The following is a 72,089-nucleotide window of genomic DNA, read 5'->3' as shown; positions in this document are numbered from 1 at the left end:
ATATGAAGATGACAACTATGTGACATTGGTATTATAGTTATAGCATTACACTTTTATGCATGAGGAAATACTCAAATTGGTTCAATGATAAGCATTAACTACATGCCAGATATAATGTTAAGGACTGGTAATGCGATAAAAAATTAAAACTCTTTGACCTAAAGAAATGAATATTTTAATAGGAAAAACAGTATATATACACACATATAAATTTCCTATATTTATATATGCATGACTATATATGCACACATACACATATATCCCATGTTATTGTACATGTGTTCATTTACACATAAACAGTGCTATTTTGTTCTTTGTCATTAATTGGTTCCATAGGGCCAACTACTAGTTAGAAACTACTAGTATGAAATTTTTTTCTTATAATAAGCACAATTTCATTCTGCAGCCTAATCATCCCTTCTCATCTAATTCCTCAAGGGGGTAAGTGGGAACTTCCAGTTGGGCGAAATAAACCATCCCAGCCCATCTCCAATTCAATGAAGTTCCTCCTGCTGCTCCTGTTCCTGCTGCTTCTTCTCAAGCTAAGTATGCTGGCTGCTCAATGTCCTTTCGATTATTACTATATATAGCAGCCAAATTTTCCTGTAGAAGCTGTCCCAAGAATTTCTCTACCACCTGCTTGCTTGTGAATACAACTTCAGCATCATGAACTCCAACCTGACACTCCTGTGTATCACAACCTTCTTTGAGAAGTAGCTCCTCATTTGGAACACTGCTCAAAAAGTTATCAAACTGTGCCTACCTTTTGATCCAGTATGTAGCACTGGGCCTACATACCAAAGAAATCTTAAGGGAAGGAAAGGGACCCACGTGTGCAAAATGTTTGTGGCAGCCCTTTTAATAGTGGCAAGAAACTGGAAACTGAGTGAGTGCCCATCCATTGGAGAATGGCTGAATAAGTTATGGAATATGAATGTTATGGAATATTATTGTCCTGTAAGAAATGACCAGCAGGATGATTTTACAGAGGCTTGGAGAGACCTATATGATCTGATGGTAAGTGAAATGAGCAGAACCAGGATTTCATTGTATAAGGCCACAACAAAATTATATGATGATTAATTCTGATGGGTGTGCCTCTTTATAACAATGAAATGATTCAGTCCAGTTCCAATCATTTTGTAATGAAGAGAGCCATCTACACCAAGAGGGAGGACTTTGGGAACTGAGTATGGACCACAACATAGCATTTTCACTCTTTCTTTTGTTGTTTGCTTGCATTTTGTTTTCTTTCTCAGTTTTTTTTTCCTTCTTGATCCATTTTTTTTCTTGTGCAAAAAGAAAATATATAAATATGGATACATTTATTGGATTTAACATATATTTCAGCATATTTAACATGTATTGAATTACCTGCCATCTAGGGGAGAGGATGGGGAAGAAGGGGAAAATTTGGAACAGAAAGTTTTGCAAGGGTCAATGTTGAAAAATTACCCATCCATATGTTCTTAAATAAAAAGCTTAAAATTATAATAATAATAAAAAGAAACAAAAGCAAAAAAAAAAGAAGAAATTAAAAAAGAGAAGTAACTGGTCATAGCCAAGAGCAATACAGCTTTGGTGGGGACTATGCTGTATGACTGGTCAACCTTACATCCCTATTGCTCAATCAAGACAAAGTCATCCTGTTGAAGGTGGCATTTGAAATGACTCTTTAAAGAAAAGAAGTATTAAAAGAGGTAGAAGAATGATGAGAGAAAATTTCAGGGATAAAGAAAGCTAATGCCAAAACAAAGAGAGAGAGTATTGAGAACTATGTGAGAGAAACAATAAATTGATCTAATTGTAGAGTGAATGGAGGAGAATAATTTGTAATAAATACTGAAAAGTAGGATATGTCCACATCATTTTAAATGAACTTTAAATTGCAAAGGTTTTATTCCCTTCTTTTTTTTTATTATTATTATTACAGCTTTTTTTTTTTGACAGAACATATGCATGGTAGTTTTTCAACATTGTTCCTTGCAATAACTTCTGTTCCAACTTTTCCCTTCCTTCCCTCTAGCCCCCTCCCCTAGGTTGACAGGCAGTCTCATACATGTTAAATATGTTAAAGTATATCTTAAATACAATATATGTGTGCAAATCCATATAGTTCTCTTGTACAAGAAAAATCAGATTTAAAAAGGTAAAAATAACCTGGGAAGAAAAACAAAAACACAAGCAGTCCACATTCATTTCCCAGTGTTCTTTCTCTGGGTGTAGCTGGTTCTGTTCAACACTGATTAATTGGAACTGGATTGGATCATCTCATTGCCAAAGATATCCACTTCCATCAGAATTGATCTTCATATAGTATTGTTGTTGATCTCCTGGTTCTGCTCATTTCACTCAGCATCAGTTCATATAAGCTTTTCCAAGCTTCTCTGTATTCATCCTGCTGGTCATTTCTTACAGAACAATAATTTTCCATAACATTCATATACCACAATTTACCTAGCCATTCTCTAATTGATGGGCATCCATTCAATTTCCAGTTTCTAGCCACTACGAAAAGGGCTGCCACAAACATTTTTGCACATACAGGCCCCTGCCCCTTCTTTAATATCTCTTTGGGATATAAGCCCAGTAGTAACACTGCTGGATCAAAGGGTATGCACAATTTGATAACTTTTTGAGCTCAGTTCCAAATTGCTCTCCAGAATGGTTAGATCCATTCACAAATCCACCAACAATGTATCAGTGTCCCAGTTTCCCTGCATCCCCTCCAACATTCAGCATTATCTTTCCTTGTCATCTTAGGCAATCTGATAGGTGTGTAGTGGTATCTCAGAGTTGTCTTAATTTGCATTTCTCTGATCAGTAGTGATTTGGAACACCCTTTCATATGAGTAGAAATTGTTTCATTTCTTTATCTGAAAATTGTCTGTTCATATCCTTTGACTATTTATCAATTGGAGAAGGGCTTGATTTCTTATAAATTAGAGTCAATTCTCTATATATTTTGGAAATGAGGCTTACATCAGAACCTTTAACTGTAAAAATGTTTTCCCATTTAATTACTTCTTGTAATATTCTTCTCTAAAATATAATGTTCCCTGAGAGCAGGTTTCTTGGGAGCTTCTGGAGGCAGCCAGGAGTTAAAGTCCAAATCCTTTATTGTCTCTTTCCAAGTCTTGTCTCTTCCTTGAGCCTGGTTAGCTTTCTTAGAGGCCTATCTCTCTTCTTGGTTCCAAGAGCTCCTGCCGCTAGTCCTTTTCCTCTGCCAGCTTCTGCCTCTAACTTCCTCCAAATGTCTCCAAATCTAAAGGTTTGTACTTCAGCCTCCAGCCACAACAAAGGTGTAAGATGGAATGGATCTGTCTCAGCCTCAGAAAGCTTCTACTATGCTTCTCCTTTTCTGGCCCTGACAGCTTCTCCTTATATGTTCCACACTGAGTATACATCAATCATTATATCACTAGGAAACCATCATTTGTTGCAGGATTAAATCAATGCTAAACTAGATTTAACTGCTATCTCCTCAATTCCACTTACTTAGCACCTTGTAAGAATCCTAACATCTCCTGCTTTTTTTTTGGTTTTAGTACATAAGTGGTCATGACCTCCCTGACTTCTCAAGGAGGTGAGAACCCCCAAAAAGAAGGTGATCACGTCTTCCCTGACTGCTCAAAAAGGGAGTGAAAACACCATAAAAAGGAGGTGGTCACGCCCTCCCTGATGTCTCAGGAAGGGTGATGAAAACACCAAAGGAAATGGGAAATCAAATCAAATTAGCAGGTTACCGAAAGGGCTCATTTGAAACAGGTATACATAAATCCATCAATATGGGAGGTATTACACATAATTACATAAATTACATAAGCACATAGTAACACATGCGAGTAGTGATGTAACAAATATCATGAATTAACATGCATTATACATGTCCATAAGTCCTAGAAATAGTCCAAAAGGAACCTATTATCCATTATTTCATGTTCCTGGAATCAAATAATTCCTGCAAGTTTTGAAATCCTGCAATAGTCTCATCAACAATTTTCCTCTCAAGGAATCCAGTGATTCCTGCTGGTTTTCAAATCCTGCAACAGTCTCATCTTGTGTTAGGGAATCCAATGATTCCTGCAGATTTGGTTCTTGGGTCTTCTCCTTTGTTTCAAGGTTTTTCTCTTTTTCTGTCTCTCTCCAGGTACACATTGCCATCCATCTGTTTCCTTCTCCATCTGTAGGAATACAAACAAACCCTTTCTCCAAAGGAGTTAACCTATCTAATTCCCTTCTATTTACCACTTTCTAGATCTCTTCTCATCACCTGGCAATTTCATTAGAGCTGCTTATTATATTGGAGATGCTCTCACTGGACACTGCTCTTCTGTTGGGTTAAAAAGCCTGTATTCTCCCCAATTTTAATCCCTTTTTACCATCTGATTGCTTTTTGACTGATAGATCATGTCAGAGCCCTGCCTTTCTAAAGACTTTCTGGGTATAAATTCAGCTGCCATCATGCCCTCCCTGTCTTTTGTATGATGTCTTGGGACTGGGCTCTGCCTTTCACTTCCCTGGGTCAATCTACATTCTGAGACCCAGTGGAAGCCCTTGTGACATTTTAGATATAGGGTTTTAGGTCTTCTCTCACCCTGTCTTCTCACTCTATCTCCACACTTACACTGGGCTCTCAGATGTCCTAGTTTTCCACACTGAAAACATCTACAATTTTCTCTAGAAATCCCTTGCCAAGAGGGACCTTGTCTTCCCATGTTCATCATAGTTTGGGTATAATAAGCATTTGTGCCCACTGTGGCACAGCATCTTATGATCTCCTCTAAAGGAGCATCTTTGTGTAGTCCCCATATAATTCTTCTGCCAACCTCATTGGCATTTTCCTTAGCCAATTGCCTGATCATTATTCTTGTAGCTGCATTTTCTCTCATGGTTCTTGTGACAGCTGTTTGCAGATATCCCACAAAATCCACAAAGGGTTCATTGGGACCTTGCTCTATTTATGTGAAGGCTTTACCTTTATCTTTTCCTGGGAGGGAACCCCAAGCTTTTATTGGTGCAGTAGCAATTTGCTTAAACACTGTTATGGGATAATTAATTTGTGCTGAATTCTCTGGATACTGACCTTCACCTGCTAGTTGGTCAAAGGTGATTTGTACATTAACTCCAGTTTGCCTGTTTCATTGGGCTTGAATCCCACATAATTCATGATACTCTGAAAGCCACAAGTTTTGTCCAGGTTCTAAACATGTCCTTGCTATGGATTTCCAAACACTGAGGGTTAGGATTTCATAAGCCAAATTGTCTAGTAACATCTTAATGAAAGACAATGTAGCCCCATAAAGAGTGCTATTCTTTTTCAAATCCTTAATTTTTTTCCAGATCAAAAGAAGTGTATCTTCTCCTTTTTTGACCTGAAGAGTCAAGCTCTTTAATCATATGGTATGCATTTATTTTTAAATCAGATATATCCTGTCCTTCATTTTTTGCCTTAACCAATGCTTTTTGTAATCTTGCCATAAGCTGCTTCATAGGCGGTGCTGATTGTATCACTGCCTCTCCCCCTCCTCCTCCCTCCACCCATGAAGGGTTAATTAAGGAAAGTAGGTCAGGGTATGGGGAATGACCTAATTTGTCCTACTGTGAAGTAGTGCACTCAAAATTGTACTTAACTCCATTCTTATCTGATTCTTCATCCTTTTCACCTAGTTTATTTAGATTTTCACTTTCTGCTCTTTCTTTGTTTTCCTTAGTCTATAACTTATATAATTTTGGAAATTGAGTCAGGTCCATTATCATTATAGAATTGACATAATTGCTCTCTTACTAATTTCCACTACTCTAGATTCAATACTTTTTCTTTAGAGAACCAAAGAGATGTATACTGTACAGTTTCTAAAAGTTCAGTGATCTGCTCCCAAATTATAATCAAACCTTGGTTTTTCATAAATCTGACAATGCTCTCTACATATTTTCCTTTAATTGGAAAAGAAGGCTGTTTTCTAAACATCTGTCCCATTTCAGCTGAAATTCTACTTTAGCTCTTTAACAAAGTTACCTTGAATACAACATCTTGTTGTACTCACCCTAATTTCTGGCTTGAGGAGATTTTTCCACTGAAATCAGGATCAGAGATTTTTCCACTGAAATTAAGATTGGGTCTATCCCACATTTGGATGCCAAAATGTAATATTCTTCTCTAAAATATAATGTTCCCTGAGAGCAGGTTCCTTGGGGGGGCTTCTGGAGGCAGCCTTAGTTTCAATTCAGTGTAATCACCCCGAATGCAGTCAGGAGTTAAAGTCCAAATCCTTTATTGTCTCTTTCCAAGTCTTGTCTCCTTTCTTGGGGCCGGTTAGCTTTCTTAGAGGCCTATCCCTCTCCTCGGTTCCAAGAACTTCTGCCTCTAGTCCTTTGTCTCTGCCAGCTTCTGCCTCTAACCTCCTCCAAATGTCTCCAAATCTAAAGATTTGTACTTCAGCCTCCAGCCACAACAAAGGTAGAAGATGGAATGTATCTTTCTCAGCCTCAAAAAGCTTCTTATGTGTTTCTCCTTTTCTGGCTCTAACAGCTCTTTTTTATATGTTCCACACTGAGTATACACCAATCATTATATCACAAGGAAACCATTATTTTATTTGTAGGACTAAATCAATGCTAAACTAGATTTAACCACTGCCTCTTCAATCCCACTTACTTAGCACCTAGTAAAAATCCTAACAGCTTCCCTTCTAATCTTGTCTGCATTAGTTTTGTTTGTACAAAAGCTTACTTGATATAATCAAAATTTTCTATTTTGTGATCAATAATATCTCTAGTTCTTTTTTGATCACAAATTCCTTCCTCCTCCATAAGTCTGAGAGGTAAACTATCTGAGAGGTAAACTATCCTATGTTCTTCTAATTTATTTATAATCTTGTTTTTATGCCTAAATCATGAACTCATTTTGATCTTATCTTGGTTTAAGGTGTTAAGTGTGGGTCCATGCCTAATTTCTGTCATACTAATTTCCAATTCTCCCAGTAGTTATTGTCAAATAGTGAACGCTTGCCCCAAAAGTTGGAATCTTTGGCTGTGTCAAACATTAGATTAATATGGTTATTGACTATTCTGTCTTGTGAACCTAACCTATTCCACTGATCAACTGGTCTATTTCTTAGCCAACACCAAACAGTTTTGGTGACTGCTCCTTTATAATATAGTTTTAGATCAGGTACAGCTAGGCCACCTTCATTTGATTTTTTTTTTTTTTTGCATTAGTTCCCTTGAAAGTCTTGACCTTTTGTTCTCTCATATGAATTTTGTTGTTATTTTTTCTAGGTCATTAAAATATTTTTGGAAGTCTGATTGGTATAGCAATAAATAAATAGATTAGTTTAGGTAGTATTTTCATCTTTATTATATTCGGTTGGCCTATCCATGAGCACTTAATGTTTTTCCAATTTTTTTAGATTTGACTTTATTTGTGTGGAAAGTGTTTTGTAGTTTTGCTCATATAGTTCTTGACTTTTCTTTGGCAGATAGATTCGCAAATATTTTATACTATCAACAGTGATTTTAAATTGAATTTCTCTTTATGTCTCTTGCTGTTGGATTTTATTGGTGATGTATAAAAATGCTGAGGATTTATGTGGATTTATTTTGTATCCTTGAACTTTGCTTAAGTTCTGGATTATTTCTAATAGCTTTTTAGTAGAATTTCTGGGGTTCTCTATACTATCATAGCATCTGCAAAGAGTAATAACTTGGTTTCCTCTTACCTACACTAATTCCTTTAATCTCTTTCTTAACTCTTATTGCCAAAACTAGCGTTTCTAATACAATATTGAGTAGTAATGGTGATAGTGGGCAACCTTGTTTCACTCCTGATCTTATTGGGAATGGTTCCAGATTATCCTCATTATATATGATGCTTATGACTAGTTTAAGGAAGAGACCTAGAAGGATAGTGTTGACTTAGATATTAATAGTTGAAGAAGGATGGATTTAGGTCAGAACTAGATGTCCTCTAAGCACCTCTCATTTTCATGCCAAATCCTTCTTAAATTTACCCCCCAAACTTACTGACTTTTTAAAGTCTCCTACTACTATCCCTTCCCCCACCATTCTTCTATCAACTCAGTTTTATATTTTTCTTTTCTAATTTTTGACTCTTCACTCTTACTCATTTCATGGATATACTAACTTGCCATTTTTAATTACTTTCATCTCTATAAAATCTCTGCTATTACCTTTTCTTCAGTTATTCAGCCACAAGTCTCATTAAGAGTTTCACCATCTTTCACTCTTTTAATAGCTTCCTTTTGGGTTTCACTGTCTAGATATATAGATCAAAGACTAAGCTTCACAGACTGATAATTGAATCCTATAAGCAAGAGACAAAGATTCTCCAGAGTGTGAATGGAGAAGTACCAGAACCTCAAGGCAATATCTCTTAAAAGAAATGGGTGGAGATGTCCTTCAGAGAGAGTAGGAAAAGAACCAAAAGAGAATGTCAGGGGCAAGATCTGAATCTGGCAAGATCTTGGGGTCTTCCTCAATTAAGATCTAAGATCTTATGCATTCTTTTATATTACTTTTCTAAATACCTCCATGTGCTTATGGTTTGGACCTAAAAACCACTTGTTGAATGTGAGTTATCCAGAAGTAATAATAACAATAACAACAAGATTACCAGAAAATTGGTTTGAGTTTAGAAAAATGACTCAAAATCAATGGAAATACAAATTTTACTGGTAAATCCTCTTGGAAATGTAATCATCAATCTTTATTCTTGAATCTCTATCAACAAGATGACACTTTCCTGGTTTTATTTCTTGATAGAAGTAGTTACTTAAAGCTTCAAGGTTTACAATATACATCATTTCTAAAATGTATGTATTGAATCTTTAATACATTAGTTCAGAAGAAGGAATAACCACAACTGCCGTATTTAGATTTTCATTTCCCTGAACACTATTACCTTCAAAATGTGGAATAATCCACATTATAATATCTTCTTGTGATGACTCAATGTGGTAGCTTCATCAGCACTGCTGAGGGCCTCAGACATATTTTTAGCAAAGAACTCAGGAAAAGTAGTAAATGCCCCTAGCTAGAATAGTATTACAATGAAAACAAAAATTTTAAAAATCCATCCACAACTTTGATATTCATATATCAAACAAGTGACACATGATAATATAGAGCTTGCAAGTATACAGTATCAGGAAACGAAATAGCTGGCCTTGGCAGATGACCCTGCTCAATAGGATTGGTATTATAAAAGTAGCCACCCAAGGGAGCTAAATGTTCTTTGTTCATTGAAAAGCAAGGAAGATGCATACTGTAAGGTAAGAAGTCTAGTCTGGGGATTCACAGCTATTCATTCTCAGTCTGACTTCCTGTGTGCCTGCTAGATAGGGGTATTCAAAGAAGCAGACTTGAATCTTCCTACAACAAGCTTTAGAAACTAAACTTGTTTTTGAAGTCTATTTTCTCAGTGAAGAGGTGTGAGAAAGTTGCAAGGCTTGAGAAACTCTAAGGCTACCCAGCATTGGGAATGCCACAAAAAATGCTGGCTATCTGAGAAATACAAAGGCTACCTGGCCTTAGGAGTATCACAAACAATACTGGACAATCTGTTAGTCAAGTAAGCTGTAGAACTCAATGATGGGAATTCCCCCACCCCTATCACACTCCAATTGTACCTCTAAACTATGATATTAGATTATCAACCTAATCTTTGTTTAAAATTCTCCTTGATTATCTCTTTGATTCTATCTCTTTGCTAAAACTTTTTTGGAACTTTAGCTGGATGTCAAACAGTGACATCTCTTGTCTTGTTTCTAGCTGTTTGCTAAATTCCCTTTGCTAGATTCCCTTGGAACTTTAGCCTGCTTCAATTGCCATCACAATTATCTCCTTGATTCTGACTGTTAGATTCTCTTGAAATTAGCACACTGTCAAGCTGTGAAATAAATCTTCGCCCTTTAACTTAGAGACAAACTGAGTGTGTGAATTCTTTCACCAAACTCACTAGACCTTCCAAAGGGGACTCTAATATTGTTGAGGTGTTTTCCACTTTAACACCAGGAATAAAAGCTTGTCAATTGTATAGCTGAACTTTTGAAGATGACAAGACTACCAGTCTATTTTTGGTTGCAGGAAATTTAGCTGGTCTCTGGCAGAGCCAAACTTGATTTGGTTAGCTGGACAAGCAGACGAATAGTTGCCTTTATGGCAGTATTTACAAGGTTCAAAACACAATGCAGGTGGTAATTAGGGGAGAACTTGAGGAAAGAGACAAAGGCAGAACACAGATTGCAAAGTGACAATGACAATTCAAGTGGAACAAACAGCAATCTCTGAGGCATTACAGTTTTACTAGTCTGGATGAAGCCCTTGACTTAAAGAAAAAGAAAATGTAGCTTAATACCTTTAGGACTAACACCTCAAATTCCTTCTGCTTTTGAAATGCATTAGGTCATATGTGCAACTGCAGTTTCTAGAGAATGCAGTAAATGAAAGGCACTTGTTTGGAAGATTTTTCTTTTGATTTTTCTGCAGATTTGATCATAGCTTTTTTTTTGCATATTTCAACCCGAGGAGTTTTTTTCCCAAGGTTTTCACTGCCTTTGAACAATTCTTTTCCTTGAGAAAAAAAAAATGTTGATGCTTAATGAGAATAATCTTAAATGTGTGAATCAGCTGTTTGGTCCAGTCAGCAGCTATTCACATTCAATGCTACAGACTCTGCCCCAGAGGCAATGGACTCACAGAAGGAGTGGGACACAGCAGTCCAAAAACACTTTCATCTCTCAAGGTTTTTTTTTTTTTTTTTTTTTTTTTTTGTTGTTGTTGTTGTTGTACTGGCACGTGTTTTTAAACTTTCCATTTCTTTCCTTGTGTTATTACTTTTAGCAAACAACAACAATAAAAATAACTTAGATAATTAGGGGAGGGAAACAATTACTATTATAATTCTTCTCTCTTCCAACATTTCACTATTGAATTTTTTTTTAAAAACATCTATTAAAAATAAAATTTTTGATATATATCTTTTTTTTTTGTATGTGACTGTGGTTTTTCATATAAATATATAACTGAAGTTCACAGTTCATTGTGTTTTGGTTGGTATCGGCAATGCTGTAGTGTTATGATGTTAGATAGCCTGTTTTCCAGTGTTAACACCCAGCAAGCAAGCTGTGCCCTGAGTTTAGCATAATATAAATCCTTTGTGTTCACCCTCTGGAGGATCTTGGCCTTTAGCAAAATCACATAATTATTAAAATGCTTTGACTAGCACCATGTATTCTCTGAGCTCAGACAAACACTGGATAAGCTCAGACAAGGGCCTATGTTCCAGTCCTTAAGTCCTGCTAGGAATCAAACTTGTCTGTTGCTGTTATCCCTCATAGTTAGTGCCACAGAGGCTCACTGCTTAGCCATAGGTATGAATATTGAGATTTCCCCACACTGCCTAGGGTAGGAGGGACACAGATGAGGCTTGTATATTCTTGCTTGAAATCTGGTTCCCTCACCATGAAATTAAACTTCTGTTTGATTCCTGATACCCCAGTCTCTAGCTTGCTCCCACAGGTTTGAGGCCAGTTTGTTTTGGTGGATGATAGAATCTGCTGAAGAGAGTATTTCCTCTAACAGGGAAGATTGTGTTCCTGTTCTAAGATTAGGTCTCTATCACATAACAGCATGATATTAAGCTTAAATAGATAATTGATTATACCATTAGGATCCCAAAGGCTTCACCTTATCTTGGTTCTAAAATAGAATATTATTTCTGTTTTATTATATTTCAATTTATTCAGTTAAGTATTTCCCAATTACATCTTAATGTGGTACAATCTGCACTTGGAAATATTGACTCTAGTGGCCTATATGAAGTATAATCAACTTCAAATCTATCTATCAATCTGTCTGTCTGTCTGTCTATCTAACTATTTATCTATCTATCTCTCTACATTCTTTGAACAAAGAAATCACATTTTGTGGAAATATTTATATATAACTATTAAATCTATTCTGGATTATTCTCTAATCATTATAACCATTTACTGCTATAATTTTCTATTATTCTTTAGTTAGTGATACTATTAGGATTATTCTGGATGTAGGTTACTGCCTTGTAACTATTAAGCATTTCAGAAATGGTTGTTGAATATAGAAGAATTGAATTCCTCCAGAGTTGCTGCTCTTTTCTAGGCTTATCTTTTTTCTTTTGCATTGTATGCAGGAGAATGATGATAAATATTTAATAATCTAATCACTTCACATGGTTACATTTTACCTGCATTATTAATCTTTTCACTCTAATTTTCTTAAATATAGACAATGAACAAAATAGTAAATCAAGTCCTGATTTGTAGCCTTGAAGATTTCTGAAGTGTGAATTTACACAGTGAAAATGTAAGTCAGCTCCCAGAAACCAAAATAAATTGTGTACAGCATATCCCTGGATAAATTTTTAAATAAGCCCATTCTAGGGTATCTTTCATAGCTCTTAAAAAATCAACCTCAAATCCAACCCTTTTTGCAAATTCCTTGTTTGAGAACATAAAGTTTTTCTTTTGGCATCATGTCAGAATTGGGTGAAATATTATTAATTGTGTTCCTTTTTTTGCTTTTTATATTTGTATGCAAATATTGCCAGGTTTTGCATTAAAAATAAATTTCTTATCCCTCTTAATAGATTGGCATATTTTATGTTTGTCAACTTCTCATATAAAACAAAGTCATGATGTCCTATATTGATCTATCCCTTGTCATAAACTATTTCCTCTTCCATACATCTAATAAGACAGATATATTTCTTATTTCCCTAATTTCCCTATTTTCCTTTCTTTACAATGTATAACCTCAGAATTGGCTAGAGCATTGAGAGGTTATTTTCTCAAGTTCATACAAAAATGAAATATCAGAGGTGAAACCTGTGAGTTGTCTAGTCTCACTATTAGGAATATTAGGAATAGTCATATGTCTTCATGAAAATGATCTAATCCCATTTTATGTATGCTAAAGTATTTGGGGCTTATTGTTCTAGTCCATTTTTAGAAGACGCAATGTTTTTAATCAATCATATTCAACAAACATTTACTGAGAACCTGTTATATAATGGGAACTGTGCTACGGAAACCTTGTGGATACAAAGACAAACATCATATAGACTTTATTCTCAAGGAATTTATATGTTGAAAAAAAAGAACATATAAATAAATAAAGATAATGAGGGGCTTTGAAAACCAGAGAAACTTATATTTTATTGTAAAGTGGAGAAAAGGTAACATGATTAATTGAATCATCTGTTTATTTTTGTTTTGGTTTGTTTTTTAATCTTTACATACAGGAAGCCAACAATGTGACCACTTCACTGTAGTGGAAAATAAAACTGGACCTGGAGGAAAATTATCCTTTTTTTAAAATTTAATAGCCTTTTATTTACGGGTTATATGTATGGATAACTTTACAGCATTGACAATTGCCAAACCTCTTGTTCCAATTTTTCCCCTCCTTCCCCCCAGCCCCTCCCCCAGATGGCAGGATGACCAATAGATGTTAAATATATTAAAATATAAATTAGATATACAATAAGTATACATGACCAAACCATTATTTTGCTGTATAAAAAGAATCAGACTCTGAAATATTGTACAATTAGCCTGTGAAGGAAATCCAAAATGCAGGTGGGCAAAAATAAAGGGATTGGGAATTCAATGTAATGGTTTTTAGTCATCTCCCAGAATTCTTTCACTGGGCATAGCTGGTTCAGTTCATTACTGCTCATTGGAACTGATTTGGTTGATCTCATTGCTGAAGATGGCCAGGTCCCTTAGAATTGTTCATCACATAGTGTTGTTGAAGTATATAATGATCTCTTGGCCCTGCTCGTTTCACTCAGCATCAGTTCGTGTAAGTCACTCCAGGCCTTTCTGAAATCATCCTGTTGGTCATTTCTTACGGAACAATAATATTCCACAATATTCATGTGCCACAATTTATTCAGCCATTCTCCAATTGATGGGCATGCACTCAGTTTCCAGTTTCTGGCCACTACAAAGAGGGCTGCCACAAACATTTGTGTACATAGAGGTCCCTTTCCCTTCTTTATGATCTCTTTAGGATATAAGCCCAGTAGTAACACTGCTGGATCAAAGGGTATGTACAGTTTGATAACTTTTTGAGCATAGTTCCATATTGCTCTCCAGAATGGTTGGATATATTCACAGTTCCATCAACAATGTATATTAGTGTACCTGTTTTCCCACATCCCTTCCAATATTCCATATTATCTTTCCTTGTCATTCTAGCCAGTCTGACAGGTGTCTGATAGGTGACAGTGGTATCTCAGAGTTGTATTAATTTGCATTTCTCTGATTAATAATGACTTGGAGCATTTTTTCATATGACTAGAAATGGTTTCAATTTGTTCATCTGAGAATTGTCTGTTCATATCCTTTGACCAATTTATCAATTGGAGAATGGCTTGATTTCTTATTAATTAGAGTCAATTCTCTATATATTTTGGAAATGAGGCCTTTATCAGAATCTTTGACTGTAAAAATATTTTCCTAGTTTATTTCTTCCCTTCTAATCTTGTCTGCATTAGTTTTGTTTGTACAAAAACTTTTCAGTTTGGTATAGTCAACATTTTCTATTTTGTGATCAGTAATGATCTCTAGTTCTTTGGTCATAAATTCCTTCCTCTTCCACAGGTCTGAAAGGTAAACTATCCTGTGTTCCTCTAATTTATTAATAATCTCATTCTTTATGCCTAGGTCATGAACCCATTTTGACCTTCTCTTGGTGTATGGTGTTAATTGTGAATCAATGCCTAGTTTCTGCCATATTAGTTTCAAATTTCCCAAGCAATTTTTGTCAAACAGTAAGTTCTTATCCCAAAAGCTGGGGTCTTTGGGTTTGTCAAACACTAGGTTGCTATACTTGTTGACTGTTTTGTCCTTTGAACCTAACCTATTCCACTGACCAACTAGTCTATTCCTTAGCCAATACCAAATGGTTTTGGTAGCTGCTGCTCTATAATATGATTTTAGATCTGGTACAGCTAAGCCACCTTCATTTGATTTTTTTTTTCATTAATTCCCTTGAAATATTTGACCTTTTGTTTTTCCATATGAATTTTGTTGTTATTTTTTCTAGGTCATTAAAATAGTTTTTTGGAGGGAGTCTGATTGCTATAGCGCTAAACAAATAGATTAGTTTAGGTAGTATCGTCATCTTTATTATATTTGCTCACCCTATCCAAGAGCATTTAATATTTTTCCAATTGGTTACATCAGACTTAATTTGTGTGAAAAGTGGTTTGTAATTTTGCTCATAAAGTTTCTGATTTTCCATTGGCAGATATATTCCTAAGTACTTTATACTATCAGTAGTTACTTTAGGACTTGACCTTTTATTTTTCCATATGAATTTTGTTGTTATTTTTTCACAGTATTTACTTTAAATGGAATTTCTCTTTGTAACTCTGACTGTTGGATTTTGTTAGTGATATATAAGAATGCTGATGATTTATGTGGGTTTATTTTGTATCCTGCAACTTTGCTAAAGTTATGGATTATTTCTAATAACTTTTTAGTAGAATCTCTGGGGTTCTCTAAGTATACCATTATATCATCAGCAAAGAGTGATAATTTGGTTTCCTCATTGCCTACTCTAATTCCTTTAATCTCTTTCTCAACTCTTATTGCCAAAGCTAGCATTTCTAATACAATATTGAATAGTAATGGTGATAGTGGGAAGCCTTGTTTCACTCTTGATCTTATTGGGAATGATTGTAGTTTTTCTCCATTACATATGATGCTTACTGATGGTTTTACATAGATGCTGCTGATTAATTTAAGGAAAAGTCCATTTATTCCTATACTCTCAAGTGTTGTTAATAGAATGTATGTTGGATTTTATCAAATGCTTTTTCTGCATCTATTGAGATGATCATATGGTTTGTCTTAATTTGGTTATTAATATGGCCAATTATATTAATAGTTTTCCTAATATTGAACCAGCCCTTCATTCCTGGTATAAATCCTATTCAATTATATTGTATTATCCTGGGGATGATTTTCTATAGTCTTTTTGCTAATATCTTATTTAAGATTTTAGCATCAATATTCATTAGGGAGATTGGTCTATACTTTTCTTTCTGTTTTTAGCCTACCTGGTTTAGGTATCAGTACCATGTCTGTGTCATAGAAGGAATTTGGTAGGACTCCTTCATTCCCTATTTTATCAAATAATTTATATAGCATTGGGGCCAATTGTTCTTTAAATGTTTGATAGAATTCACATGTAAATCCATCTGGTCCTGGGGATTTTTTCTTAGGGAGTTGATTAATAGCCTGTTGTATTTCTTTTTCTGAAACGGGACTATTCAAACAATTTACTTCCTCCTCTGTTAATCTGGGAAGTCTACATTTTTGGAGGTAGTCATCCATTTCACTTATGTTATCAAATTTATTGACGTAAAGTTGGGCAAAATAACTCCTTATTATTTCTCTAATTTCCTCTTCATTGGTAGAAAATTCTCCCTTTTCATTTTTAAGACTACTAATTTCATTTTCCTCCCTCCTTTTTCTAATAAGATTTACCAAAGGCTTATCTATTTTATTGACTTTTTCATAGACCCAACTCTTAGTTTTATTAATTAGTTCAATAGTTTTTTTAATTTCAATATTATTAATTTCTCCTTTTAATTTTAGAATTTCAAATTTAGTATTTGATTGGTATTTTTAATTTGGTCTTTTTTTAGTTTTTTTAGTTGCAAGCCCAATTCATTGATCTTCTCTTTCTCTGTTTTATTGAAGTAAGCCTCTAAGAATATAAAATTCCCTCTTATTACCACTTTGGTTGCATCCCACAAATTTTGGTATGATGTCTCATCGTTGTCATTATCTTGAGTGAAATTATTAATTGTATCTATAATTTGCTGTTTCACCCAATCATTTTTTAAGATGAGATTGTTTGGTTTCCAATTACTTTTTGGTCTATTTACCCCTAACTTTTTGTTGAATGTAGTTTTTATTGCATCATGATCTGAAAAGAAAGCATTTACTCTTTCTGCCTTCTTGCATTTAATTTTGAGGTCTTTATGTCCTAATATATGGTCAGTTTTTGAATAGGTTCCATGAAGTGCTGAGAAGAAAGTATATTTCTTTCTGTCTCCATTCAATTTTCTCCAAAGATCTAACATACCTAATTTTTCTAATATTCTATTTACTTCTTTAATTTCTTTCTTATTTGTTTTGTGGTTTGATTTGTCTAATTCTGAGAGTGCAAGGTTGAGATCTCCCACTATTAATTACAGTTTTGTTGTCTATTTCTTCTTGCAACTCTCTTAACTTCTCCTTTATTAGGAAGTTGGATACTATACCACTTGGTGCATATATGTTTAGTATTGATATTGGTTCATTGTTATATTATTTTAGTCACTTATTACTATGGATTGTGGAACTAATTTTTTTTCCCTGTGGGGGAATGTCTTTTGATTTATCCATGAATTTTAAAGCCACCACTGTCAAAATGGTTTACTGATGTCCACTGTGCATGCTACAGCTTCTTGGAGCCATAGATGATAGTTAGATGGATCAGATGGACACCAAAGAGGCAAAGCAATCTTGTAAAGTGTGCAGCAGCTTTCATACCAAAGGTATTAGTCTTCTCTGAACATATCCTACACCCCAGATCTAATCCATTCTTTTATTGTACCACTCTATTTCTTAGTACCTAATTATTTTGATGATTATCACTTTGTAATACAGCTTAAGATCTGATACTGGCACACTTTTCTTCACATTGATACATGGAAAAAATTTTGTTCTTTGAAATGAATTTTGATACTATTTATTCTAACTCTACAAGATATTTTATAGTAGATTGATTAATGTGCCACAAGATAAATACATTAATTTAGATGAAATTGCTGTTTTTTATTATATTGTCTTTTCCTATCCATGAGCAATCAATAGTTCTCCAATTATTTAAATTGGATCTCACTGTTTGCTAACATAGTTTGCTAATCATGCATTTTAAAAATAATATATTTTTCACTAAATTAATTTTAAAATTCATTTTAAAATTGAGTTCTGGGGTAGAGCCAAGATGGTTGAGAGGAGACGTGTTTCTTTCTGAACTTCTCCAGTGACCCTCACACTAATTATAAAACCAGCCTCTGAATTAGTTTTGGACTGACAGAACCCACAAATATTGGGAGTGTAACAAATTACCAGCAGAAGATAACTTCAAAGATCACCAGAAAAGGTCTGCTTCAATCAGGAATGACGGAAGGTGGACCAAGAACAAGCAGGCTGAGCATAGATGCCAGTGCCAGCAGTGCAGAACTGAGATGTGTGGGTTTAGAATACCAGATAATCTATAGGGAGGAATCTACAGCACTATTGGTTACTCTGTCCTGCTTGCAAACCAGTAGATCAGCAGAGAAGTTATAAAACATCCAACACAAACACAAAAGGTAAATAGTAAACCCTGAAATACCAAAATTTCATGAGATCTGGCCACATCCACCCAGCACCAGAGTGAATTATCACAGACTCAGTGCAGCTGCTGCCACATGTAGAGAAAGCTTGGACAATCCCCCTTTCCCTAAAAGCAGATCTCAACTTTTTCTAAAAAAAAATGAGTAAAAAAGAAAAAAAAAAAAGATCTTTCTAGTGTTTATAGTGAAAAGAAGAACATATTTCAAACCCTGAGGAGACTAAAAGCAGATTGTCTACAGATAAAATACCAAAGGGTGATATAAATTGGTCCCATCACACAAGGCTCTCCTAGAAGAAATTATAAAAGATCTCAAAAGAGAGATGGAAGAAAAATGGGTAGAGAAATGAGAACTTTACAAGAGGGTTTGGAAAAGAATACAAAAATTGTCTGATGAAAAATCATTACAAAAATATTTTGTAATAGATTAAAAAACCATTAGCAAAATGAAATAGCATTTCATTACGCTTTCCATAAAGAAATGGAAGCATATAACTCCTTAAAAAATAGAGTTGACACCGGCCGAAGAAAATCTGCAGTCTCGCCAAAAAAAGGTTGGTTCCGGGGCCAGGGGGGAGATTGGCGCAGACAGGGAGAGAAATTAGGTTCTGAGGAGAGTCTCAAACCGAGGGTGAAGGAACAGATCTCAGCAAAAGCCTGCAGCCCCAACCCGCAGTACGGGCTTTTCCTTGGGGCAGTTGTGATCCTGCACGGCAGGAGGACGAAGCCCGGTTAGCCTACAAATTGCGCAGTGGGGAGCTCGGCTTAGGGCCATAGAGCTTTTCCAGGGCCGATTAGCATTGGGCAGAGACACTGGGGCAGAGTTCGGGGCAGTCTGCGGTCTGTGGTCTGCTGTCAGCTACTAATACTCACAGTCCCACAAGAGGCTCCCGCCTGGGGCAGTGACACTTTCACCCCTTAGTCTCTAGCCAAGGGCAATCGCTAACCCACTCAGCCCTACTAAGCAGTTTGATAGCTCAGCCAGTGCTGAATCCACTTCCTGTTGGGGAAGGGAAACTCCACCAGAGCACTCCCATACCTGGAGCCGGAAATCGGTTTACATCTTCCCTGCTCTGCAGAGGAAGCTGGTAACCCCTGCCTAGGAGACCCACCCAAAGGCTTTAAAACATGAATAAAAAGATGAAAAGAACGATCAACAGCTTCTATGCAGAAAAAGAGCAGGTCAGCAAACCTGAAGAGACCTCAAACAGCAAAAATGCATCAGACTGTTCTCCTTTACATGATGCTCTCATAGAAGAGACCATTAAAAGTCTCAAAAGAGAGTTAGAAGATAAATGGGAAAGGAAAGAGAAGCCTTACAAGAGAGCAACAACTTCCTGAAATACGAATTGGAAAAGTAAAAAACTCAGGAAAGTAAGAATTGTGAATTGAAAAATAAAGAATTCACTAGAAAATAGGATTTGTGGAATTGAAAAGACAAAGAACTCACAAGAAAGTAGGATCCGTGAATTGAAAAGACAAAGAACACTCAAGAAAGTAGGATCTGTGAATTGAAAAGAAAATAATCTCACTAAAAAAAAAAATTAGTGAAATGGAAAAAGTTCCACAGACCAAAACAATACATTCAAAAACCTCAATTGGATATATACAGAAAGAAGTAAAAAAGCTAATGAAGAAAAATAATTCTTTTAAAATTAGAACTGAACAAATAGAAACTAATGATTCATTGAGATAGCAAGAATCAGTCAAGCAAAAACAAAAAAATGATAAACTGGAAAAAAACATGAATTATCTACCAGCAAAAACGACAGACTTGGAAAATAGATCTAGGAGAGATAATCTGAGGATTATTGGACTTTCTGAAAACTATGATGAAAAAAAGAGCCTAGATACTATTTTATAATAAATCATCAAAGAGAACTGCCCTAGATGTAATAGAACTGTGAAGGTAAAATAGGTATTGAAAGAATCTCATCGAACACCTTCTGAAAGAAACCCTAAAATAAAAACCCAAGGAATATTGTGGCAAAATTTCAAAATTATCATGATTAAGGAAAAATTTTACAAGCAGCCAAAAACCATTTAAATACTGAGGTGCCACAATAAGGATCACCCAAGATCTGGCTGCCTCTACATTAAAGGAAAGAAGGGCCTGGAATATGATATTCCGAAAGGCACAAGAACTTGAGATGCAGCCAAGAATAAACTACCCAGCTAAGCTAAGCATTTTCTTCCAGGGAAGAAGATGGACATTTAATGAAACAAATGAATTCCATTTGGTTCTGAAGAAAAAACCAGAACTAAACAAAAAATTTGATCTCCAAGCATAGAACTCAAGAGATGAAGAAAAGGCAAAAATAACTCTTGAGAATTGTATTTCTGTTGTGGATATACAAAAAGAATACATGTATAATTTGATTGTACTGATATAACATAAAAAAGGGAAGTAGATATGGAAAAGGGATGATGGCAGAATAAGATGGGAAGGAGGGATAAAAAGAGGGAAACCACATCACACGAAGAGGCAAAGGAAACTTATCATATCTGAGGGAATTTAGAGAGGGGAGGAAATTTGGTGAATCTTTCCTCATCAGAGTTGGCTCAAAGAAAATAATTGACATTTGTTTTAGAGAAAATTCTTTCCCTCATTAAAAACAGGAGAGGAAAAGGAAAAGAAAAGAAAAAGGGAAAGAAGGGGAAAGACTCAAAGAGGGGAGGGAGGGATTATAAAGAGGATAAGATCGGAACAAGAGGGGACATAAGTTTAAAAGGGGAAAAGAGGGTGGGGAGGCAAGAATAAGTAAAGCACAATCTGGGGTTATTAGGATGGCAGGAAATACAGATTTAGTAATTCAACCATAAATGTGAATGGGATGAACTCCCCCAAAAGAGGAGGCAGATAGCAGACTGGATCAAAACAGAACCCACAATATGTTTTTAAAGAAACACATTTGCAGGGGATACATATAGAAAAGGTAAAAGGGAAAAATCTATTAGCTTCAGGTGAAGTGAGTGGAGCCATCCATCCGATCAACAAAAGAAAATTGATCTAATTAAAAGAGATTTGGAAGGAAACTACATCCTGCAAAGGGAATAAAAAGGCAATATCAAATTTTAAACATTAGACCCAAGTGGATGGACCCAACTTTAAAGGAAAGAAGAGGCAAGAAGAAATAGAAAAAAACTGTTAAAGGGAGATCTCAACCTTGACTCTCAGAATTAACAAACAAACCACAAACAAATAAGAAAGAAATTAAAGAAGTAAATAGAATATTAGAAAATTAGGGATGTTGGATCTTTGGAGAAAATTGAATGAGATAGAAGGAATAATTTCTTTCAGCAGTTCATGGAACCTATTAAAAATTGACCATATTTAGGACATAAAGACCCAAAATTAAAATGCAAGAAAGCAGAAATAGTAAATGCTTTCTTTTCAGATCATGATGCAAAAAAACTACATTCAACAAAAAGAAAATAGACCAAAAAGTAATTGGAAACTAAAAAATCTCATCTTAAAGAATGATTGGGTGAAGAGCAAATTATAGATACAATTAATAATTTCAATTAAGATAATGACAATGATGACATCAACCAAAATTTGTGAATGCACAAAGGGTAAAAAGAGGAATTTTATATCCTTAGAGGCTTACTTGAATAAAACAGAGAAAGAAAAGAAATGAATTGGGCCTTTTAAAATAAAAAACTAAAAAGACCAAATTAAAACCCCCAATCAAATATAAATTGGAAATTTAAAATTAAAAGGAGAAATTAAAAATATTGAAAGTAAAAAACTATTGAACTAATTAATAAAACTAAGAGTTGGTTCTATGAAAGCCAAAAAATGATGTTTTGAAATCTGATTAGAAAAAGGAGGGAGGAAAAAAAATTAGTAGTCTTAAAATGAAAGGGAGAACTTTCCAAATGAAGAGGAAATTAGAGAAATAATAAGGAGTTATTTTGCTCAACCTTTTTCCAAAAATTTGATAACCTAAGTGATATGGATGACTACCCCAAAAAATACAGACTTCCCAGACTAACAGAGGAGGAAATAAATTGTTGAATAGTCCCATTTCAAAAAGAAAAGAACAGGAAAAAAACCCCCAAGAAAAATCCCAGGACCAGATGGATTTAAGTGAATTTTACCAAACATTTAAAGAACAATTGGCCCCCAATTATAAATTATTTGATAAAATAGGAATGAAGGAGTCCTACCAAATTCCTTCTATGACAAGACATGGTACTGATATAAACCAGGTAGGCTAAAACAGAGAAAGAAAATTAAGACCAATCTCCCTAATGAAATTGATGCTAAAATCTTAAATAAGATATTAGCAAAAAGACACAGAAAATCATCTCCGATAATACATATGATCAAGTAGGATTTATACCAGGAAGCAGGGCTGGTTAATATTAGGAAAACTATCAATATAATTCCAAATTTAACCAAATTAACAAAACCATATGATCATCTCAATAGAAGCAGAAAAAGCATTTGATAAAATCCAACATCCATTCCTATTAAAAACACTTGAATATAGGAATAAATGGACTTTTCCAAAATAATCCAGCATCTATTGAAACCATCAGTGATAATGAATGGAGACAAACTGCAACATTCCCAAAGATCTGAGTAAAACAAGGTTGCCCACTATCACTGTTATATTTAATATTGTCTTAGAAACGCATATAGCAATAAGAGCTGAGAAAGAGATGAAAGGAATAAGAATAGGCAATGAGGAAGCCAAATTATCACTCTTTTGCTGATGACATGATGGTATACTTAGAGAACCCCAGAGATTCCGCTAAAAGTTATTAGAAATAATCCACAACTTTTAGCAAAGTTTTTTATAAAATAAACCCACATAAGTCATCACATTCTTAATATCACAACAAAATCCAACAGTCAGAGTTACAAAGAGAAATTCCATTTAAAGAACTACTGATAAATAAAATATTTAGGAATCCATTCAAGGGAAAATGGGAAACTTTATGAGTAAAATTACAGGCCACTTTTCACAAAATTAAGTCTGATCTAACCAAATGGAAAAAATATTAAATGCTCTTGATAGGGATGCAAATAATAAAGATGACAATATTACCAAACTAATTTTATTTAGTGCTATACCAATCAGATCCACAAAACATTTTAATGACCTAGAAAAATAAAACAAAGTTATATGGAAAACAAAAGGTCAAGAATTTAAGGAATTAATGAAAAAATCAAATGATGGTGGCTTAGCTGTACCAGATCTAAAATTATATTATAGAGCAGCAGTTACCAAAACATTTGATTGGCTAAGGAATAGATTAGTTGATCATGGAATAGATTAGGTTAGATAAAACACAACAAAATAGCAACCTAGTCTTGACAAACCCAAAGATACCAGCTTTTTGGGATAAGAACTTACTGTTTGATAAAAATTGGGAAAATTGGAAACCAAATAAAACTAGTATTATCCATACTTAACGCCGTACACCGATAATCAAAATGGGTTAGACCAGGGTTGAATGAAATTATTAATAAATTACAGAAAAAGATAGTTTACCCCTCAGACCTGTAAGGGAAGGTCTTTTGGACCAGCAGAACTAAGATCAATTGATCAAAAAGAAAATTTTGATTGTACCAAACTGAAAAGTTTTGACAAACAAAACTAATGCAGACAAGATTAGAAGGGAAAATAAACTGGGAAAAATTTTTACAGTCAGGTTCTGATAAAGGCCCATTTCCAAAATATATAGAGAATTAACCAATTTATAAAAAATCGCTTCCTCCAATTGAAAACGGTCAAAGGATATGAACAGCCAATTTCAGATGAAGAAATTGAAAGTATTTCTAGTCATATGAAAAGATGCCCAAGTCATTATTAATCAGAGAAATGCAAATTAAGACAACTGTAAGATAACTACATACCGCGATTGGTGATGAAGGAAAAATTAATGATGTTGTTGAGGGAAGGGAAAACGGGACATTGATGCATTGGGTTGTCAACGAATCCAACCATTTTGGGAGTAGTTTGAATTATGCTAAAAAGTTATCAAATGATATTTGACCAGCAGTGTTACTACGGGATTATATCCCAAAGAGATTATAAAGAAGGAAAGGGACCGTATTGCAGAATGTTTGTGGCAGCCCTTTGTAGTGGCTAAAAACTGAAACGAATTGATGTCCATCAGTTGAGAATGGTTGAAAAATTGTGGTTATGAAAATTATGGAATATTACTGTTCTGTAAGAAATGACCAAAGGATAATTTCAGAAAGGTCTGGGGAGACTTAAGAACTGATGCTGAGGAAATGAAGACCAGGAGATCATTATATACTTAAAACAATACTTATAGACCAGTTCTGATGGATCAGGCCATCCTCATCAACGAGACCAACCCATTTCTAATGGAGGAAATGAACTGAACTAGCTATGCCCAGAAAAAGAACTCTGGAGATGACTAAAACCATTACATTGAATTCTAATCCTATATTTATGCACACCGCATTTTTGATTTCCCTTCACAAGCTAATTGTACAATATTTCAGAGTGTGATTCTTTTCTACAGCAAAATAATTTTGGTCAGGTATACTTATTGGTATCTAATTTTATTTTAATATATTTAACATCTACTGGTCATCCCCATCTAGGAGGGGGGGGGAAGAGGAAAATTGAACAAGAGGTTTGGCAATTGTTAATGCTGTAAAGTTACCCATGTATATATCCTGTAAATAAAAGGCTATTAAATAAAAATAAATAAATAAATAAAAGGCTACAAAACTGTGCAGACCCTTAGATCCAAAGAAAGCCATTAACTGGGTCTTATTGAAGGAAATCTAAAGGGGAAAAGACCCACATGAGCAAAAAATGTTTTACCAGCCTTTTGTGGCAGCGAAGAATTGAAAATGAATAGATGCCCATCAGTTGAGGGATGTTGAAAAGTTGTGGATATGAAGAAATGGAAATTATTCTTCAAAAAATGATGAACAAGTTGATTTTAGAAATGGAAAGATTTAAAGAACTTTTGATATGAATCAAGCCAATTGTACAAAACAGCAAGAATTGTGATGACATTTATGAAAGACTTGATTCTTTCAGTGGTTCAGTAATCCAAAGAATCTAAAGTCTTTGGACAGAAAAATGCCATCTGCTTCCAGAAAAAGAACTAAGGAGACATGTAGCATCCAGAGTAGCTCTCTGGAAGATTTCAGTACCAGCCCAAGTCCTTGATTTTAGAAGAGGAATGATGAGGCAGGGACCCACATGAATGGCCAAATATGAAGTCTGTTTATTTCAAGTTCTTAAATGCCTTAATACAATTAAGTCAATACAATACACTGAGCATGTGCTAACTATAAGCACCTCGCTATTATTATGTAAATATAAATATTATTATGTAAATACTGCAAGTATTTCTGCTTCAAGTAGAACAAAGGTTGTCACATCCCCTGACTTCTCAGGAAGGCTGAGAAGCCCCCAAGAAGAGATGAGAGTCTTACCAGACATTGTCATCAGGTTCCCTCTGGGCTAAAGAGTCTTATACCATGGAAAGAGTTCCTCCACTGTCCCTGGCCTTCTACAGAAACTGAATGTAAATCAATACATGCTATGTTTGTTCACTTCTTTTTTCTGTTTTTTTTTTTCTCCAGTGATTTTTCTCTTTTGCTCGTTTTTTTCTCCCAAAATGATTCATAAAGTAATGTGTATTAAAAATAAATAAATTTACTAGAAAAAAAATAGAGTTGACAAAATGGGAAAAGAAAACAACATCCTGAAAAACAGAATTTGAGAAGTGGAAAAGGAAAATAACTCCTTTTAAAAAATTGTGAAATGGAAAAAAAAAATCCATAGAACACAACAATTAATTTAAAATTTCAATTGGACAAATACAAAAAAGAAGCAAAAGAAAATAAATGAAGAAAATAATTCACTAAAAATCAGAAATAAACAAATGGAAATGAATGACTCAATAAAACATCAAGAATCAGTCAGGCAAAATGAAAAAAAAAATTAAAAATTGTAAAATATCTACTTGGGAAATTAAGTAACCTGGAAAATAGAACTAGGAGAAACAATCTAAGGATTATTAAACTTTCTAAAAAGCATGATTAAAAAAAAAAAGCCTAGATACTATTTTTCAGGAAATCATCAAAAACAATACCCAGATTTCCTAGAATCATAAAGTACAGTAGACATTGAAAGAATTCATCAGACACTTCTTCAAAGAGACACTAAAGTTAAAACTCCAAAAAATATTGTGGCTAAATTTCAGAACAACTGGACAAAGGAAAAAAAAAATTACAACCAGCGTGGGGTGGTGGGAGGAACAGTTCAAAAACTGAGGAGCCACAATAAGGATTATATAGGAGCTTGCAGCTTTCACCTTAAAGGATTGAAGAGCTTGGAATATGATATTTTAAAAGGCAAAGGAACTTTGAATGCAGCCAAGAATAAATTACCCAGCTAAAATGAGCATTTTCTTTCATGGAAGAAAATGGACATTCTATGAAACAGGTAAATTTCATTTATTTCTGATGAAAAGACCAGAGTTTAACAAAAAATTTTGACCTTCCAAATTAATTTAGAACTCAAGAGAAGCATAAAAGGTAAAAAAAAAAAAAAAAAAAAAAAAAAAAAAAAAAAAAAAAAAAAAAAAAAAAAAAAAAACCTCTTGAGAAATGTATTTCATGTATTTCTGTTATGAGTATATGTAGACAGTGCATGTATACTTTGATTCTACTTTTATAACATAAAAAAGAAACTAGGGGAGAAAAGGGGATTGTACCAGAAAAGGAGGAAAGTGGAGGAAACCTATTATATCTGAGGGAAAAAAGGGAAGGAGATGAACATTGTGTGAATATTGCTGTCATCAGATTTGGCTCAAAGGGAAAATATTAGACATATTTGGTTTCACAAAGAAACTTCTCTCAGCTTATAGAAAAGTGGAAGGGAAAAGGTGAAAAGGGAAGAGGTGAGCTAAAGAAAAGGGAAAAGTAGAGGGTAAGGTATAAGAAAGCAGGAGTGTTAAGGGGCAGGTCAATTCTTTGAGAGCCTCCACAGCTGTGCATCATAACATGAAAAAGTTGCAAAGCAGCCTTTGCTAACACAGGTGTTGTGGACTGGGAATAAGATAAACTGGAGGCAGAAGGAAGAGGAGAGAGGTCAGAGAACACAATGGCCTCTCGATCTCCTTGCATCATCCTCTTACAAGAGGAGATCCATTCTGCAGGTCTGGGTTGGATCTCCAGCAACCACTGTCAGGTGGCTCCCATGCATTCCAACAGCTTCCATGTATTCCAACAGGGGAGGACTTATTTATGAGTAAGTAAAATACTGGGGAGGAGGAAAAGGCAAAAATAAAAGAGAAAAGTATAATTTGGGGTTGAGAAGATGGCAGGAAATACAATACTAGTAGTCTTAACTGTAATTGTGAATGGGAGGAACCCTTCAATAAAGCCAACAGGATTAAAAGCCAGAATCCTACAAGATGTTGTTTACAAGAAACAAATTTAAAAGCAGTGATACAGACAGAGTAAAGGTAAAAGGCTGGAGCAGAATCTATTATGCTTCAAGTGAAGTATAAAAGGCAGGGGTAGCCATCCTGAACTCAGATGAAGTAAAAGCCAAAATTGATCTAATGAAAAGAGATAAGGAAGAAACTTTATATCTTGTTAAAGGATACCTTAGATAAAGAAGCAATATCAATACTAAACATATATGCACCAATTGGCATAGCATGGAAACTTCTAAAGAAGAAGTTGAAGGCTGCAAGAAAAAATAGACAGCAGAACAATAATAGTGGGAGATCTCAACCTTGCTCTCTCAGAACTAGATAAATTGAGCCACAAAATAAATAAGAAAGAAGTTAAGGAGAGAAGTAGAATACTAGAAAAGTTAGGTATAATAGATCTTTGGATATAATTGAATGGAGACAGAAAGGAGTACAATTTCTTCTTGGTAGTTCATGGAACCTATAGAAAAATTGTTGATATATTAAGACAGAAAGATCTCAAAATCAAATGCAGAAAGGTAGAAAAAGTCAATATTTTAAAATTTTTTTCAGATCACAATTCAATAAAAATTGTATTCAATAAAAGGCCAAGGGAAAACAGACCAAAAAGTAATTGGAAACTAAATAATCACATCCTAAAGAATGAATGGCTGAAACAACAAATCAAAGATACAATTAATAATTTTATCCAAGAGAATGACAATAATGAGACAAAATTCCAAAATTTTTGGGTTGCAGCCAAAGCAGTTATAATGGGAAATTGTATGTCTCTAGATGCTTACTTGCATAAAATAGAGAAATAGAAGATCAATGAATTAGGCTTGAAACTAAAAATGCTAGAAAAAGAACAAATTAAAAACCCTCAATCAAATACCTGAAATTCAAAAAATAAAATGAGAGATTAATAATATTGAAAGTAAAAAAAACTGTTGAATTAAAAAATAAAACTGAATTAATTTTATGAAAAACCCAACAAAATGATTAACAATTAATTAAATTGATTACAACGAGAAAGAGGAAAATCAAATTGTTACTCTCAAAAATGAAAAGGGAGAACTTTCCATCAATGAACAGAAAATTAGAGCAATAATTAGGAGTTACTTTGCTCAACTTTATGCTAATAAATTTGATAACCTAAGTGAAATGAAGGAATACCTACAAAAATATAGATTGTCCAGATAAACAGAAGAGAAATTAATTACCTAAATAATCCAATTTTAGAAAAAAGAAATTGAACAAGCTGTTAATCAGCTCCCTAAGAGAGCATCCCCAGGACCAGTTGGATTTATATGAGAATTCTTCCAAATGTTTATTAACTCCAAAACTATATAAACTATTTGAAAAAGATAAGGAAGGAAGAACTCCTATCAATTTTTTTTAATGACACAGATATGTACTGACACCTAAACCAAGTAAAATGAAAACAGAGAAAGAAAATTATAGACCAATCTCCCTAATGAATATTGATGCAAAATCTTAAATAAAATATTAGCAGAGAGTCCAGAAAGTAATCCACAGTTAATACACCATGACCAAGTAGAATTTATACCAAAAATGCAGGACTGGTTCAATATTAGACAAACTACTAGTATAATTGACTATATCAACCAAATTAACAAAAATCATGTGATTATCTCAATAGCTACAGGAAAAGCATTTGATAAAATCCAACATCCATTTCTATGAAAATCACTAGAGAGTATAGAATTAAATGGACTTTTCCTTAAAATAGTAGCATCTATTTGAAACCATCAGCAAAAGTCATATGTAACGAAGATAAACTAGAACCATTCCCAATAAGATCAGGGGTGAAACACAGTTGCCTACTACTTCCATTACTATTCAATATTTCTTTAGAAATGCTAGCTTTGGAAATAAGAGAAGAAAAAGAGATTAAAAGAATTAGAGTAGGTAATGAGGAAACCAAATTATCACTCTTTGTAGATGATATGATAGGATACTTTGAGAACTCTAAAGAACCAACTAAAAAACTATTAGAAATGGTCTACAACTTTAACAAAGTTGCTTAATGCAAAATAAATCTACATAAATCTTCAGTATTTTTATATATCACTAAAAAAAATCTGACAGCAAAAGATACCAAGAGAAATTCCATTTAAATTAACTGTTAATAGTCTAAAATATTTGAGAATTTATCTACCAAGGTAAAGTCAGGAACTTTAAGCAAACTTTAAGTCAGGAACTTTAAGCAAAACTACAAAACACTTTCCACACAAGATCAGATCTAAACAAGTGAAAAAATATCAAGTGCTATTGGATAGGTCAAGTGAATATGATAAAGATGACAATACTATCTAAAGTAATCTAGGTATTTAGTGCTATATCAAAGTCCCAAGAAAATATTTTACTTAAATAAAATATTTAAGAAAAAATAACAACAAAATTCATCTGGAAAAAAAAAGGTCAAGGATTTCAAGGGAATTAATGGGGAAAAAAAAACAAACAAACAAACAAATGAAGGTGTCCTAGCTGTAGCAGATCTAAAATTATGTTATAAAGTAATGGTCAACAAAACCATTGGTACTACTTAAGAACTACTACTAGTTTATAACTACTACTAGTTTATCAGTGGAATGGTTTGGGTTCACAAGACAATATAGTCAAGGACTATAGTAATCAAGAGTTTGACAAACCCAAAGACCCCAGCTTTTGGCATAAAAATTCACTATTTGACAAAAAATGCTAGGAAAATTGGAAACTAGTATGGCAGAAACTAGGCATTGATCAACACCTAGCACTATATACCAAGATAAAGTCAAAATGGGATCTTGATCTAGACATAGAGAATGCCATTATAAACAAATTGGAAGAATATAGGATAGTTTACATCTCAGATTTGTGGAGGAAGAAGGAACTTGTGACCAAAGAAGAACTAGAGATCATTTCTGATCACAAAATAGATCATTTTGATTATATTAAGTTAAAAAGGTTTTGTACAAACAAAACTATTGCAAACAATGTTAGATGAGAAGCAAAACTGGGAAAATATTTCTATTTTCAAAGTTTTTGATAAAGGCCTCATTTCTAAAATACATAGAGAATTAACTCTAATTTATAGGAATTCAAGCCATTCTCCAATTGACAAATAGTCAAAGGATATGAACAGGCAATTTTCAGATGAAGAAATTGAAACTATTTCTAGTCATATGAAAAGGGGCTCCAAATCACTGTTGATCAGAGAAATGAAAATTAAGATACCTCTGACATTACCACTACACACCTAACAGATTTGCTAAAATGATGGGAAAACATAATGATGAATGTATGAGGAGATGTGGAAGAACTGGGAAATTTGTACATTGTTGGTGGAATTGTGAATGGATTCAACAATTCTGGAGAGCAATTTGGAACTAAGCTCAAAAAGTTATCAAAGTGTGCATACCTTTGATCCAGCAGTGTTATTACTGGGCTTATATACCAAAGAGATACTAAAGAAGTGAAAGGAACCCACACGTGCAAAAACTTTTGTGGCAGCTCTTTGTGTAGTGTCAAGAACCTGGAAACAGAGTGGATGCTCATTAATTGGAAAATGGCTGAATAAATTATGGTATGTGAATGCTATGAAATACCATTGTTTTATAAGAAACGACCAGCAGGATGATTTCAGAGAGTCCTTGGAGAGAGAGCAGAACCATGAGATTATTATACATGTCCTTAACAAGATTGTATGATGATCAGTTCTGATGGATGTGACTCTCTTCAACAATGAGATGATTCACACCAGTCCCAATTGTTCAGTGATGAAGAGATCCATCTATACCCAGAGAGGGGTCCATGGGAACTGAATGTAATTTACAACATAGCATTTTCACTCTTTTCATTGTTTCTTGGTTGCATTTTATTCTGTTGCTTCTTCTATTTTTTTTTCTACTGGTTTGGTTTGATTTTTCTTGGGCAACACAAGGGAGAAGAAGAAAAATTGGAACACAGGGTTTTGCAAGGGCTAATTTTAAAGAATTTTCCATGCATGTTTTGAAAAATAAAAAGCTTAAAAATTTGAGTCCAAATTTTCTCTTGTCCTCTTGTCTTCCTCATGTCCACCATTAATTAAGATGGCAAGCAATTTGATGAAGCTTATGTGTAATCATCTAAAACCTGTTTCCATATCTGCTGTGTAGCACAAGAAGAAAAAAAGCCAAAGAATGAAAAACAAAAACAAGTAAACTGAAAAATAGTGCACTTCACTCTCCATTCAGATGCCATCAATTATTTCTCTGGCTGTAGATAGCATTTTTAATTACAGGTTCTTTGAAATTCTTTTGGATCATTATATTGTTGAAAATAATTAAGTCATTAATAGTTGATCATCATATGATATCCCAGTTGCTGTGTCCTGTGTTCTCCTGGTTCTTCTCTCTTTACTTTGTATCACATCATATGAGTTTTCCAGACTTTTCTGAAATTAACCTGCCCATTATTTCTTAGCACAATAGTACTCCATTACAACCATATACTATAATTTTTTTTAGCTATTCCCCAATTGATAGGCATCTTTTTAATTTCTACTTCTTTGTTGCCAGAAAAGGGCTGCTATAAATATATATTTGTATATATAGGTCCTTTCCTCCTGCTCCTCCTTTTTTAATTTCTTTGGAATAGCAACATACTATTGTTATTTCTGGATTAAAGGATATGCACAGTTTGATTGCACTTTGGGCAGATTCCAAATTGTTCTTTTTTCTTACATTAGTCAAACTGGTAATCATGAGATGGTTCTTCAGAGTTATTTTAATTTATATTTTGATAGTAATTTAGAACATTTTAGACTTGTAGATAGCTTTGATTTCTTCTTTTTAAAACTGCTTTTTCATATCCTTTATTATTTAGAGAATAACTTATATTTACATAAATTTGGCTCAGTTCTCTTCATATTTGAGAAATAAGGTTTTTATTAAAGACATTTGCTGCAAAATTTTTTCCAGTTTTCTGCAGTCCTTTTAACCTCAGTTATATTGATTTTCCTTGTGCAATTTTTTTTTTAGTGTAATAAAATCAAAATTACTTGTTTATATCTTTTAATGCTCTCTCTTTCTCTTGTTTGGTCAAAAATTCTTCTGTTCCTCATATATTTGACAGGTAAACTATTTCTTACCCTCAAAATTTGCTTATGTTATCTTTTTTTATGTTTAGATTATATCTTTGTTTTTTTTTTTTTTAATACCATATAAGATATTTGTTTAGACCTAATTTTTGCCATACCGCTTTCCAGTTTTCCTATCACTTTTTGGGGGAAAATATTGATTTCTTTGTTCCCCAAACTGGGATTTTTTTCTTGAGTTTATCAAACACTAGATCACTATGGCCATTTACTACTGAGCCTTGAGTACCTAATATACTCCATTGATTCACTACTCTATTTCTTCACCAGTAGCAGATAGTTCTGATGACTATAGTTTGAGATCTGGTATGGTTAAACCATCTTTCTTCACATTTCCCCCATTAATTCCCTTGAAGTTCTTGACCTTTAATTATTTCAATTGAATTTTGTCATAACCTTCTTATATAATTTTTTGGTAGTTTGATATTATGGTATTCAATAATTAAGTAATTTAGGTACAATTTTCATTTTTATTGTATTGTCTTGGCCTACCCATGAATAATTAATATTTTTGAAATTTATTAAATATAACTTTATTTAGTTAAAGTCTTGACATTGTGTTCATTTAGTTCTTGGATCTGTCTTGGCAGATAGATACACAAATATTTTATGTATTCTACGGTTTTTAATTCAGTTCTTGTAACTAAGAGATACTTTCTCACTCAGAAGTTTTTTTTATATTAAAATAATTATTATATCATGTTTTACATCTTATTTTTTTCCAAATATGTTTTTCCCCCTCCTTTATCTGCAAAGTCAGTTCTTAAGAAAAAGTAGCTCAGCAAAATGAACCAATACATCAGACTTCTTCTAGTTCATGTAATATTCTATAGGCATGGTTCCTGCTTCAGGAGCTTCTATTCTCTAATAATTGATTTCTGCCTATACCATATTTGAGAGACGATTGAATTGACATCCTTGGAGGCCCCTCTATTTTTCCAGGTTTATTTTAATTACTGTAGGTAGAACAACAGTAAATTGGAGCCATGGGATTGGCAAATCTATTTAATTTAAAGAATGGTTACTGACTAGAATTATATATGTCTGCTGCTCTAAATATTGCCAGGCAAAGAAAATATTCTTTAAATAACATATTTATTATTTATATTGTAGCTCACAGTGAAGAGTGTGTCTCACGGTGAAGTATGTCCATGGGAACACACATATAATCCACATTGTCCACGTATATGGCTTACAGTATTGTAAACAGTTTAAATGACTTCAAAATGGAACTATACATTTAGCTCCCCAAACCAGACTGTTCTTAACGTAGCAAAAAAAGGAACATTTAATTTGTTTCCTTTTTGTTTCTCCTTTTACCACTCAAAAGGGAAATATGAAGTAAATAATAAAGCAATAAATGGTAAGAACTTAGGCTCTTACCTCCAATTCCATGGAAGAAGAGGGAAAGAAAAGCATCAAGGCTTGGATTTGAGTATATGTCAAGTTATATGGTTTACCACTTTAACCTATAATAGTTAAGTGATAATTTCAAATTCCATGAGACTACTATAGCTTCTCTCTCTTTTTTTTTGTTCACAGCAAAGAATGCTATAATGTATTCCATCTAAACCCCCATTATTCTTGCAGTGCCTTTTCACTTATCCATGTGAATGCTGTGTTTTTATTAATCCACCTAGGCAAAAGGATTTCCACCATCCTAAAGCTCTACTTGTATTCTCTAGTTTAATATCATAAGTAGTTGGAATCATTATTTTAAAAATGTTTCCACCTGCAAAAAAGAAATTCTTAGATCTCAATTTCCCAAGATAATATCTATTGACATAACTCAAATTAATTGCGTATAAAATTTGTAGAAGGAAAGCAAACATATTTAAATTGTAATAATCATAATGTGATTCAATAATGTATAATTTTGTTTATCAGTGGATGTAGAGGTCCACAGATAGTGGGGGAACTCTGGGTAAGGTATAAAACCCTTTAGCCCAGAGGAAACCTCTGACAATATCCGGTGTGGCTCCCCATTTCCCTTGGTGTTCACACCTTTTCCTGAGAAGTCAAGGAGGGCGTGACCACCTGTGTTCTACTTGAAGCAAGGATACTTACAGCAAGGTGTTAACTCAGTAAGATTAATAAAATAATGATTCTCTAGTTCACATATACTTAGTACTTAGTATGGGCATGTAATGGATCTACAGTTGACACACATTCAGTAAACTGTCCTAATGTAATTGTCCTAAGGGAAATAAGGGCTGAGAGGACTTGAAATAAGCAGACTGCAGAGAGACTCAGGTGAGAATGTGCTCAAGCTCAATCTCAGACTCCACACTCCAGAGAGATCCTGTAGAAAGCTATCCCAGACATTACAAAGGGAGTCAGAAATCTTAGTTTGGCTCCTAGGTCTTTCATCTCTAAAGTTCTGTGTCAAGAAATAGAAATGATGCTCAAAAAAAGGGGAAAAAAGATACCTAGATGAGATCAAGAGCACATAGTTGAAAATGATGTAGGAACTAAAATAATCTCAAAGTAGTGAGGGAGCATTTTTACAAGATACTTCAGGGAGGCAAAGATGCCAGAGGAATGGTCAAAAATAGTTTAAGATTACCCCATAACGGTATTTGAGAACATTGATAAATGCCGACTCTTATTTTCACTTTCCCATCCATCTAAACTCTTTATGAAAATAATTTATAGACATATTGATGATGTTGGTAAAATTATAAAAAGGAAGAGATTTTCTTTTACAAATAATTATTTTGTTAAAACACAATATTAAAGTTATAAAATGGGTTTTCTATGCTTATGACATATTAATTAACCCTCTGAAAGTATTTAATTTGGTAGACCAAAATTCGGTTCTTAAAAATTCATCTCTTAATATATGTCTTATCTGCAAATGTGAAAATTTTTCAATGAGACCCTCTGTTCATCAATATCAAGCAAGATATTGAAGAAAAAGAAGGATCCTTATCAACGGCATTGATCTATATTGTTGAGGATATTTTACTCAGGTTCCAATTGGAAGTGAGAATCCTTATGTATAGTAACTTCCTCCAAATAATACTTTTTATAGCTAAAAACATACAACTGTATCAAGATCAACCTATGTAAAACATATACAAATATTCAAATGAAATTGGTTGACCAAAACAGAAGGATAAGAAATTTGAATACATTGTCAAATATATTGATAGGGGGAAAGCCTACATCAAATTAAGTCCAAGTTTATATATATATATATATATATATATATATATATATATATATATATAAAATATATATATATATGATAAAATATGATATATATATAATATAATATGATATAATATATATAATATATATGAGTGTACACACATGTATATATATATATGTATGTACATGTATACAGACATAGATATGCATCTATATATAGATATCAATATCTAGTCATATATCCCTCTATGTATCTGATCTGTCTTATCTATCTATCCATCTATCTATCATATTACACCTGTCATATTTTTTTAAAGTCAGAGAAGAAGAAAGAAAGACAGAAATATTTATATCCCAGAGATATGCCAGTTTTGTGTTGTGGGTCCTGGTGGCTCATTATTAATTTCTTTAAAAGTAGAAAATTCATAAACACATGGATCCTGAACTGTGAGTAGAAATAACTGCAGAGGAACAAGTTTGTAACCCATGTTCCATGTACAGAAGTGGACTAAGGGTCTGATTACCAATTAGTATTAAGTTTTTGGCTTCAGCTTCTTAAATTGAGTCTTATATTTGGGGAAGAAAAAGGAGACATCTTCTGTGATCATAAAATTTCTGTGAGCCATTACTCGAAGCCTGACTGCCAAGATGAGAAGTCAGAGTGTGGCCATTAGAAAAATCACAGCAGTTTCAAAAAATATTATCTCAGCTTATGATTCTAAGAAATTGGATATGGAAAAGATAACCATGCCACAGTAGAAAATCAGTTGAAAAAATAAGGAGTTAAAACACTTGGATTCTAATGCCCATTTACATGCATGCCAGAGTAAATGTTTAATGGGTCACTGAGTAACACAACCTTGTATTTCATGTCATATTGCATATTTTATGTCAAACTATAGACCTGATCTGTTTGTGTCCCACATAATTCTCCATTAAACTCTGGTCTTCATACTGTGTGATCTGCCCCTCCCCCAAGCTTATCTTTTTATAGTCAAACTGTTCCTCTGGATCTTTACACAAGAGGTACCCTATATCTGGGATGTACCTTGTTTTTATACAGAATTTCTTGGTTATGTCAAAGCATTGTGTATTTCCATGATATCCTTCCTCATTCTCCTGTATCTTTTCCCTCTTGGAATCACTTCATTCATTTACATATTTTTATATTCATTTTTCAATTTTTAAAAAATCAGCAAATATATAGTGCATATTATGTGCTAGTCCCTTTATCAATCATTATAAATATAAAGATAGGTTACTCTCCCTATTCTTAAGGAGTATGTATTTTATTTGTAACATACAACATTTAGATAAATATGTACATCCAAGTCATATACAGAGGATATGAGAATTAACCTCAAAGGGAAGGTCTTATATAAAGTGATCAGAAGGCAAGATTTGAGCTGGATGTTGAAGGGAAAATGGAAGCTAAGAAGCAGACAATAGAACAGAGAGGAGAAAATCACATAGAGAGAAAGAATGTCTTGTGTGAGGAACAGTAAGTAGGTCAGAATAGTTGAATTGTAGAATGTATGAAAGGGGAGTGAGGCAAAAAATAATACTCAAAAATTAGGTTGGAAGCAGATGTTTTATATATACATATATATGTGTGTGTGTATATACATATATGCATACATATATACACATACACACATTGATATACATACACAAATATATTCACACATACACACCTATATACACACACATGAGATAAATAGCTATAAAATTCATATGTATTCATATTTATATGCTAGACATTAACATTCAAATGTGTTTATATTTGATTCCAAAGGTAATAGAGAACCACTGGGGTTTCTTGTGAAAGAGAGTGATATGGTTTAAGCTACACTTGAAAAATATCACTTTGGAAACCTAATAGAAGCTATACTGGAAGAGAGAAAGATTTTTGTGGCATGAAAATCAATTAGACAGTTATTGAAATAGTCCAGGGGAAATATATTGAGTGCCTATACTAAGGTGATTTCTCTGTGAAAAGAGAACAAATACAAGAATCATAAAGGATAAATTACATAATTTGACAGTAGATCGTATATGTAGGGTGAGTAAGAATAACAACTTGGGCATGATATTGATGTTGTGGATATAGATAACTGAAATTTTAAAAAAGTCCCTCAATAGTAATTGAATATTTGGGAAAAGGAAAGATTTTGGAGGGAAAGATAATGGCTTATATTGTGGATATTTTGATTTTGAGATGTTTGTGGGAAGCTTCGAACATCTGGTTTGAGATATTCAGAAGGCAGTTCATGATGTAGGACTAAAACTCAGAAGACAGATTAGGTCTAAATACATACATTCAGGAAGTATCCACAAAAAGATACTGCATCTCATAGGAACTAATGAGGCTATTAAAACATCATATAAATGGGGAAGTGAATAGAACTCAGGACAGAATCTTCCAGAATAACAGTTATGTTTAGTATTCACAAGATTAGTAAGATCTACCAAAAGGGAGTAAGAAGGAATGTTAGATAGGCCTGAGAACTAGGAAAACTATTGACATAAAAACCCAGAGAAGAAAAGATATAGAGGAGTTCAGCAGTATAAAACTCTATGAGAACTGAGAAAAGATCATTAGATGTGACAATCAAGTAATCACTGACAACTTTGAAGAGAGAAATTTCACATGAATGATGAAGTTGGAAACCAAGAAGCAGTGGATTTTGAAGCAAATGTTAAAAGAGAACGTGGAAGCAGTATGAATAAACTTTAGAACTTTAGCCAAGAGTAGTAAAAGATTCTGGATGATACCTAGTAAGGAATGGAGAAGTCACATGATGTTGTGTGTGTGTGTGTGTGTGTGTGTGTGTGTATGTATGAATGGATGGGGAAGGCATAAGTTTATTTGTAGACATCAGGGAATGATCCAGTAGGTGGGAAATGAATGAAAATTCAAGGATGAGTGGAAATGATAGTGGTATAATCTGTTGGAGAATATAAAAGGGTGTGTAATTAAGGATTCATATAGAAAGGTTTATTGGCAAGAAGTATCACCTCTGTATGAGATAGAAGGCAATAGGGGAAGGTATCTGAACGAAGTGAAATGCAGAAGAGGGAAGCATAGAGGGATTTGTGAATAGTTTCATTATATTTTTTATGAAGTATGATGTCAGTTCCTCAGTTGATAGGGTAGAGAAGGGGTATGTTTAGAGGCTTAAAAATACTTTAGAATAGCCCTAGTGTCTATTAAAAATCTATAAAAAAGATTGTAATGCTACTATGAAAATCCTGGTGAGATTATGTAGCATAGATTATATTGAAATCAATCAGCATGGTAATTTTTTTTTTCAATTCTAGTAGCAATACATTGATAAGAGTACTGTTTTTAGTCCTTCTTTCTCAAAAACAACCATAACCTCAGAGAGATGATACCATGACATGCAAGTGAATTGGATTTAAGTGAGAAAGTGATGGGTAGAGGGGTGCAAAAATACTGGACACCAAAAAAAAACAAACAAAAAAAAAACAAACAAAAAAACAAAAACCGTTGGACTTTCATGCTTTTTCTGTGGTTCACCAAATGTTAGGGAGAAGAAATTTGGACCCCCAAAATATGTTGAGGTCTTGGGCTGGTGCTGTGAGTTGCCCAAAAGAATTTGTAGTCTTCAACTTCCTCCATATTAAATGACAGAGATTTTTTTTTTTAAGCATGCTGCTGACAGTGAGCCAATTTCCAAAAGGGGGAGTTTAGCTAATAACAAGGGGAAAGACTTGGACTAAACATCCTGGTGGAATTCATAATTAATCAGGGGGAAGATGCCATAACAAAGGGGGAGATATCATTCTTAAAGGACATGTTGACATAAGGTGGTTATGCCTAATAATGTGGCTATCATTATAAAACTTAGTAAACAAATAAAAGGAGTTAGCTAGGGATTATGTCCCTGACTGGTGGGTTAACCATAAAAGGAGATAAGATCCTAAAAGGAGTTGGGAGGAATTGGAGTACAGGTAGATTCTTTTATGTAGAGAAATGACATTGGGAACCTTCTGATTGGATACAGTAACTGTGGAAACAAGAAAATTTTGTCAGTGCTAGGTATTGGCAAGGAATTCAGAAGCCCCTCCCTGCATGTCTCAGGAAGTAGCCATGGGAATTCAACTAGGTGGAGCCCATTGCAACAAAGGCTCACTTAAATTCCATTTAAATTCAATAAAAGCCTTCTACTGTTAATGCCTTTTCTTATGGCCACTTGTAAGTAGGAATATAGACTATAAGACTATAAACCTGGATTAAAAAAATGAGAAGTTACAGCATTTGAGGGAGTAAAAATAATTTGTTTCATCCCCTACTGTAAGAATAGTTGTTAGAAAAGAGATATATGTGAACTAGCCAGTTCACTTATTGAGGAATTCCATGAGGTTCAATAGGTAATGGCTAACAGGATTTGAACTGGATGATCAATTTGAATAGTTTCAACTTCAGTGGAAAATAGTTTACTGAGTGTTTGGAAGAGACCATGGGAAGGGAGTATTTCAACTCCTTATCCAGGTTTCATGGAGTTAGGAATATTACAGATAGCACAAGAATTAGAAAGAATGTACAAGACTGCCACATCTTCAGTAGAGAGCCAGAAATTGAGGAGAAAGATAAAGAAAAAGGCTTAGGGTTAACTAGCTTATTAGCTATTGAGTTTAAGGAACACAGTAAAAAGGAATAGAAATAGAGTTAAACATTTGTAAGAATATGACCGAATGTGAAGAAATTATAATGGGGAATAGAGTTTGTGCCTTGGCAGCTGTTTTTCAAAATCTATAGAATAGAACAAAAACTAGGTTTTTTTACTCAGTCATTTCAATCATGTCTGATTTTGTGACTCCAGTTGGAGCTTTCTTGGCAAAGATATTATAATGATTTGCCATTTCTTTTTTTTTTCCTCCAGCTCATTACTCATACAAATGAGTAAATGAAGCAAAAATGTTTAATGAATTTTCTAGTGTCAAACAATTAGTAAGTGTCTGAATTTGAACTTCAGTTTTCCTAACTCTAGGCCCAGCATGCTATCCATTGTCTTATTTCTTTTTTTTTTTCCCAAGGACTTCCATGGCCAAAGGATATTTCAAATAAATTCATTTAAAATTATTCACACATGTGATTTTGAAGATATATTTATTAGTATACTTATATGCATATAGATTTTCCACATAACTTCTGTATATGTATAAAAAACCACCAAACTAAGGATAAGGAGATTTTGGTTCTAGAGCTGAGATTATACATAATGTGTTTTAATAACTCATAAAATTTCTAAATATAACTAGACAGTTATTTAAGAATCCTCTGATTACTATTGCCAAGTGCAACAAAACTGTCAATGAGAATATCAAATTTAAAAATAATTCTCCCTATATGCTGAGATTTACCAGGAGGTATTTTTTTGCATATGATATAACTGCCTGCATTAATTCCTTAAATGCTTTGATATTCTTAACAATATATTTGTCTCTTCAACAATTTGTACTCATGAGCATCATGCCAGTGGATTTTTTTCTTGGATTCCAAGTCACTTGTAAAGATTCCTTAGATATTTCTACTAAAATATTTTACAAAACAAATCTCAATACAAAATTTTAATACTAATCACAAATTTTATTTCACTAACAACTTCATATGATGAAAGCAAGCTCAGATTTAATGGTTTTAAGGGTAACATCAAAATAAAATTCCCCAGTTTACCTGAAACTTCAGAGAATTTAGGATATAAATACACCATGCTGTTTACATCATTATCTAAACCCTAAACAATAAACATAATTAATAGCAAGCAAAAGGATTATTTACATATTGGTAGGTAAGACATTCAAATAAAAACTAAATATTTTAAAAATGACACAGAAGGTTAAATTCTTAAATCCTTCACATATGTATGTTTATGTGTGTGTGGATTTGTGTGTGTACAAATTTTCAAATTTTTCCTTTCAAAAATTTACTTTATGAATTATATTAGAACTCAAAATTTAAATACTACTTACTTTAATTTAAATGCAATTCAATTACTTAATCCTCTTCACCTTAGAAAGGGCAGAGACTGATAAGGATCTAATGCTTATATAAAAGAACAGGTTACAGAACATTTTTTAAACAAGAAGATAAATTAATTTATATAAATGTTACCAAGTTCACTTCAATTGTAATATAAGACTTGGGATGCATCAAGTAATCCATGTCAAAATTGAACATATCAAATAAGATGTTTATAATAAAATATATTTATAGAAAAGGGCATTCTGTATAAACAGGTATAATTTAATAATAATAAATCTTAAATAAAATTAAATTTTATGAAACATGCAATATTCCATGTTACTCTCTTCTGAGAAAACTAATGGTATTAAATTATTTTCCTCAAAATGAAACAAAGGATATTTCTGATTTGACTTTAATAAATAGAATAACAGTTTGGTCTCATAAATTGTTCCATCAATATCCAAATACTGTGACATCATTTAAAAACATTTAAGGATCTTATTTTATACAGAAATATATATCTAGTGAAAGATAGAAGAGTAGGTCAAATACTCATTTATTCTTAATTGTTTATTATATATAAAGGACTATAATTCTAGGCTGAATAGCTTTTATCTTATACACATGCATTTTAGTAGAGTAGCTCAGTCAGTTGTAGACCAGCTTTAGTCTATGGATTAATGAATGGTTTAACATTTTGTTTGTATCTTTCTTTCATAAACTCCTGTTCTTTTTGTCTAATTCTTCTCATAACATTTAGAAATGATGAGCTATTTCAGGGATTTAATCTTACCCATGTCAATGCAAGCCTTCACAGACAGATGAAAAGTCTGAGAATTAATTGACCTAGTTGTTTGGGAGATGGAATGACAACACATTTCAAAAGAAAACAATAAAATCATACATATTTGCACTATATTCATATTTTCTACTACTTATTCTGATTGTAGAAATCTTCTACAAAAAGGAAAAAAAAAAGTAGAACATGATTATAACAGCATAGAAATTACCTCTGTTTGACTTCAGGACATAGTCATAGTTGAGAACCAATCACACGATAACAATTCCACATAAGAGCCAGCCCTAAGAATAAACAAATGGAAAACATTTGTGTTAAAATGCAATACTACATGGGGAACCTGAGACAGAAGATCCTACCTTTAATCATGTCAAGGTCATTCTCTTGGCTTTCTCTCATATACAGAATCCCACCTGTGACAGTTCAGGATCACATTTCCTTTAAATAGTTTGTGGAATTTCTCTCAAATGATAGAATACTGACTTAATCATCCATCAGACAATTATAGGTGAAATCAAAACTCAAAATTATAACAGTTATAGTCCCAACAGCTTTTACCTCAAATTAAAAGTTTTACTAATAACAGCTTCAGTCTAAATACAGTTATTTTTTCCTTTCATGGTGTTGCAATAAGCAATAAAATTTACCAAGATTCATATATATATATATGGAACTTCACTTAACTTTCTTTACTTGTTTTGCTTTTGTTTTCATGTTTCTTCAATCAAGTTCAAACTCATTCTGGTATAAAGACCAATGATTAGAAATCACAAACTTATTAATACAAATTAATTCTCATTTAGCCAGTTTCATTGTTTAGGAATTCCATAATCCAAACAAATTGTTTTTATGTTTTGTTTTGTTTATTCCCTCCACTCACCCACTCAGAGCTGATGAATTTGCCCACATAGATGGTTTCCAAGAATCTGGCAAGTTTATCAAATAAAGAAAATTGACAGAGACTCCAGAAAATAGGCTGAGCCTGGTTTCCCTTTCCACACACCTTATTCATCCTCAGAGTTGCTATGGATTGTGCTTTGACAACTCCCTCATGCAAGGCAGAATAGACTGATTTCTGTTGCCTCATCCTCTCTTGTACCATGGTGGACTGTCCTGAATGAAAAGAACTAGTATAGATAAGATTTCCATTACATTCCCTTCTTTTCACACAGTGTAATCAATTATTAATTTATGTTTTGACATTATGACTATAACTCCAAATAACTTAGTTAACTATCTCATGATTTTCATAAATGATAGTCAAATAATTTTAGGTGAAACTTCCTCTTGAATATAGGTAAAACATGGACATTTTCAAAACCATAAATTATAGTACTTCACAGAATATTACAACATAATGAGAGTGGCTGATAAACTAACCTAATGGTTTTCAGATTTTTTTTTTAAAAATACGAATGGTAATAATTTCTAACTTTCTATTAAGGCCCCCTCCCCATTTCCTCAAAGAGCTGAATCAATTGGTTTTCCCCAGTCTTGTTTAGTTATATTTAAAGCTTTCTAGATAAGGAGATGTGCTAAGTATTTAGTATCCAATTCCCATCCTTCAACATCCCCTCCCCCAGCAAAGAATTGAAAGCTGCAGATCACAAGTAACCACACAAAGTTTACTGTATCCTTATCTGAATGAGATCAAAATTCTTACTCATTTTTCTTTAACATATTAAATATTTTAGCACATTAAAAATTAAATAACTGAGGCACCATAAATTTATTTTAAAATGAGACTAGAAAAACAATCATATCATACCTGGATCCATTTTCCAAAAATATCGTAAATAATATTAATTTATAATTTTAATGATTCAATATTATAAGTTACACAAGGGCTGTTTATTCTAAGCATCTCATATTATGGGATCCAGAATTTTGAGCTAATCTAACTCCAAAGATTTTAAACATGGAAGCCTGCCTCATATTAAGTTTTAATCTGCCCAGTTAATACACTTAAGAGTATCTTTTAATGCAATTCAAATATATGCTCTATAATCTTACTTAAAATAGACCCATAACTTATCAATTTACTCATACCTCTCTATAATTTTTCCTTATATGCTTCCAAATCAAGCAGCAACTTTTTATTATAGTTCTCAGTAAGGTAAACACATGAAGTTTCACACAATTTTTATATTTAAACAAAGCTAGAACTTCTGCAAACCTAAATAGTCACATAACTTTTGTTTATTTTTATATACCTCTCTTATGGTTTAAAAGTCTAAACCTTATATCTTTCATATTTCCCCCTCAAGTTGTTATTATTTATCTTTCCAAATCTTATAAAAGAATTACTCAGACTACACAACATTGCTTTTCTTCTTTAACCATATTCCAAACACTATTCATTGCACTGAATATTTCCTTTTTTATAATTTTAGAACAAACTTAATGACTTTTCAAAGTCATACTTTTCTAGTTGTATAGTTAATTTAATCTCAAGTGAATGGAATAAACTGAGTGAAGACCTCTCATGGATAGACGACCTTGAAACTTTGCAATAATAAGTTGAACTATAACTAAAAAGCTGCAGGTACTAGATTGTCTTGGATGAACATTTCCACTCCTGTTTCCCACCATTTCTTAATAAGCATTATGTTACTTCTTTTAAAGATTATGATGGCTTTGGGAATTCAAGTAACAGAATTCTCTCATCCAAGGACATCTATTTGTATAACAATTCTCTAGGGAAAATTTAAGAGTTTTATTTACTAATATTCTTTTGTTTCTGGAATAGATTTCTGCATTTAAAATGTAAATGCAGATGTAAAATGTAAACCTGGACTCCTCCAGACAATGGAAGACAAGGCAAGGGTGGGGGTAGCTTTTGCTTTGGTCTATTTAATCTTGTGTTTTGCACTTTATTCTTTGCACTGCTCCATTGAATCTTGTCTATTGGGAGTTGCCTTTCTCAAGAGATCATAATAAATCCCTTTTTGCTTTTTCTTACCTAGAGAATTTCTGATTGTTTTTGTGGTCACTACTGTTCCACATGCAAGTGAACCATTTTAAACTAATTACTATCACTTAAAACATTAATAACAACGAACTAGTATATTATTGATTAAAAAATATTATAAAGTTAAGCTTTTTATTAAATAAGTTGTTTTCTTAAATAAGTTCTTGTATGGGTAAGAAACAAGATAGTTCTTGAGATTCAGATACATAATTTTCAGAAGTAGTCTCATATAATTTTCATTAAAAATTTATAATTTCAAAACACAATTAAAAATTTTTCCCTAAATTTATTTCTACTTCAATTTAATTTGTAAAGTTTCCAATAAAATTTTCTAATATTTTTTAAAAGCATGCTTTTCTCTAATTAGTTAAATAATCTTTCTCTACTAGTTGGGTTGTGCCACAGTTCCCTTTTAATGTTCTGACCCAATTTCTCTAATTGTCCTACTTAGTTACTCTGCCTCAAGTTATAACCTTTCCCTCTTAATGTTTGTGAGATAAAGGTTTTATATCTTTAGGCTATAATCATTCCTTCTTAATGTTTGACAGGATAAAGGTCTATCCATTTTAGACATCATTAGAATATCAGTAATCTCTCCAGTACCTCCCTCCATTAGGTCATCCCCATCCAGGTACCTCCCCCATTATGTCATTGTTCTTGTTATCCTATAAAAGAGTCTTGCTGTCTGACATTCAGGGCTGGATTCTTTGAGATAATAGTCTTGTTCAGCCCTGGGACCAAACATGGATCATTTGGTCCCAGTAAATCTCTCTATTTAATAAACTATTAAACTGTTCTCTAATCTCTGTCTTGCTCAGTTTCTATGGCATTACAGCTGTAAAACAATAAATCAGTAATTCTAGGAGTGGGGAGGGTAGTTGAAAACAATAAAATCAACAAAATAAACATGCTCCTAGTTCCTCTAAAATAAATTTGAAAGAATATTAACATTTTCTAGCATTTATTTTCAACTTAAAAAAAAAAATTCAAACCAAAAGACAGGCTTTCACAGCAGAGGATTTGCATTTTAGTGCCAAATTCAGTTTCTAATTAGTTTGCAATGCAAAAACATTATACAGTCATACAGAAAGGTTCCTTTTATCCTTATCTGCCCTTCACTCTACATTTTCTGAACTTGGCCACAGTTCAGGATTATAAAAGGAAGCCTTTTTAGTTAGCTAGACACAGAATGATAGCTTTATCAACATTTTTTCCTTCTAAACTTTGTGAACACAATTATAACTTTTAACAGATATGTAAATGTTCACAAGAAAGACACACAAATCAACAATTGTTAAATAGTGAACCAAATACTAAAGATTATTTTTGCTGTACTAGATGCCTCCAAAAGGGCCATTCTATGCATCACACATAACTAAATATATAACAGCTTGGGAAATTATTACTCCATTATATTTCTTGTATATTCTGATCTGACACTTGCTTTATTCATCATATTCCAAATCTTCTATACTTTTCCACTAATATATGCATGTAAAAGGAAGGGGGGAAACAGACAGAGAGACAAAAACGGAAACAGAGAGACAGAGAGAGACAGAGAAAGAGAGAAAAAGAGAGAGGGAGAGAGAGAGAGAGAGAGAGAGGACTGAGAAAACTTTGTGTTTTTATTTCCAAAGGGCAATTGCCATTTCAAGGTTTTTTTAAACATTGTTAAAAAATGCTTAGACTATAAATAAACATCTGACTAAAATTCCAAATATTTGATCCTCCTGCCAGCATTATCAAGAAACTTCTCAAGATTATTTAATTTTCCCTAAGATGACCAATAATAAAGGAAATTGATTTTTAATTTAATGAAAAAAATGTAAAATATCCTATTAGAAAAACAAGTGACAAAAATAGATCTAGGAGAAACAACCTAAGAATTATTTTATTTCCTGAAAACTATGAGGAAAAAAAAGAATCTAAACAGGAAATCTTTCAGGAAATTATCAGGAAAACTGCCCATTCAATGGCTAGACCCAGAGGGTGAAATAACCATTGAATGAATTCAGTGATTTCCTCCTGAAAGAGACCCAATGATGAAAACTCCAAGGAATATCATAGCTAAATTTCAGAATTTTCAGTACAAGGAGAAAATACTGTAAGCAACAAAAAAGAAATAGTTTAAATACCAAGGATCCACTATCAGGATACCCAGGAACAGCTTCCACATTTAAGAATCAAAGGGTCTGGAATATGATATTTAAGGGCAAAACAACTTGAATTGCAGCTAAGAATCAACTACTTAGAAAAATTAAACATTATCTTTCAGGGAAAAACATGGATATTTAATAAAACAGATAAAATTCATTTATTTCTAACGAAAAGACCAAAGATGAATAGAAAATATTATCTTCAAATATAGAACCCAAGAGAAGCGTAAAAACCTAAAAAGGAAAGAAAATCATAACTTTCTGTTAAGGGTCAGATCAATTCTCAAAGAGCCTCCACAGCTGTGGATCATAACATCTGAAGAAGTTGTAAAGAAGCCTTTGCTGACACAGGTGTTGTAGACTGGGAATGAGATAAATTGGAGGCAGAGGGAAGAGGAGAGAGGTCAGACAATGCAACGGTTTCTCAGTCAGAGAGGTCAGAAAACAGCAACTGCCTTAGTCTCCTTGTATCATCCTCTCATAAGACAAGATCCATTCTGCAGGTCTGGGCTGGATCTCCAGCAGCCAACGTCAAGTGGTTCCTGTATGCCAACAACTTTATTTTAAAAGTTAAAAAGTTCATATAATTATATTGGAAGATAATATATGTAATTCTTGAGAACTGTGTCTCTGATATAGGTATACTTAGAGGGTATAGGTATATTTTGATTTTATTTTGGTGATATCAAAAAGAAACTAGAGATGGATAGGGGATTGTAATGGAAGAAGGGACAAGGGGAGATAAAATGGGATAAATTATATCTCATGAAAAAGCAAAGAAGACCTATTACAATTAAGGGAAAGAAGAGAAGGGTTGAGCTTTGTGTAAACCTTATTCTTGTCAGATTTAGCTCAAAGAGAGAATATCAGATATATTTAGCTTCACAGGGAAATGTGTCTCACTCTATAGGGAAATACAAGAGGAATGAAGAAAAGAAAAGGTGAGGCTAATAGAAGGGAGAACACAAGTAGAAGAGGAAAGGTATAAGAAAGGGGAAGGGGTTGTAAAAAGGGGGCGCTATCAGAGGCAGGTGGTCATCAGAAACTAAATACTGGGGAGGAGGGAAAGGGGAAAAGGAAAGACAAAAGTAACATGGGGAAAATAAGATAGCAGGAAACACAAAGTTAATAATTTTAACTGTGAATGTGAATGGTATGATATCTTCTATAAAACAGAAGCAGATAGCAAATTGGAATGAAAATTGGGAGGCAGAGCCAAGATGGTGTAGAAGACACAAGGTGGGGTGACCTCTGTGGCTAGAGAGGATTCTCCCATGGGCTAACTGCTTGGTCTTAATTATAAAGCAGTAAGGGTACTCTCTAAAAACCAGCAGAACCTAACAAGATCTGGCTATAACCATCCAAAACCAAAGTGACTCAGTGCAGACAGTAATACAACCCTGTAGCCACATCCTGCAGTATGGGGCTTTTGTTGGGGGTGGGGGGTGGGGGGGAGTTACAAATCTGCATGGCAGGGGGGGCACAGCCCAGGGCAGCCTCTAATCTGCACAGTGTGGGGCTCAGCATGGGGCAATAGAACTTTCACAGCCAACTGTGCTTCCTAGGGCAGGAACACTTCTGGTCTCTGCAAGGCTATTCACTGCTCAGCCACTCATATACTCATAGCCCCAGGTTGGGCTCTGGCTTGGCATAGTAAAACTTTCACTGCTCAGCTTCTAGTCCAAGGGCAGTCCTTAACCCACACAGCAGGGGTTCTTTGCAGGGCATTTCTTCAGCTCCATAGTGCAGGTCTGAGTTACTTCCAGGGTGAACTCTTTCCCAGAGCACTCCTGTATCTCCCTACTCTTTGTAGCTGGTTGACAGGACAGCTACCCCCATACACCTATGACTGTTCTGCAGAGGAAGCTGGTGACCTCCTGGTCCTGAAGGCAGACCCTACAGGCTTTAACAAAAAGAGTAAAAAAATCAAAAGGACAATCAATAGCTTCTATACAGAAAGAGAGCAGGTTTTCAACCCCAAGGAGACTAATAGCAGACTGTCTCCAGACAATTGTTGGTCCCCAACACAAAAAGCTCTCCTAGAAGAGACTATTAAAAACCTTAAAAGCAAACTAGAAGAAAAATGGGGAAAGGAAAGAGAAGTTATGAAAGAGAGCAACAACTTCCTGAAATGTGAATTGGAAAAGGTAAAAATCTCCCAAGAAATGCAGGGAAACAGAATTTATGAATTGGAAAAGGTAAAGAATTTCCAAGAGAGTAGGATTTGTGAATTGGAAAAAGAAAATAACTCACTAAAAATAAAAATAAAAAAAAATTAGTGAAATAGAAAAAAATTCCATAGAACAAAACAACTAATTTAAAAACTCAATTAGACATATTGAAAAAGAAGTTTAAAAAGCAAATGAAGGAAATAACTCATCAAAAATCAGAACTGAACAAATAGAAATGACTGATTCATTGAGACATCAAGAATCAGTCAAGCAAAACCAAAAAAATGAGAGATTAGGGAAAAAAATATCAAATATTTAATTGGAAAAACAACAGACCTGGAAAATAGATCTAGGAAAGATAACCTGAGGATTATTGGACTACCCGAAAATTCTGATAAAAAAAAGAGCCTAGATACTATTTTACAGGAAATCATCAAAGAGAACTGTCCAGAAGTAATAGAACCAAAAGGCAAAAAAAGTGTTGAAAGGATTCATTGAACATCTTCTGAAAAAGAACCTAAAATAAAAACTCCAAGGAATGTTGTGGCCAAATTTCAGAACTATAAGCTAAAGAAAAAAAAAATATTACAAGCAGTCAGGAAAAAAACAATTCAAATACCAAGGTGTCACAATAAGGGTCACTCAAGATCTGGCTGCCACAACATTAAAGGATCAAAGGGCGTGGAATCTGATATTCCAAAAGGCAAAAGAACTTGGAATGCAGCCAAGAATAAACTACCCACCTAAGCTGAGTATTTTTTTTTCCCCAAGGAAGAAGATGGGCATTTAATGAAACAGAGGAATTCCATTTGTTACTAAGGAAAAACCAGATTTAAACAAAAAAATTTGATCTCCAACCATAGGACTTAAGAGAAGAAGAAAAAGGTAAAAAGAACTCTTGAGAACTGTATTTCTGTTATGGATATACATAAAAACCACATATATAATTTGATTTTACTGATATAACATAAAAAAGGGAAGTAGAAATGGAAAGGGGATAATGTCAGAAAAAGAGAAAAATAGACATAAAAACAGGAAAACTACATCCCACGATGAGGCAAAGGAAACATATGATACTTGAGGGACCTTAAAGAGGGGGAGGAATATTGTGTGAATCTTACTCTCATCGGGGTTGGCTCAATGAGAAAATAACTGACATTTATTTTACAGAGAATCTTCTCTCACCTTATTAAAAAGAGGGAGAAGAAAAGCAAAAAGAAAAGAGAGTAATAAGGGAAGGATACAAGAAAGGGGAAGGAATTCAAAGGGAGAAAGGAGGGATACTAAAGAGGGAGAGGTGGGTGATACAAGTGGGACCATTAATTTTAATAGTAGTGAAGAGGGGAAGGAGGACAAGAAAAAGAAAAGCATAATCTGGGGATATTAGGCTGACAGGAAATATAGAATTAGTAATTTTAATCATAAATGTGAATGGGATGAACTCTCCCATAACGAGGAGGCGGATAGAAGACTGGATCAAAAGTAAGAACCCTACAATATGTTGTTTACAGGAAACACATTTAAAACAGGGAGATACATATAGAGTAAAGGTAAAAGGCTGGAGCAAAATCTGTTATGCTTCAGGTGAAGTCAAAAAAGCAGGGGGAGCCATCCTTATCTCAGATCAAGCAAAAGCAAAAATTGATTTAATTAAAAGAGATAAGGAAGGAATCTACATCCTGCTAAAAGGTACTATAGAAAATGAAGGAATATCAATAATAAACATATATGCACCAAGTGGTAAAGCATCTAACTTCCTAAAAGAGAAGGTAAGAGAGTTGGAAGAAGAAATAGACAGCAAAACTAGAATAGTGGGAGACCTCAATCTTGCACTCTCAGAATTAGATAAATCAAACCACAAAACAAATAAGAAAAAAATTAAAGAGGTAAATGGAATATTAGAAAAATTAGGTATGATAAATCTTTGGAGAAAACTGAATGGTGACAGAAAGGAGTATACTTTCTTCTCAGCAGTTCATGGAACCTACACAAAAATTGACTATATATTAGGACATAAAGACCTCAAAATTAAATGCAGGAAGGCAGAAATAGTAAATGCTTTCTTTTCAGATCACAATGCAATAAAATCTACATTCAACAAAAAGTTAGGGTTAAATAAACCAAAAAGTAATTGGAAACTAAACAATCTCATTTTAAAGAATGATTGGGTGAAATAGCAAATTATAGACACAATTAATAATTTCACTCAAGATAATGACAACGATGAGACATCATACCAAAATTTGTGGGATGCAGTCAAAGTGGTAATAAAGGGAAATTTTATATCCTTAGAGGCTTACTTGAATAAAATAGAGAAAGAAAAATCAATGAATTAGTCTTGCACCTTAAAAAGCTAGAAAAAGACTAAATTAAAAACTACCAATCAATTACTAAATTTGAAATTCTAAAATTAAAAGGAGAAATTAATGATATTAAAAGTAAAAAAAAAAAACTATTGAACTAATAAATAAACTGAGTTGGTTTTATGAAAAAAAAAACAATAAAATTGATAAGCTTTTGGTAAATCTGATTAGAAAAAGGAGAGAGGAAAATCAAATTAGTAGTCTTAAAAATGAAAAGGGAGAACTATCCACCAACAAAGAGGAAATTATGGAAATAATAAGGGGTTACTTTGCCCAACTTTATGCCAATAAATTTTATAACCCAAGTGAAACTGATGATCCAAAAATATAGGCTTCCCAGATTAACAGAAGAGGAAGTAAATTGCTTAAATAGTCCCATTTCAGAAAAAGAAATAGAACAAGCTATTAATCAACTCCCTAAAAAAAAATCCCCAGAACCAGATGGATTTACATGTGAATTGTACCAAACATTTAAAGAAAAATTAGCCCCAATGCTATATAAACTATTTGAAAAAAATAGGGAATGAAGGAATCCTACCAAATTCCTTTTATGACACAGACATGGCACTGATACCTAAACCAGGTGGGTTGAAAATAGAGAAAGAAAATTATAGACCAATCTCCCTAATGAACATTGATGCTAAAATCTTAAATAAGATATTAGCAAAAAGACTACAGAAAATCATCCCCAGAATAATACACCAGAAAATCATCCCCAGAATAATACACTATGATCAAGCAAGATTTATGCCAGGAATGCAGGGCTGGTTCAATATTAGGAAAACTATTAGTATAATTGGCCATATTAATAACAAAATTAACAGAAACCATATGATCATCTCAATAGATGCAGAAAAATCATTTGATAAAATTGATAAAATTTGAAAAAATGGATGATAATATCCATTCCTGTTAACAACACATGAGATTATATGAATAAATGGACTTTTCCTTAAAATAATCAGTAGCATATATTTAAAACCATCAGTAAACATCATATATAATGGGGACAAACTGCAACCATTCCCAATAAGATCAGGAGTGCAATAAGGTTGCCCACTATCACTATTACTGTTCAATATTGTATTAGAAATACTAGCTTTGGTAGTAAGAGTTGAGAAAGAGATTAAAGGAATTAGAGTAGGCAATGAGGAAACTAAATTATCACTCTTTGCTGATGATATGATAGTATACTTAGATAACCCCAGACATTCTAATAAAAAGTTATCAGAAATAATCCACACCTTTAGGAAAGTTGCAGGATAAAAAATAAACCAAAATAAGTTATCAGCATTTTTATATATCACTGACAAAATCCAACAGTTTGAGTTATAAAGAGAAATTCAATTAAAGTAACTACTGATAGTATAAAATATTTAGGAATCTATCTGCCAAGGGAAAATCAAAAACTTTATGAGCAATTCTACAAAACACTTTCCATACAAATTAAGTCTGATCTAACCAACTGGAAAAATATTAAATGCTCTTGCATTGGGTGAGCAAATATAATAAAGATGACAATACTACCTAAACTAATCTATTTATTTAGTGCTATACCAATCACACTTCAAAAAAAATATTATAATGACCTAAAAAAAATAACAACAAAGTTCATATGAAAAAACAAAAGGTCAAGAATTTCAAGGGAATTAATGAAAAAAAAATCAAATGAAGGTGGCCTACCTGTACCAGATCTAAAATTATATTATAAAGCAGCAGTTATCAAAACCATTAGGTATTCGCTAAGAAATTGATTAGTTGATTAGTGGAATAGGTTAGGTTCAAAAGACAAAATAGTCAATAACTTTAATACTCTAGTGTTTGACAAACACAAGACCCCAGCTTTTGGGATAAGAACTAACTCTGTGACAAAAATTGCTGGGAAAATTGGAAATTAGTATGACAGAAACTAGGCATTGACCCACAGTTAACACTGTACCCCAAGATAAGGTCAAAATGGGTTCATGACCTAGGCATAAAGAATGAGATTATAAATAAATTAGAGCAACACAGGAAAGTTTACCTCCCAGACCTGTGGTAGAGGAAGGAATTTATGACCAAAGAAGACTAGAGAACATTACTGATCACAAAATAGAAAATTTTGATTATATCAAATTGAAAAGTTTTTATACAAACAAAACTAATGCAGACAAGATTAGAAGGGAAGCAATAAGCTGGGAAAACATTTCCATAGTGAAAGGTTCTGATGAAAGCCTCATTTCCAAAATATATAGAGAATTGACTCTAATTTATAAGAAATCAAGCCATTCTCCTATTGATAAATGGTCAAAGGATATGAACAGACAATTCTCAGACAAAGAAATTGAAACTATTTCTAGCCATATGAAAAGATGCTCCAAGTCATTATTAATCAGAGAAATGCAAATTAAGACAACTCTGAGATACCACTACACACCTGTCAGATTGGCTAGAATGACAGGGAAAGATAATGAGGAGTATTGGAAGGGATGTGGGAAAACAGGGACACTAATACATTGTTGGTGGAATTGTGAATACATCCAACCATTTTGGAGAGCAATTTGGAACTATGCTCAAAAAGTTATCAAACTGTGCATACCCTTTGATCCAGCAGTATTACTACTGGGCTTATATCCCAAAGAGATCTTAAAGAAGGGAAAGGGACATATATGTGCAAGAATACTTGTGGCAGGTCTCTTTGTAGTGGCCAGAAGCTGGAAACTGAGTAGATGGCCATCAATTGAAGAATGGCTGAATAAATAGGGGTATATGAATGTTAGGGAATATTATTGCTCTGTAAGAAATGACCAGCAGGATGATTTCAGAAAGGCCTGGAGAGACTTACATGAACTGATGCTGAGTGAAATGAACAGGATCAGGAGATCATTATACACTTCAACAACAATACTATATGATGATCTGTTCTGATGGACCTGGTTATCTTTAGCAATGAGATGAACCAAATCAGTTCCAATGGACCAGTAATGAGCTGAACCAGCTACACCCAGTAAAAGAACCCTGGGAGATGACTAAGAACCATAGAATTCCTAATCCCTATATTTTTGTCCACCTGCATTTTTTATTTCCTTCACAGTCTAATTGGACACTATTTCAGTGTCAGATCCTTTTTGTACAGCAAAATAATGGTTTGAACATGTATAAAAACAAAAGAAAGAAAGTAAAACTGTGTAAAAAAAGTACAATCCTACAATATTTTGTTTACAAGAAACACATTTAAATCACAGTGATACATGCAGAGTAAATGTAAAAGGCTGGAGCAGAATCTATTATGCTTCAGCTGATATTTAAGAAAAAAAAGGGGGGGAGGGGCAGATTGGTGATCCTGATCTCAAAGCAAGCAAAAACAGAAATAGACCTAATTAAAAGAGATAAGAAAGAAAACTATAGGGGCGGAGCCAAGATGGCAGAGAAGACACTCGCAACTTTCTAAGCTCTTCTCTTACCCTCTTTATCAATATTATATCGAGCCTCAAAAATAGTCTTGACTGCTACAATTCGTAAAGATAAGAAGTAGAACAACTCACAGGCCAAAGAAAATCTGCAGTCTCGCCAAAAAAAAGGTTGGTTCCAGGGCCAGAGGGGAGATCAGCACAGACTGGGAGAGAAATTAGGTTCCCAGGAGAGTCTCAAACCGAAAGTGAAAGCATAGATCTCAGCACAAGCTCAAAGCCCCAACCCACAGTACGGGGGGCTTTTCCTTGGGGCAGTTGTGATCCTGCACGGCAGGAGGACACAGCCGGGTTAGCCTCCAATCTGCTCAGTGGGGCTAGGCTTGGGGCCATAGAGCTTTTCCAGGGCCGATTTGCATCAGGCAGAGACGCTGGGCAGAGTTTGCAGAGGTCTGCTGTATGCTGCTAATACTCACAGTCCCACAAGAGGCTCTGGCCTGGGGCAGTGACACTTTCACCCCTTAGTCTCTAGCCGAGGGCAATCTCTAACCCACACTGCCCAAGTGGGCACTTCCATAGCTCAGCCAGTGCTGAATCCACTTCCTGTTGGGGGAAGGGAAAACTCTCACTCAGAGCACTCCCATACCTCAGAGCTGGAAATCGGTTTACATCTCTCCTGCTCTGCAGAGGAAGCTGGAACCCCTTGCCTAGAGACCACCCAAAGGCTTTAAACATGAATAAAAGATGAAAAGAACAATCGACAGCTTCTATGCAGAAAAAGAGCAATTCAGCAAACCTGAAAAGACCTCAAACAGCAAAATGCATCAGACTGTCCTCCTACATGATGCCTCTATAGAAGAGACCATTAAAAGTCTCAAAAGAGAGTTAGAAGATAAATGGGAAAGGGAGAAGCCTTACAAGAGAGCAACAACTTCCTGAAATAGAATTGAAAAGATAAAAATTCCCAGGAAGTGCAGGGAAACAAAATTGGTGAATTGGAAAAAAAAAAATCTCAGGAAAGAAAAAGAATTGTGAATTGAAAATAGAATTACTAGGAACTGTGGATTTTGAATTGGGAAAGACAAAGAATCAAGAAAGTAGGATCTGTGAATTAGAAAAGAAAATAATTACTAAAAAAAAAAATTAGTGAAATGGAAAAAATTCCACAGACCAAAACAATACATTTAAAAACTAAATTGACATATACAGAAAGAAGTAAAAAAAACTAATGAAGAAAATAATTCTTTAAAAATTAGAACTGAACAAATAGAAACTAATGATTCATTGAGACAGCAAGAATCAGTCAAGCAAAAACAAAAAAATGACAAACTGGAAAAACCATGAATTATCTACTGCAAAATGACAGACTTGGAAAATAGATCTAGGAGAATAATCTGAGGATTATTGGACTTCTGAAAACTATGATTAAAAAAAAAGAGCCTAGATACTATTTTACAAGAAATCATCAAAGGAACTGCCCAGATGTAATAGAATCAGAAGGTAAAATAGGCATTGAAAGAATTCATCGAACACCTTCGAAAGAAACCCTAAAATAAAACCCCAAGGAATATTGTCAAAATTTCAGAACTATCAGATTAAGGAAAAATTTACAAGCACAAAAAATCCATTTAAATACGAGGTGCACAATAAGGATCACCCAAGATCTGGCTGCCTCTACATTAAAGGAAAGAAGGGCCTGGAATATGATATTGAAAGGCACAAGAACTTGAGATGCAGCCAAGAATAAACTACCAGCTGTTGAGCATTTTCTTCCAGGGAAGAAGATGGACATTTAATGAAAAAATGAATTCCATTTGTTTCTGAAGAAAACCAGAACTAAACAAAAAATTTGACTCAAGCATAGAACTCAAGAGATGCAGAAAGGTAAAAATAACTTTGAGAATTGTATTTTTGTTGTGGATATACAAAAGAATACAGTATAATTTGATTGTACTGATATAACATAAAAAAGGATAGATATGGAAAAGGGATGATGGCATATAGTGGGAAGGAGGGATAAAGAAGGAAACCACATCCCACAAAGAGGCAAAGGAAACTATCATATCTGAGGAATTTAGAGAGGGGAGGAAACATTGTGTGATTCTTACTCTCATCAGAGTTACTCAAAATAAAAATAATTGACATTTGTTTTAGAGAAAATTTCTCTTTGACCATTAAAACGGGGGGAGAGGAAAAGGAAAAGAAAAAGAATAATTAAGGGAATGAAGGGGAAAGACTCAAAGGGGGGGGAGGGATTATAAAGAGGGTAAGCATCATGATACAAGAGGGGACATAAGTTTAAAAGGGGAAAGAGGTTGGGGGAGGCAAGAATAAGTAAAGCATAATCTGGGGGTATTAGGATGGCAGGAAATACAGATTTAGTAATTCTAACCGTAAATGGGAATGGGATGAACTCCCCCATAAAGAGGAGGCAGATAGCAGAGTGGATCAAAAGTAAAAACCCTACAATATGTTTTTTACAAGAAACACATTTAAAGCAGGGGAAATATAGAGTAAAGGTAAAAGGCTGGAGCAAAATCTTATGCTAGGAGTAAAGTAGGGTAGCCTTATCTCAGATCAAGCAAAAGTAAAATTGATCTAATTAAAAGAGATAAGGAAGGAAACTACATCCTGCTAAAGGGAGCATAAAACAACGAAGCAATATCAATATTAAACATATATACACCAAGTGGCATGGCATCCAACTTCCTAAAGGAGAAGTTAAGAGAGTTGCAAAAAGAAATAGACAACAAAACTGTAAAGTAGGAGATCCTCAACCTTGCACTCTCAGAATTAGACAAATCAAACCACAAAACAAATAAGAAAGAAATTAAAGAAGTAAATAGAATATTGAAAAATTAGGCATGTTGGATCTTTGGAGAAATTGAATGGAGATAGAAAGGAATATACTTTCTTATCAGCAGTTCATGGAACCTATTCAAAATTGACCATATATTAGGACATAAAGACCTCAAAATTAAATGCAAGAAAGAAGTAGTAAATGCTTTCTTTCAGATCATGATGCAATAAAACACATTCAACAAAAGTTAGGGGAAAAGGACCAAAAGTAATTGGAAACAAACAACTTCATCTTAAAGAATGATTGGTGAAGCAGGAAATTATAGATACAATTAAAAAATTTCACTAAGATAATGACAATGATGAGACATCATACCAAAATTTGTGGGATGCAGCCAAAGCGTAATAAGAGGAAATTTTATATCCTTAGAGGCACTTGAATAAAAACAGAAAGAAAAGATTAATGAATTGGGGTTAAATAAAAACTAAAAAGACCAAATTAAAACCCCAATCAAATACTAAATTGGAAATTCTAAAATTAAATGAGAAATTAAAATATTGAAAGTAAAAACATTGAACTAATTAATAAAACTAAGAGTTGGTTCTATGAAAAGCCAATAAAATAGATAAGCCTTGGTAAATCTGATTAAAAAAGGAGGGAGGAAAATGAAATTAGTAGTTTTAAAATGAAAAGGGAGAACTTTCCACCAATGAAGAGGAAATTAGAAAATAATAAGGAGTTATTTTGCTCAACTTATGCCAATAAATTTGATAACCTATGAAATGGATGACTACCCAAAAATATAGACTTCCCAGACTAACAGAGGAGGAAGTAAATTGTTTGAATAGTCCCATTCAGAAAAAGAAATAGAACAGGCAATTAAACAACTCCCTAAGAAAAACCCAGGACCAGATGGATTTAATTGAATTTTAACCAAACATTTAAGAACAATTGGCCCAATGCTATATAAATTATTTGATAAAATAGGGATGAAGGAGTCCTACCAAATTCCTTCTATGACACAGACATGGTACTGATACCTAAACCAGGTAGGCTGAAAACAGAGAAAGAAAATTATAGACCAATCTCCCTAATGAATTGATGCTAAAATCTAAATAAGATATTAGCAAAAAGACTACAGAAAATCATCTCCAAGATAATACACTAATCAAGTAGGATTTATACCAGGAATGCGTGGTTCAATATTAGCAAAACTATCAATATAATTGGCCATGTTAATAACCAAATTAACAAAAATCATATGATCATCTCAATAGATGCAGAAAAGCATTTGATAAAATCCAACATCCATTCCTATTAAAAACACTTGAGAGTGTAGGAGTACATGGACTTTTCCTTAAAATAATCAGCAGCATCTATTTAAAACCATCAGTAAGCATCATATGTAATGGAGACAAACTGCAACCATTCCCAATAAGATCTGGAGTGAAACAAGGTTGCCCACTATCACTGTTACTATTTAATATTGTCTTAGAAACGCTACCTTTAGCAATAAGAGCTGAGAAAGAGATTAAAGACATAAGAATAGGCAATGAGGAAACCAAATTATCACTCTTTGCCGATGACATGATGGTATACTTAGAGAACCCCAGAGATTCTGCTAAAAAGTTGTTAGAAATAATCCACAACTTTAGCAAAGTTGCTTATAAAATAAACCCACATAAGTCATCAGCATTCTATATATCACTAACAAATCCAACAGTCAGAGTTCAAAGAGAAATTCCATTTAAAGTAACTACTGATAATATAAAATATTTAGGAATCTATCTGCAAGGAAAATCAGAAACTTTATGAGCAAAATTACAGATCACTTTTCCACAAATTAAGTTCGATCTAACCAAATGGAAAAATATTAAATGCTCTTGGATAGGGCGAGCAAATATAATAAAGATGACAGTATTACCTAAACCAATCTATTTATTTAGCGCTATACCAATCAGACTCCCAAAAAACTATTTTAATGACCTAGAAAATAACAACAAAGTTCATATGGAAAAACAAAAGGTCAAGAATTTCAAGGAAGTAATGAAAAAAAATCAAATGAAGGTGGCTTAGCTGTACCAGATCTAAAATTATATTATAGGCAGCAGTTACCAAAACTATTTGGTATTGGCTAAGGAATTATTAGTTGATCAGTAGAATAGATTAGGTTCAGGGATAAAACAGTCAACAAATATAGCAACCTAGTCTTTGACAAACCCAAAGATCCCCCAGCTTTTGGGATAAGAACTTACTGTTTGATAAAAATTGCTGGGAAAATTGGAAACTAATATGGCAGAAACTAGGCATTGATCCATACTTAACGCGACACCAAGATAAGGTCAAATGGGTTCAGACCTAGGCATAAAGAATGAAATTATTAATAAATTAGAGGAACACAGGAATTTACCCTCAGACCTGTGGAAGGAATCTTTATGACCAAAGCAGAACTAGAGATCATTACTGATCACAAAAATAGAAAATTTCGATTATACCAAACTGAAAAGTTTCACAAACAAAACTAATGCAGACAAGATTAGAAGGGAAGCAATACACTGGGAAAATATTTTTACAGTCAAAGGTTCTGATAAAGGCCTCATTTCCAAAAATATATAGAGAATTAATCCAATTTATAAAAATCAAGCCATTCCCAGTTGAAAATGGTCAAAGGATATGAAAGACAATTTCAGATGAAGAAATTGAAACTATTTCTAGTCATATGACAAGATGCTCCAAGTCATTATTAATCAGAGAAATGCAAATTAAGACAACTCTAAGATACCACTACACACCTGTCAGATTGGCTAAGATGACAGGAAAAAATAATGATGATTGTTGGAGGGTGCGGGAAAACTGGGACATTGATGCATTGTTGGTGGAGTTGTGAATGAATCCAACCGTTTTGGAGAGTAGTTTGGAATTATGCTCAAAAAGTTATCAAACTGTGAATACCCTTTGATCCAGCAGTGTTAGTACTGGGATTATATCCCAAAGAGAGTATAAAGAAGGGAAAGGGACCTGTATGTGCACGAATGTTTGTGGCAGCCCTTTTTAATGTTAAAACTGGAAACTGAATGGAGTCCATCAGTTGGAGAATGGCTGAATAAATTGTGGATATGAATATTATGGAATATTATGTTCTGTGAAATGACCAACAGGATGATTTCATAAAGGCCTGAGAGACTTACACGAACTGATGCTGAGTGAAATGAGCAGGACAAGGAGATCATTATATACTTCAACAACAATACTTTATGATGACCAGTTCTGATGGACCAGGCTATCCTCAGCAACGAGATCAACCAAATCATTTCTAATGGAGCAGTAATGAACTGAACCAGCTATGCCCAGAAAAAGAACCTGGGATGTGACTAAAAACCATTACATTGAATTCTCAATCCCTATATTTATGCACACCACATTTTTGATTCCTTCACAAGCTAATTGTACAATATTTCAGAGTCTGATTCTTTTTTGTACAGCAAAATAACGTTTGGTCATGTATACTTATTGTTATCTAATTTATATTTTAATATATTTAACATCTACTGGTCATCCTGCCATCTAGGGAGGGGGGGGGTAAAGAGGTGAAAAATTGGAACAAGAGGTTTGGCAATTGTTAATGCTGTAAAGTTACCCATGCATATATCCTGTAAATAAAAGGCTATTAAATAAAAAAAAAAATAAAATGTGTAAATTAAAGACTTTTCCATAGTAAAAAAAAATTACTGAAAAAAAAAGAAAGGAAACTATATTTTGCTAGAGTATCAAAGATAATGAAGCAATATCAAAACTAAACATATATGTACTATGTGCTATTGTGTCCAAATTCTTAGAGAAATTAAGAGAACTGCAATAAGAATTAGACAGCAAAACAATACTAGTTGGGGACCTTAGAACTTAATGAATTGAACCACAAAATAAATAAGAAATAAATTAAGTAGATAAATAAAATTTTAGACAATTTAGGTATTGTAGAAGGCCACAGATAGTGGGGTAACTCTCGGTGTGGTTTAATACTCTTCAACCCAGAGGGAACCTGCTGACAATGTCTGCTTTGGCTCTCCATCTCCTCTAAGGGCTCTCAACCTTCCTGAGAAGTCAGGGGGTGATGACAACCTGTGTTGTGATTGAAGCAGAGTGACACCAAATGGCAAAAAGTCATCTACATACAATAGAAAATTGTTTATGTGGTTCTGTATGCTCAGTATATAATTAGTGCATGCACAGTGTGCTTTGCTTATGTAAGGGGATTAGGGCATATAAGACTGAGAGAATTTGGAATAATGGACTCCATGTTTGACTATCCATTTGAGTCCTGCCTCTTCACTCCTCTTCTAAGACCAAGGATTTGGACTGATATTGACATCCTCCAGAGAGCTAGTCTGAATACAACATTTCGCACCAAAATGTGGGGCCCTATATGTGGGGCCCTAGAAAGTAAGGTACACAATAGATCAACTAACACAATCAGTGAGTTCAATTGAGAAATTCCTATGATCTTTGGAATGGGGCAAATACAAAAATAGGCAAGTGGGAAGATTCAATAAGGGCTAAACTATTCACTTTTGTTTTTTAACTGAAATGGGGCAAGTGCTAACAACAACGCCTCTCTCCCAAGGGAAGTATGAAGTATGCTTAGTTAGTTTAAGTTAGTTAGGTAGAGAAGCAATATTGCTATTTGTTGGTGGTAAGCAGATCACTGAGTTCTCAGATGTTATGGAGGAGAGTTTGGAGCCAGAAATGTGAAAAATAGTAGGAGAACAATTAACTGAATACAATTGGATAAAACTGTCTTTAAGAAACCCCTCATTCAAGAAAATAAAAGCTTTAGCTTGGGGTGTCAAACAAGGAAGTATGAGGAGAAAAACAAGCAGGGGGCTGATGCCCATAGCCTTAGAGGGTAAAGTACATGGGAAGGAGCTAAGGAAGTCTTTTTTAGTATTTTGTGTATTTATATTGTTTATTACAGCTCTAAGAGGTTTGAAGGGCATGGAGAGTTGGGCTAGAAGGGAGATAAGGATTATCTTGGGAAGTTTGAGGAGCATGGCACTTCTCAGTTTCTCAACCCACATTTACATCTATCTAAGTCTGTGCAGGTGCCCTTGGGACATTCTCCATATCCTGGGTCCTCCTCCCTTAACTCTGCCTTCATTGGTGGGAGAAAGAGGAATGGGAAGAGCAGGAGGGGTGGTAACACCATCAGTGTCTCCAGCACAGTTTTACCTTCCTATATCCCAAGGCAAGGCAAAAGAAAAAAAAAAAAAACTTTTTACTGCAGTTAGGATTACTATTGAGCACTTTGACATTTCAGTCCGGGCCACTGTTGAAGGCCTGCCAGCTATTACACTTATCCTCCTCCAATAGAAAATAATACGCTGGTGTGAGTGGAAGAGTGGCCCTTAACCAGTTAAAAAATCTGGCCTTATTAGATATAGTACAGGAGCAACTTGACCAAGGACACTTTCAACCTTCTCTGACTTCCTGGAATTTCCCTGCATTTGCTTTAAAAAAAAAAAAAAAAAAAAAAAAAAAAAATCTGGAAAATGGAGGATGTTGACTGATTTAAGAAAAGTACATGAACAGAAAGAAACTATGGGAGCTCTTTAGCCTGGGCTTCCATCTCCTACTCAATTGCTTAGGAAATGGTTTCTTTGGATTACAAACACTAAGGATTATTTCTATCTTATCCCTCTAGATAAGGAGGATATGAAAAGATTTGCCTTTTCAGTGCTCAGCATTAATTCAGTTGAGGCTTATAAAATATATGAATGGACAGTTGCCAGAGGGAATGAAAAATAGCCCTGTGTCAAATGTATGTGGCTGCTGCTGTTACTCTAAGTAAGAAAAGCATTTCCAAAAGTTATATTATTACACTATGTGGATGATATCTTGGGATGTACACCTGAGGAGCAAATATTAGAAGCATGTCTACAATAGACCATAGAAACTCTAAGGAACTACTGATTATATATAGAGAAAATTCAAAGGAACATTCCTTTTAGTATTTAAGATATGAAGTATATCACATGATACTTACAGTACAAAAACTTTCTTTAAGAACAGAGAAGTTTAACATCTTAAATGACTTTCAGGAATTGTTAGGAAGTATCCAATGAATTCATTCCGTGATAGGCTTAACTACTTGACAATTACAACCATTGTATGGCATTTTAAGGGGAGACACTGCTTTAAATACACCATGCCAGATAACAAAAGAAGCCCAAGAGGCTCTGAGGGAGGTTGAACCAAATTTATCCAACATGGTTGAAAGAGTCACTCAAAAACCCATGAAAATACCAGGTTTTGCTACAAAAGAGGCACCCACATCAGCCTTTCATCAAGGAGACAGTGTGATCGAGTGGGTGACCCTCCCAGCACAACCAAACCAAAGCCTTATTCTTTATCCAGTGCTTGTGGCTAGAATCTTATTAAAGGTCATTAAGTGAGTAATAAAATTATCTGGGATAGGACCTGACAAGATATACACTTTTTATACCAATGCACAAATTAATGTATGCTGCAAAACCATCCCAGAGTGGAACATTTTATTTGTCACAGCTTCAAATTTTAAATACAGCTCCCCCTTAAAGATATCCCAGCTATTACATAATTGGCCATGGATTTTTGAAGAAAAGATTTCTAAGGTTTCTTTTAAAGTATCAACCATCTTTACAGATGCATCCAAACATAACAATTGTGCTGTGTTGTCTCCTGACTTAGCTATAAAAACTGTAGTCAGAACTTCCTTTCAGTCCACTCAGCAAATTGAGTTGTATGCAATTATGCTAGTTCTTACTTATTATACAAGAGATGTAAATATAATATCTGATTTGCCCTATTCAGGAGATGTGGTAGAAAGAATTGCCACAGCCCAAATAAAATTTGTAGCCTCTAACATATATCAACTTTTTAAGGAATGTTAGGACCAAGTGAGAAAATGTCCAGGTAAGTATTACCTCTTGCATGTCTATTCTCATAATGGTATTCTAGGAACTGTTGTTTTTGTTTGTTTGTTTGTTTGTTTGTTTTGTTTTGTTTTAATGGAAACTCAAAGGCAGATCACATTCTGACCATGTTAGTTAATACTCCTTTATTTCCAGGCAGCCCAAGAATCTCAATCTGAATATTATCAGGCTGTTCCACCTTTACATTTGCAATGTGGAATAACAAAAGAGGAAACTAGGAGCATAGGAAAAGGCTATACAGCTTGCCTTCCTTTCCATGCTCCTATGCTCCTTCTAGGGAAGAACCCTTGTGATACACAATGAAATTTAGCAAATGGATGTGATCCATTATAAATCTTTGAATTATTTGTCTTTTATCCATGTTGTAGTAGACACCTTTTCAGGATTTACTTTTGCAACACCAGCAGCAAAAGAGACAGCCCGAGTGGTCACTGAATTTCTTATATAAGCTTTTGTAGTTATGAGTGTGCCACAAACAATAAAAACAGATGATGGACCTACAAAGACTTCTAAACATTTTGCACACTTTTGTGCACATTTTCAGATTTTACACATCATTGGCATTCCTTTTAATCCTCAAGGAAAGGCAATATTAGAGAGGAGAAACAGAGATATCAAGATGCAACTCCAAAAACAAAAGAAAGGGGGAGCCACAAGTAACCCTAGAGAACTTTTAAATTTAATTCTTTATACTATTAACTTTTTGGGTTTTGATGACGATTCACTGGCTTTGGCAGATAGGTTTCATGATCTGCCAGAAAGGCAGTGTCCAGTGCAAGCAACTCCACTGTCTTTAGATAATCTCCAGGTAATATGGAGAGATTCAGAGAGTGGTGAATGGGAAGGGACAAGACAGACTAACTACTTGGGGAAAAGGGTTTGCTTGTGTCTCTACAGATGAAGAAGGAATCCAATGGGGGCCAACAAGCCATATCTGCCTTGTCTATGGGAGAGAGACAGAAAAAGAGAAGACCCTCGAAATGAAGGAGAAGACCCAAGAAAGATTGGGTGTTTTCATCTCTGCGCTAAAGAGTATGGCAGCTAACCCTATGTGTATGGCAATTGACTCATGAACATTACCATGACCATAAAAATAATTGCTAATGAGACTGATGCAAAACCTGCAGGAATCATTGGATTCCTTGACACATGAAGTGGTGGACAATACATAAGCTCTGGACTATCTTGGCTGCTGAAGGAGGTGTATGTTTGGTTGTTAATTGATCATTATTTTCTACACCTTCCTTCTGGAACTCACAAAAATCTTTTATAATATCTTGTTTATTCATATTGCTTGTTATATTACTACTTGCCTGTGTAATATTACTATTCACTTGTGTGATTCCTCCCATGCTGATTGGTTTAATATATCCCATACTGATATATACCTGCTTCAATTAAAACAAAAGAAAGGGACAGAGGTAGAGGGCCACAGATAGTGGAGGAACTGTGGATAAACAAGATCCTTCACCTCAGAGGGAACCTGCTGACAATATCTGCTTTAGCTCCCCATCTCCACTAAAGGCTCTCGGCTTCCCTGAGAAGTCAAGAGGTAGTGACAACCTGTGTTGTAGTTGAAGCAGAGTAATACCAAGTAGCAAAGAGTCATCTGCATACTATTGCAAGTTGTTTATGGTATGCAGCCAAAGCAATTATTAGGGGAAGTTTTATATCTCTAGTTACTTACTTTCATAAAACAGAGAAAGAGTAAATCAATGAATTGGGTATGCAACTAAAAGAGCAAACTAAACCCCCCCAATTAAATATCAAATTTGAATTATGAAAATAAAAGGGGAAATTAAAAAAACAGAAAGAAAACTAAAAATATTTCTTCCCCTGTTAATTTGGGCGATCAGTTTTGATATAGTCAATGATGCTAATAGTTTTCATAATATTGAACTAGCCCTGCATTCCTGGTATAAAGCCTACTTGGTCATAGGGTATTATCCTGGAGATGATTTTCTGTAATCTTTTTGCTAATATTTCATTTAAGATTTTAGCATCAATATTCATTAGGGAGATTGGTCTATTGTTTTCTTTCTCTGTTTTCAACCTACCTGGTTTAGGTATCAGTACCATGTTTGTGTCATAAGAGGAATTTGGTAGGACTCCTTCAATCCCTATTTTTTGAAATAGTTTATATAGCATTAAAGTTACTTGTTCTTTAAATGTTTGGTAGAATTCACATGTAAATCCATCTGGTCCTGGGGATTTTTTCTTAGGGAGTTGGTTAATAGCTTGTTTTATTTCTTTTTCTAAAATGGGGCTGTTTAGTCTCTTTACTTCTTCCTCTGTTAATCTGGGCAAGCTATATTTTTGAAGACATTCTTCCATTTCATTTAAGTTACTGAATTTATCGGCATAAAATTGGGCAAAGTAACTCCCAATTATTGCTCTAATTTTGTCTGCATCAATAGCGAGTTCTACCTTTTCATTTTTAAAACTAACAATTTAATTTTCCCCTTTCCTTTTTTTAATCAGATTTATTTAGGGTTTGTCTGTTTTGTTGGTTTTTTCATAGAACCAACTCTTAGTTTTATTAATTAATTCAATAGTTTTTTTTTATTTTCAATTTTATTGATCTCTCCTTTTATTTTTAGAATTTCAAATTTAGTGTTTGAATGGGAGTTTTTAATTTGTTCCTTTTCTAGCATTATTAGTTGCAAGTCCAATTCATTGACCTTCTCTTTTTCTATTTTATGCAAGTAAGCCTCTAAAGATATGAAATTTCCCCTTATTACCAGTTTGGCTGCATCCGACACATTTTGGTATGACGTCTCATTATTGTCATTTTCTTGGGTGAAGTTATTAATTATGTCTATGATTTGCTGTTTCACCCAATCATTCTTTAGTATGAGATCATTTAGTTTCCAATTATTTGTGGTCTATTTTCCCCTGGCTTTTTATTGAATATAATTTTCATTGGATCATGGTCTGAAAAGGATAAAGTTCCTATTTTTGCCTTACTGCATTTGAGTTTGAGGTTTTTATGTCCTAATATAGGGTCGATTTTAGTATAGGTTCCATGAACTGCTGAGAAGAAAGTGTACTCCTTTCTGTCTCCATTTAGTTTTCTCCAAAGATCTATCATATCTAACTTTTCTAGCATTCTATTGACCTCTTTGACTTCTTTCTTATTTATTTTGTGGTTTGATTTATCTAATTCTGAGAGTGCAAGGTTTAGATCTCCCACAATTATAGTTTTGATGTATATCTTCTTGCAGCTCTCTTAATTTCTCTTTTAAGAATTTAAATGCTTGTTGGTGGAGTTGTGAACGAATCCAACCATTTTGGAGAGTAGTTTGGAACCATGCTAAAAAAGTTATCAAACTGTTCATACCCTTTGATCCAGCAGTGTTAGTACTGGGATTATATCCGAAAGAGATTAAAAAGAAGGGAAAGGGACCTGTATGTGCACGAATGTTTGTGGCAGCTCTTTTTGTAGTAGCTAGAAACTGGAAACTGAATGGATGTCCATCAGTTGGAGAATGGCTGAATAAATTGTGGTATATGAATATTATGGAATATTACTGTTCTGTAAGAAATGACCAACAGGATGATTTCAGAAAGGCCTGGAGAGACTTACACGAACTGATGCTGAGTGAAATGAGCAGGACCAGGAGATCATTATATACTTCAACAACAATACTATATGATGACCAGTTCTGATGGACCTGGCCATCCTCAGCAACTAGATCAACCAAATCATTTCCAATGGAGCAGTAATGAACAGAACCAGCTATGCCCAGAGAAAGAACTCTGGGAGATGCCTAAAAACCATTACATTGAATTCCCAATCCCTATATTTATGCCCACCTGCATTTTTGATTTCCTTCACAAGCTAATTGTACAATATTTCAGAGTCTGATTCTTTTTGTACAGCAAAATAACGTTTTGGTCATGTATACTTATTGTGTATCTAATTTATATTTTAATGTACTTAAAATCTACTGGTCATCCTGCTATCTGGGGGAGGGGGTGGGAGGTAAGAGGTGAAAAATTGGAACAAGAGGTTTGGCAATTGTTAATGCTGTAAAGTTACCCATGCATATATCCTGTAAATAAAAGGCTATTAAATAAAAAATAATAAATTAAAAAAAAAGAATTTAAATGCTACACCACTTGGTACATAATGTTTAATATTGATATTGCTTCATTATCTATGCTACCCTTTAGCAAGATATAGTGCCCTTTCTCATCTCTTTTAATTAGATCAATTTTTGCTTTTGCTCTATCTGAGATGAGGATGGCTACCCCTGCTTTTTTTTTTTTTTTCTTTTACTTCACCTAAAGCCTAGTAGACTCTGCTCCAACCTTTTACCTTTACTCTATATGTATCACCCTGCTTCAAGCATGTTTCCTATAAACAACATATTGTAGGATTTTGGCTTTTTATCCAGTCTGCTATCTGCTTCCTCTATGGAGGAGTTTACCCCATTCACATTTATGATTAAAATGACCAGTCCTTTATGACTTGCCATCTTGTTAATGTCTGCTTATGCTTTTCTCCCATCCTTCCTCCTTACCCCCCTCCCCAGTATTAAACTTGTGAGCACTACTTGCTTCTCACAGCCCTCCCTTTTGAGTATCCCTTCCCCCACCTAAGAATTCCTTTCCCTATTTTATTCCTTTTCCTCACAATTTCTGTATTCCCTTCCACTAAGTTTATTCCTTTTCCCTTTTCACTTCCCACTTTTCAATGAGGTGGTAGAAGTTTCACCATAAATAGAATATGTCTAATATTTTTTTCTTTTTAAGCCAATTCTGATGGCAGTAAGAGACACACTGTGTTCATCCCCCTCCATTCTTTCTCTCAGATATAATAGGTTTCCTTTGCCTCTTTGTGAAATGTAGTACCCCCACTTTTCTATTTTCTATGTACAATTTCCTTTCCATCTCTGTTTTCTAGAACAAGGTATACGTGTATTCTTTATATATCTTTATAGCAGAAATCTAGCTCCCAATATTTCTTTTTACCGTTTTAGGTTTCTCTTGACTTTAATATTTGTAGATCAATTTTTTTGTTTAGTTCTCACTTTTTCATTAAAAATAGGTGAAATTCACTTATTTCATTGAATGTCCATCTTCTTCCCTAGGAAAAAATGCTCATTTTGGCTGGGTAAATTATTTTTGGCTGCATACCAAGTTCCTTAGCCTTTTTGAATACCATATTCCAGGTCCTTCGATCCTTTAATGTAGACACTGTTAGATCTTGAGTAATCCTTTTTTTGGCTCCTCTGTATTTGAATTGATTTTTTTCTAGCAAATTGTGGTATTTTTTCCTTTGTCTGATAGTTCTGGACTTTGGCCATTATATTTCTTGGTGTTTTGATTTTAGGGTCCCTTTCAGTAGGTGATCAATGTATTCTTTCAATGTCTATTTTACCCTCTGTTTCTATAACTTCTGGGCAGTTCTCTTTAATAATTTCCTGGAAAATAGTGTCCAAGCCCTTTTTTTCATCATATTTTTCAAGGAGCCCAATAATTCTCAGATTGTCTCTCCTACATCTATTTTCAGGTCTGTTGTTTTTCCAAGAAGGTATTTTACATTTTTTTCCACTGTTCTTTTTTTTTTTTTTTGGTTTTGCTTGACTGATTCTTGGTGTCTCCTCGAGTCATTCAATTCCATTTGTTCAATTCTGATTTTCAATAAAGTATTTTCTTCACTCACTTTTTTATATCTTTTTCTACTCTCCAAATTGAGTTTTTTTTTTAATGTATTATAATAACTTTTTATTGACAGAACCCATGCCAAGGTAATTTTTTTTACAACATTATCCCTTGCATTCACTTCTGTTCCGATTTTTCCCCTCTCTCTCTCGATCCCCTCCCCTAGATGGCAAACAGTCCTATATATGTTGACTATGTCATAGTATATCCTAGCTACAATATATGTGTGCAGAACCAAACAGTTTTCTTGTTGCACAGGGAGAATTGGATTCAGAAGGTAAAAATAACCTGGGAAGAAAAACAAAAATGCAAACAATTTACATTCATTTCCCAGTGTTTTTTCTTTGGGTGTAGCTGCTTCCATTCATCATTGATCAATTGAAAATGAATTAGGTCTCTTTGTCAAAGAAATCCACTTCCCTCATAGTACATCTTCATACAGTATCATTGTTGACATATATAATGATCTCTTGGTTCTACTCATTTTACTTAGCATCAGTTCATGTAAGTCTCTCCAAGCTTCTCTGTATTCATCCTGCTGGTCATTTGTTACAGAACAATAATATTCCATAACATTCATATACCACAATTTACCCAACCATTCTCCAATTGATGGGCAT

This window comes from Sarcophilus harrisii, chromosome 1, assembly GCF_902635505.1.
Source record: "Sarcophilus harrisii chromosome 1, mSarHar1.11, whole genome shotgun sequence".
Classification (NCBI taxonomy): domain Eukaryota; kingdom Metazoa; phylum Chordata; class Mammalia; order Dasyuromorphia; family Dasyuridae; genus Sarcophilus; species Sarcophilus harrisii.
This window is presented reverse-complemented; position numbering follows the sequence as displayed.